The sequence below is a fragment of the Pinus tabuliformis genome, chromosome X, assembly GCF_031772625.1.
Source record: "Pinus tabuliformis cultivar Carrire ecotype Pingquan chromosome X, CPIR1, whole genome shotgun sequence".
Lineage (NCBI taxonomy): Eukaryota > Viridiplantae > Streptophyta > Pinopsida > Pinales > Pinaceae > Pinus > Pinus tabuliformis.
In genome coordinates this window covers 701,343,178-701,415,266 of record NC_142308.1, presented here as the reverse complement: position 1 = coordinate 701,415,266, position 72,089 = coordinate 701,343,178, and positions in this window count along the sequence as shown.

Below are 72,089 nucleotides of genomic sequence, written 5' to 3'. Positions count from 1 at the left end.
CATTATAGTTTTTCATTGCGCAGTTGAGAGAGATTGTCCTCTAGGATTGTGTAGTGCGTAGTTCCAGGAGGTAGAGGCATCATCATTGTGGCTTAGGACTGGGCAATGCATAGTTTCTGGGAGGCTAAGGTTGAATATTGATTGAGCATGTTGCGAGGACAGTGAAAACTCCAATAATGACTAAGTGTGAGATCACTGAGACAGAAAGGTAAGAGAAAAATCAAATAACAAGTCTTCAATAATATCACACACACATAAATGATCAACCACATGAAAAGGAGATACTCAGTACCCAAAATCAACATTCATTAAATGAAAAAACAACAAAGTGACATCTCCAAGTGTGACCCTTAAGACATAGCTTTACGACACAAGTGTCAACTACAAAGAGAAAGTGCACAATACCTTGGGAATAATTCCAATGCATGTCCCTATGATGGATAGGATCCACTAATGCAAGATAATGCACTAGAGTTGCCTCTTGAATATTTGTCAAAGTTTCCTTTCACAAAGGATGACACTTCCCTTAACAAAATAGGACACTTTGGATTTCTTTAGAAATGGATTTGAAAAATTAGAAAACAAGTGTTAAAATACTCTAACAGCTAGAAACGACAATTCACATAATAAACGGGAGGCTCCAAAATTTAAATATAGGCCAAAATTTGGAGGGTGTTGTAGCAGCGACAACAGAGCCTTGCTGTTAGGATTTTTGAGATCACTTTGTAGGAAACATTACAAAGAGACATTGGCCAAAATTTGGCAAAGGATGAAGGTTGACCTCTTTTGGGATTAAGGTCAAAAAAGAAGAGTTGATAAATTTTCCTATGCAATTATATTTGAAAGACTAATCAATCATTTAGAAAAAATTTAAACTTAATAACATCCCAAAAATATTGAAAGAAGTGAGCTAAAAATCCATTAGGTCCTGAGACTTTATCGAGGCTAAAGGAGAATAGTATATTCCTAATTTCTTCCTTCATTATTTCCTTCAGCAACCATTTGTTGTATTCCTCGGAAATTAAGCTTGGGATGTGTTCCACCATTAAATTTATGGAGTCTTTAGCTGAATGGTCTATCTTGTTGTATAACCCTTGAAATTAATGCATTGCTTTAGCTTGAATAAATCCAAAATCATTTATCTTGGATCCCGAGAATGATTTCCTTTATGTTATTCTACAACAACCTATTGTGGGCTTGATTATGGAAAAAATTTGAATTGCTATCTCTCACCTACAACCATAGGCTATGTGAATTTCACTACCAAATATCTTCATCCATTTTAAAGGTGGAATGAAAGGCCACAAATTCCTCTTTTTCTTTCTTGAGAATCTTGAGTTATGAGGTTATGTTCCATTTTGAATGTTGATTTATGGTAGCATCAGATGTGCTCTAAGTCTCAAATTTTGCAAGGAGGCTTAGATAGATGCATTCTCCAATACCCAGAAATCATTTTGAAAAATTCCGCCCGGAGACAATTCTATTAATATAATTAATTATTTTTAATGGGACCATAAGTCTAAACTTAGGAAATTAAAATAATTAAAGGGTATTAATATAAACTGTGGGTGAAACTTCTAGAAGAAGGCAGAGATCAAGTCAATATGATCCTATCCATTGATTAGAATCTAATCTGGCCATTGATTGATCAACGAGAGGATTATAAGAGAAGGCTTGATGAAAACTTGGAGAACACACATCGAGAGTTGATCAGTCACATCGAATTGCTAAAGCTAGAGAAGCACAGTAATTTCATGGTGATCACAAAGAGAGGACCAGAGATAGTGTTTGGATGGAGAATCTTCTCCTGAGCCAAGAATATGCAATATAGAAGTAGAGAAATACATAGAGGAGGCAATACATTTCCCAGTGAAAGGTGATGCAGAGCCACGAAGGGCTCACGCAGAGTAGCGCAGTGTCTTCAGTGCAGAAGTCTGAAATTTAGCTGGGAGATTGATGTTTTGAGTCAGGAGGGTTGAATTTGAGGCTCCTGAGAGAAAATCGATCCAGTAAAGGAAGTGACATACTTCCTCAGAGGCAGTGACACAGGCCCACACAGTGATTTTGTAGGGACAAGGCAGAAGTAATCAGGGATTCATTGTTTTAGTTGTTCGATCAGCCAGGACTTGCAGTGTAGAGTGAGGTAATCTCACTAATTTATTTTGTCGAGTGATTTTCTCTATACTGGATATCCAACAAGGCATCCTGATTTTGTATTAAGATTTACTAATACTTAATAATAAAACCCTTAGAGTTGCTGCATCAATTTTCCCGCGTTGGGTTTTTCCAGGGACTTTTGTCCAAAAGTAACAGTGTCATTGTGTTGTATCTATTTCCTATTTAGTTTCTTGTTTTAGCTTATAAATTTAAATGGTGTAGTCTATTATGTATGTATTTCAATGTTTTCCATAGAAAAATTCAAATAACTTGTACATGTAAACTAACAAGTAGGAGAAATATTATCAGTTGCTGCAGTAGGAATTTGTGCATCTAAATTTTCACATGGTATCGGAGATGCAGGTGAAGCAAGAAGAAAAGAGTTGGAAGACCCAACGTTGAAGGAAAGAATAATTTTGAAATCCCTGTAGAGATAGAATTTCGAATCCCTTGAGGGTTTGCACAGTTCTGGACAGGAGGGATAAATTTTCATGGTAAATCTCTCTCTAAGTGAGTCGATAGAGAGGTAAGGTTTCCAAATCAAAATTTGTCAGCGATAGAGGGAGTAGCATAGTAGAATCTTTAGCAAAGAGGGGTTTTTCTAGTGGGATGCAATTTTTTGTAGGTAGTTGCTAGGTAGAAAAGACGTTAGAGGGAAGAGTTGGACACAGTTGAGAGAATTTCTTCCTTAGACAATTCCTAGCCAAGGAATTCGAATTCTCACGAGTTGAGCAACAACAAGGGGTAGCAGAGCTACTGACTCTAATAGGGAGTGTGTAGGCTAGCCCAAGAGTAGAATAGAGGAGAGAGGAGTTCATTTGAATTTCTATTTTGCAGAGATGGCAGCTAGTGGACTGACAAATCATGACAGGTTGGATGGTGCATCCAACTATGTGATATGGAAGGAAAGGATGTCATGCCTTCTAGATGAAAATTTTCTCAAAGTTTATGTCGATAGCGTGGTGGCTGAGCCCGCAGATCTAGATCCGCTCAAGAAGTATAAGGGAGATATGGCAAAGACGAAGAGGATGATCCTAAATGGGGTGAAGGATCATGTGGTATTTCACATCGCTAGTAGAGGGACTACTAAGGAGATGTGGGATGCATTTTCTACGTTGTATGAGGGATCTTCCAAGTAGCGGAAGATGTACCTTGAGAAGAAGATGAGATCCATACATATGCAGAAGGGGGAAAACATTTATTTGTTCCTCACGAAGCTTCAATATACCCAAGATGCATTAGCAGTTGTGGGGTCTACACCTCAAGGTTCTGAGATGGTAAGACTGGCCCTAAATTATGTTTTTGAAGATTGACAAGTCTTTGTATAGAGTATCCTATGTAGGGTGACTTTGCCAAATTGGGATGAGATGTGGGAAACTCTTAAGTAAGAGGATATGAGGAGAGACTTGGTCACGTGTAAACTTGACGGAAGCAGCAACAGTGGGTTGAAGCCCAAGGTGGAGGATGAGAATGCAACCATTGCATCTAAGGGGAAATAGGAGCAGTGGAAGTGGAAGAAGGATGTTTCAAAGATTAAATGCTTCAGGTGTGGTGAAATAGGTCACTACGCAACACAATGTCCTCTCAGGAAGAAGGACAAAGATGAGGAGCATGATCTGAAGGTTGCACTTGCGAAGATTGAGGAGGATGAGTTTTTTATGACAACCAAGATACCTCCAGGAGGAAGGTGGGCTGATTTGGAGCTATAGTTTGAAAAGAGCTACAGATGGGCATGATCCTTGAGGAGACCACCTCTCGAATCAATTCCTTGCTATGAGAGCCTAGATCAATAGTAGCAGGATGGACCAGTGTCAGTTGGTGCAGAGGAGTTCTGGAGTGACAGTTGCAGAGATTAGTAGCACCAGAGACTAAGCAACACAGAGCAGAGTTGGAAGCAGTGCAGATAGGCACATAGCAGAGGTCAGCAGCAACGCAAAGGCTTTAAAGGGTCAGCGTAGAGACTAGAAGTAGTTAGAATCTAGCAGTGAGATGCATCATACTGAACACCAGTTGAGTAATTTGGGATGTTTTTCGATTGTTGATGCAGTAGCAGCAGCAGTTGGAGAAGGTTGCAGTGCAGATGTATTTAGAAGTGGCAATGCCAACAACAACACAGATGCAGAATTGAGAGGGATTTGTAGTACGGATGCAGCGTTGACAGTGACAGGGTCAACATCAATACAGATGCAAAATTTGTGCAATAGTTAATGGACAAGATGTCATACATCAGTAGTGCAGAAAAAGATGTTACAGAACATAGTGATTCTTCAACAGGTTGCATTGCTAGAGCACATTCCTTGCTAAGAGGGAGTGTTTATTTCTGGTAGCATTGGATGTGCTCTAAGTCTCAAAATTTTTAGGGAGGCTTAGACACATGCATTCTCCAATACCCAGAAATCGTTTTGGGAAATTCCACCCAAAGACAGTTATATTAAAATAATTAATTATTTTTAATGGGGCCCTAAGTCTAAACTTAGGAAATTAAATAAATAAAGGGTATTAATATAAACTGAGGTTGAAAATTCTAGAAGAAGGCAGAGATCAAGTCAATATGATCCTATCCATTGATTATAATCTAATATGGGCCATTGATTGATCAACGAGATGATTATAAGAGAAGGCTTGATGGGCACTTGGAGAACACACACCGAGAGTTGATCAGTCAGATCGAATTACTAAAGCTAGAGCAGCGTAGTAATTTTGTGGTGACCACGCAGGGAGGGGAAGATATAGTTTTTGGTTGGGGAATATTCTCTTGAGCTAAGAATATGCAACAGAGAGGTAGAGAAAGATGCATAGGAGGCAGCAGGTGCCTAGTGAGGGTGACGTAGAAGTCTGAAATTTAGCTGGGAGTTCAATGTTCTGAACTGGGAGGGTTGAAGGTGAGGCTCCTAAGAGAAAATAGATCTAGTAAAGGAAGCAACACAGTTCCTCAGAGGTAGTGACGCAGGCCCACACAGTGATTGCATAGGGACAACGCAAAAGTAGTCAGGGACTCGTTGTTTCAGTTGCTGGATCAGTAGGGACTTGCAATGTAGAGTGAGGTAATCTAACTAATTTCTTCTGCCGAGTGATATTATTTGTACTGGATAGCCAGCAAGGCATCCAGAGTTTGTATTCATATTTTCTACTACTTAATAATAAGACCCTCAGATCTGTTGCACCAGTTTTCCTGCATTGGGTTTTCCGGGGACTTTTGTCCAAAAATAACGGTGTTATTGTGTTGTATCCATTTCCTGTTCAATTTCTTGTTTTCGCTTATAAATTTAAATGGTGTAGGATTCAGTGTATGTATTTCAATGTTTTCCATAGAAAATTGCAAATAACTTGTACATGTAAGTTAACAAAGTTGCTGCAGTAGGAATTTGGGCATCCAAATTTTCACATTGAGTTGGTTGGATTCCAAGTTATTTTGAAGAAGAGATATTGAGTCTTGGCCATGTTCCTTCTATGCTTGGGGCCAACACTTCAAGGCTTCCTTTAATTTTTTTACTTTATGTTCCCATATTCGAACCAAGCTCCCTATGATCCATTGTCTCCATACTTGTTTTACCAAGTAACAAAAGCCATCTAATATGATCCAAGTTGGACAAAATATGAATGGAAGAGGGTCAAAATTTCCTTTGTCCATTGTCTCTAGTGAGATAGGACGATGATTTGAGCTACACCAAGGTAAGATCTTAAAAGAGAGTAGGAAATCTCACTCTAAGAACAAATATGCCACGACAAATCAATCTAGATGAATTGCAATATGTCTAGGGTCCCATCTTTTGTTATTAAATGTGAATTTGTTAGAGGAGGGCTTGACATCAAGAAAATTTAGCAACCAGATCAAGTCCTCCATTTTCTCTTGACAATGATCGCTTACTTTGTTGCCTCCTTTTCTTTCCCATGGGTATATGGTTGTATTAAAATCACCCCAAAAAATACAATTTTAGCCAAAGTTTATGTCTCCCAAAGCCATATAAGGGAGGACTATCATTCTATCTTTTCCCTAAAATGAACCTGAATATAAATATTGATTATAGAACATACCTTGTTGGATGGAAGTTGAAGGAACTTTACTGCCATCCAATGGGGGTAGGTGCGTTGATCTAACAAAGTGAAGGAAGAAGGAGACCCTAGAGTGCAAAGGCCACCTCATGCTCCATGCACTTTCACTGATAAAATGCCACTACCATTCCAAATTTTATGTGTTTGTTGAATGATCTCATGATCCCCCATATTCGTCTCCAAGAGTAAAAGGATGATGGGTTGTTATTTTTTAACTAATGATTTTACTCTTGTGATTATTTTTTTAGACCCCAACCCCCTACATTTCCAAAAGATAATCTTCATTAGTTACTATGGGTTTTGGTTTCTCCTTGATGAGGGTTAGAATTTCCTACTTTACTTGTGAATCGACCTCCTTATGTGAATCCTAGGCGTAGAGTAGTTTGTGTTCCCATTTCTTTTTCACTTTCAACCTTCAACATTCAAACTTCTTGATTTTTTTTCCTACCAACCTTCCAATGGAGCCTCTCTTGTTATTTTTCTTTCTTTGCTTCTGATTTCTCATCTATTGAACTCACAACGAGTACTCCAACTTTGGATTTGGACGAGATGAATTCATCTTCTTTTGAGGAATGGTCCTTGACTTGTTGCTCTGCATCATCCTCTATAGGAGGCATATTCACTATTGGGATATCAGCCTTGGTCACCGAGACTAGACTGGGCTCCTTTGCAGGAGGAGGAGGATTGTTCTCCTAGATTCCCCCCTCATTAACCATATTTAGTTCATAGCTACTATGGTGTCCTTTTTCCCATTCGATTTGTTGGATCTTTCGCATTTAGCAAGGGATTTCTTTTAAGGGGAGTTTGGGCCTTTCCCTCTATTTCCATTTTCGTTTGTGGGTTTTTGCTAATTATTACCCTGCCTTGCATGGCCTCTTCTTCTTTTGGTTTGTTTTCATGGATATCCTTCTTTAGTGAGATATGGTTGTTTTTCTTGTTTCTTTATACAACTGCGAGAAAAATGGAAATACTCATGGCATATTTTGCATTTGATTGGGAGTTGATCATAGTCAACTTCTTGAATGTGTGACCAATTATCAAGATTCAATTTTATTACAGCTAGAAGCCATTTATCCAAATCTACTTACACACATATTTGAGCACAAGCGAACAAACCCTCTTGTGGTTTAGCCCGATGGATATATTTCTTAGAGCTTTACATATGCTCCTGAAGGTCACTTAATTCCAATGAGGGAGAGGAAGGAATCACAACTTCACCCAATATGGAACAATTAAGGACACATCACTCTCTGGGTTGAAACCAAGGCTCCAAAAATTCAAATACAACCCTTGTGTCCCCATAAAATAAGGCTCACTTTTAAAAATGAGATCTTGATCTGTCTTATTTTTTATGAAAAAGTTGAAGAAACCCTTCCCACAAAAGGATGATGAAGCAAAGCCTTTTATTAAGGGTTTCTAGTTTTTCTCCACCTAAAGTTTGACTAAGCAAGGGGATGGATAGATCCCCATAAACTGACCAATTAATCCATTTTAAACTAGCTAGAGATCCCATATACAAGACCAACATTCAAACTTCTTGATTTCTTTTCCTACCAACCTTCCAATGAAGCCTCTCTTGCTCTTTTTATTTCTCCACTTTTGATTTCTCATCCATTAAACTTGCAACGTGCATTCCAACTTTGGATTTGGGTGAGATGAATTCCTCTTCTTTTGAGGAATGGTCCCCAACTTGTTGCTCTGGATCATCCTCTAAAGGAGGCATATTCACTACTAGGATATCGGCCTTGGTCGCCAAGATATAACTCAGCTCCTTTGTAGGAGGATGAGGAGGATTGTTCTCCTAGATTTCCCCCTCATTAACCATATTTAGTGCTTCATAGATACTATGAGTGTCCTTTTTCCCATTTGATTTTTTTGATCCTTAATTTTTATCAAGGAATTTCTTTTGGGGGGAGTTTGGGCCTTTCCCTCTGTTTCGATTTTGGTTTGTGGGTTTTGGCTAACTATTAGCTTGCCTTGCATGACCTCTTCTTCTTTTGGTTTGTTGCAATGGATCTCCTTCTTTAGTAAGATTTTGTTGTTCGTCTTGTTTCCTTACACAACTACGAGAAAAATGTCCATACTCATGACATATTTTGCATTTGAATGAGAGTTGATCATAGTCAACTTCTTGAATGTGTGACCAATTATCAAGATTCAAATTTATTACAGCTAGAAGCTATTTGTCCATATTTACTTCTGCACATATTTGAGCATAGGAAAACAAACCCTCTTGTGGTTCAACCCGATTGATATATTTCTTAGAGCATTCCCTATGCTCCTGAAGGTCACTTCATTCCAATGAGGGAGAGGAAGGAATCACAGATTCATCCAAATAGGAATAGTCAAGGGCACATCACTCTCTAGGTTGAAACCAAGGCTCCAACAGTTCCAATACAACATGTTTCTCCATAAAATAAGGCTCATTTCTAAAAATGAGATCTTGATATGTCTTATTTTTTTATGAAAAACGTGAAGAAAGCCTTCCCACATAAGGATGATGAAACAAAGTCTTTGATTAAGGGTTTCTAGTTTTTCTCCACCCAAAGTTTGACTAAGAAAGGGGATGGATATATCCCCATAAATTGACCAACTAATCAGTGTTCATCTAGCTAGAGATCCCAAATACAAGATTAGGAGGTTTAGATTTTGACCTTGGGTATTTCGCCTAGTTTTTTGACAAAACAAGAGGGCTTTGCCTTATGATATTTTGGCTTGTTTCCCACTAGTTTGTTAAACACTACAATGTCTAGCTTAGGTGAAGGGGGAGGAGGTGCAGGGTTTCCCAAAATGTAGCTATCAAGCATGTGAGGATTGCAGATCGTGATCGATTCCCAAAGATGTAGCTATCATGCATGCGAGGGTTACAGATCACGATCACAGCCAAGGCGTTAGAGCACAGAGTTATAGAGTTTGGAAATCAAATTTCTAGTCTTAGCCACCTTTAAGATGGTATAATAAAAAGGTGAAATTTTAAATTTACAAGAATTTGAATTTTTTTTTTTTAAACAAGAAAAAAATTCATGAAAAGAAACAAAAATAGACTTTTTAATAAGGTCAAAAATGATATTTTTAAGTTTATAATTTGCAAAAGTCGGAAAAATCATTATTTAAAAAAACAAAAATAGAATTTTTTAAAGGGAAGAAAGACTCATAAGGAAAAAGAATTTAAACTACCATATTTAAATTTAAAATATAAAATAAAATTGTTTTGAAAACTTATAACTAAGAAAATTCAATATGTCAAAAAATTTCTTTAGTTGATTACTTTTTAAAATAATATTAAAAACATTAAAAACAAGCACAAAATGTGTCAATTGCTATAGTTGATTATTTTTATAATAATATTAAAAACAATAAAAACAAGCACAAAATGTGTCCTCAAAAAAAGGAGAAACACAAATTTTCATAACTTGGTAATTATTTTTGTTATAGTTGTCTAATTTTCTATTATCTAAATATTTTTTTATTAAAAATATATCTCATTTTTTACTAAATAATTATTAAAAAACAAATTAAAAACAAGCACAAAATGTGTAGGAGAAACTCAAATTTTCATCAATTTGGTAATTAATTTTGTTATAAATGTCTAATTTTCTAATATCTAAATACTTTTTTTTTTATCAAAAATATATTTCATTTTTTATTAAATAATTATTAAAAGTATTTTTCATTCTAAAAGAGGATTGTATCTCGGGAGGCCTTGATGCCTTGTAAACCCATAGTTAAGATGGATGTAAGCCAGTTTAATTATTAATTATTAATTACAATTATAAATATAATTGTTTTTTTTTCAAGGAAAAATCGTAATTTTATTAATGAAAACATAATTACATGTTGTAGATGCTTGCAAGCATTCCATCATCTAGTCAAAGACTGATGATCATAAGTTCATACAAATTAATCAACTAAAAGATGAAGAGAAAAGGTTAACATTTTCTCCATTTCTTCTTTTCAACCTTCCGCCATTCTCCTTGAGATGGTGTGGATGAGAAAATAGCTAGATGATTTCCTTATTATATATTTGTAATTTCCTTGTCTGAATTAGAATTATCATATGCATGGTGACGTTTGTATTCTCTAGAGTCCTTTGCTTAAGGTATCCTCACTAGCTGTGCCGTAGTGACCTGTAATTCTGTTGGTTCTTGAGATGCTTACCCCTTTCCTTCTTTTTCTTGTGTATTTTGATTGTCCACATTAAATGGGATCCTTTTCTGCTTCATCCTCTTCCTCATCTGGCTCATTAGAGGGAAATTTCCATCCTTTGGGTTGCTTTCCTGGTTTCTTCTTCCTTCGTGACTCTTTCTTAGCATCACTGCACATGTTTTGTAGATGTTCTGTTTGTTGGCATATTTGGCATCTAAAGGTTGTATTCTCGAAATCTAGGAACTGCATTCAGCTCTACTTGTTGTGTGAAAAGCGAATGTGATCCGGCAGGCCTTTATTGAGGTCCACCTCCACACATATTCGTGTGAATGTATAGATTCGTTCTTCCATTCTTTGTGTGCCTGTCTTTATGAATCGTCCTAAGAGATTCCCAATTCCTTTTAGCACTTGGGAATGCCATAAATGAAGGGGGAGATTATAAAGCCTAACCCAAATCGAAATTCTTGATACAATCATGGTGTTTGCATAAAAATCTAGGTACCATGGGGTAATAAACAGTCTCTTTGATCCCCAAAACCATGGGCCTTCCTGAAGGATAATTTCTCGATCCTCCGATGATGCAAACTTTACAATGAAGAATCCTTTGGAGAAAAGGTGTATTTCACAGTTAGGTGTCCAATTTGTGAAGATCCAATGGAAGAGATCCATTGGTTTTGGCTAGAAACTATTAAATCTGTAGATGATGGCTTGAGCTTCATAAGTTGTGCAAAGATCGTTTGTTTCTGGAAGATCTATGATCAGTTCTAGGACATGATTCAATTGCTCCACTATGTAGGGATTGGGAGTATTGTGTGTTTGTTCTGGGTTTGTTGTAGCTATTGGTTTTCCTTGGAGGATGTTTCTGTAGGAGAGACCATTGTTTATATGTTCTTGATTTGGTTTTGTACCTTTGGGTAAGCTAGAGCTAGCAACACCTCATGCTCCCTTTGATTTACTTGATCCAGTTGCTCCGCCTCTCAATCTTAGATTTAGGATGATGGTGGTCGTAGGAAGAATGTTGTATTCATGTAGACTCTGATCATCCTACAGATATCTGCCACCACAGATCAGGTTTTGCAGGAGTGATGGATAGCCCATATTGTGCATGATATTCTGCTTCCTTTGAAAAACCTTGTGAAAAGCGTGCACCCAAACTAATGATGATTTACCAACAGGGATTTTTAAATTTTTTGTAAAAAGTTATGTTCTTCCTGTTCTAGGGAATCATACGATATGGGTTTCTGATCAGTGTCACATGACATTATGTTTCCTGTAGCGGAGACTACAATGTGGGCATAATCCACGATTGTGAGTTCCATACTACTATGTGATCTATTACGCTTGAGGGTAGATCCGAAGAAAAGGGTTCCAAAAGCCTCGATTTTGATCTCGATCCGCCTTGCCTGGTACACACTACTTCAATGACAGATATCGTTGTGTTGTATTTGGTCCTTTGTTTAAGTTCTTGTAGTGGATCTTCTAAGACAAGATTCAGAGGCGAAGAAATCTTCAGATCGATTCTAGCTAGCCTTTGTGAAAACAGATCTAGCATGCACCGTCTTATCCTTGTACTGGTTATTCGTTCATCTCATAAGGCCTGGGTGATTCGTACCTCGGCGTCAGCAAGCTAAGTTCCCCTAGTAATTTGATGGGAGCTCCCGAAGTGTGTGGTCATGGATGCGTAGATCCACCCATATGAATCACTGAAGGGAGATCCATGTGAGCGAAGACATGGTTGCTAGTGCAGATCTGGCCCAAAACAGTAAATCGATAAAAAGAAAAAAAAAACTCCTCTCTTTCGCAAACAATAGATGGTTCAGATTTGATGATCAAAAGTAAGTGGAAAGAGATCCCAAGGTTCCCTAACCTATCTGGCATAGAGCAGTGGTTCTAGATCTATCCTTCAACGCACTTGATGAGAGACGCAACCCCAATGTCGACAATCTCCTCAATTGTAGAGTGCAGCGAAGCACTAACGCACTCCATCGTTTCTCCCAATTATCAATATAATTGTTAATTTTATATATTTTTGTTTTATTTTTATTTTTAATTTTATATAATTTAATCAAATTTTATTATTAATTATAATTATTAATTTATTTTAATTTTTTAATTTGTTTTTGTTTCTTTCGGATTATTTATGGGGATTGGAACTGGCCACCTATCAAAAAGAGTGTTTTAACTATACATCCATTCCCCATCAATCCAAAACCCCTAAGAAACAAAGTCAAAATATTAATCATTCAAAATAATATACTAAGATATCTTTATTTATTATAAATTAATGTATTTATTTATTATTAAATTAATGTATCTATTCCTGAATTGATTCCAGCAAGTCAATTTAATTAATTTAATTTATTATAATAACCTTAAAATAATAAAATCTTTAAACAACAAACCAAGTTTTGCAAATATCAAATAGACTAAATTCCATGCCACTAACCACTGAGTACAATATCAAAATTGAATCTTTTCATCCAAATCTAGAGATTCCTGCTACAGAGTTGTACAACATTATTTTAAAAAATGGTGTAAAAGCTATTCATCCTCAAAAACATTATTTAAATAAATTGTGTAAAATCTATTCATCCTCAAAACCATTATCGCAATGAAAGTAACATGGCCAAGGAATTACAAGAGGATGATTATAATAACAGTGCTCAATTTATACCTTGAAAAAGTGGATGCTACTTAATTTTAGATGCCCCTCCATTATATGTTAGCCTAGAAAACAAAATTCAAATATTCAAATATTCTTAAACTTTACCATACATGAAATCTCTGCTTGAAACAATAAATTTAATTATTTTAAAAATTCTTAAACTTTACCATAAATGAAATCTCTGCTTGAAACAATAAAGTTAATTGTTTTAATGTGTAAACCTCTGATGTTACATTTTGTAAAATTAGTTTTGCAAGTTTAAAACAAAGAGTTAAACCTTGCAAACCATCTTGATTGCCACATTGTTAAAACACAAATAAAGTTGAGAAGTTTAAATTTGCCCATAAAATCATAGAAATTTGGGCATGATTTTGATATAATTCGACAGAAATTTCTGTAATCGAGGTTACAACTATTAAATTTCGATATTTTGGCTACCCAGAGGGTTCTTGATGGCGTTGAATCCATTTTTGATTCAATTTTTTTTACTGCTATATTTTTTGAAGAAAAAATTGTCCGATTCTAGCGACCTTTATGGTCTGGGCAAATTTGTTGCCTTAGTAGAGTTTTTTTTTTTTTTTAGTACTGAGGAAACTCGGCTTATGGAAGCCATACATAGAACCCTTTTCAAGATTTGTCAACATATTCATGTCATGAGACTGGAACTCAGGTGGGGAGATTATCATTAAACCCTCAGTAGAGTTGAGTTAATGATTCTTATATTTTAGATATTAGTTTGTGATGGTTGAGAAATTCTCTCAACCTCTCCTCCTAAACTAGGAATTAGTTTGATCTGAGAAACTCCATATATTAGAGTAATTTTTGAATGTAAAATTGTGTGTGTTAATGCACATACAAGGTGTGAAATATGTGTGCTTTCAATACTTATTTCTTGGTATCATAGCTTAGGGTGCTAGAGAAAAGGGCGTGATTATTGGGTGTGGAGAGCATGAAAGAGCCATGTGTTGAACTTGCATGCTATTGAAACATCTGTGCATGTTGCATCACTTTGGTGAAAGGATTAGAGCATGTGGTTCATGAAGACCTATGTAATATTGTGTGGAGGGAGCATGAATTTGATGGATTGATCAAGTTTGCAGAGACACATAGAAGCATAATGTCATTCCCAGGCCTCCTCCAGCTCTATGCATTTAGCACTGGAAATAAATCTACCCTAATTCTATTGTTGAAAAATATTGAAAGTTTCATATTTTTCAGAGTCATGATATTTTTTTTAATGTCATTGCTATTTTTTTTTTTTTGAATTTTAACCTTATAAATAAAGAAAATGTTGATGCAACATCAACACATTTCATTTTCAAGGTGTTTTTTCTTGCTTTTTGCACAGAAATAGGGGGTTTTGGTGCCAGTGTTCTCAATTTTGAAGTTACATTATGTTAGGTTGGTAACTTTCTTCACACACACATATATATTATATAGAGATTGTATTTTATCAACAAATTTTTATTGGAAATAATAGATAATATATATATATATATATATATATATATATATATATATATATATATATATATATATATCTAAACATAAAAATTTCAATGAATTATAATTTACGTATAATAATAAAGATGAATTGAATTTGCATGTTGTGAAGAGTTAACTAGTCATGAGTAATCAATAAAGGGTACGACTCTATAACCTTGGAAAATAGGCTTAATAACTACAAAATTTAGATGATAATGGTATGAGGACCTTGCAGACTATTTGGAGGACCAATTAGAAGGAATCCAAATTTTCTCCAAATGTCCAGGTGCATACTAATTCCTAGTGAACTATAAGGTTAGTGGAGGTCATGGAATCTATACTTTTCCTAACAACACCTTGAATAAGGAAATTGTGAGTAAGGAAACAACAACTATGACGGAGGGAACAACAATTGTGAGTTAGGAAACAACAGTTGTGACCGAAGGAACAACAATTGTGAGTTAGGAAACAACAACTGCGAATTAGGAAACAACAATTGTAAGTTAGGAAACAATATTGTGACTGAGAGAACAACAGTTGTGACTTAGGAAACATCAACTATAGCTAAGGTAGCAACAATTATGATTCGAGAATTATTTATCCAACAATACCATTGTTGCATGTTACAACCTCGAAACTACCCATACCATTTTAAGCTTGTGGACATGAAGTATCAAGCATGATTGTGGAAATCCCTCCCAAAAACTAACTTAATGGGCGATCCTAGCAAGGTGACATGGAAAAGGATTAGTCATCCAACAATCATAGTCACTTTACAAAATAATGAGGAATTAAGAATAAATCATTCCTGTCAAGACCTACCATAAGAATGTTTAATATTGTTGGGGTGTGTTATATTCTTTCCACGACTACCCCACACGCGGGGGGTCACAGGGGGGACGGGAGCCCCCCTTGTACATTGAACCAAGTGCTACTGGGGGGTATGCAAGGGGGCTTGTGCCGAGTGTTGTCGGGGATTATGCAAGGGTGTGGTAGTCCCCCTGCATGAGAAAACAAAATTTGGACCCTATACTATGTGGGTGGACCTACCTATGGTTTTGTGCATGGATTTCGCACATGTTTTTGGGCATGATGGTTTACTGTCCATGGTATTTTGTAGATTTGGTCAAGGGAACTATAGTTATGTTCTAATCCAGGGTTAATGGATTGAGGTTTACGGATGATTTGGCATGTATATATGTGTTGTAACATTGAAAGGAACTTAATGAAAAATCAATCTTGTAGTCCCGGTTTTGGGATTTGGGGGAAAATCTCTGTGTATATATGTTTTATGTTCTCATCATTATTTATTTTCTATTTTTAGAATTAATATGCAGGTAATTTCTGTACATGGTTAAAACCTTCATTTGGTATCAGAGTTGTTTTGGCTTCAAGGGGATGCCTTTACCGCTGAGGGGTTTTTGCTTAGGCTTGTGGTAGACCCTATTCAGTGGGATATCTACGGGATCGATTCTTGTGGAGAAAGAAGATGGAAAGCAGTGGAAAGATAGAGATCGAGAAATTTAATGGTCAGAGTTTTGAGTTGTGGAAACTCAAGATGGAGGATTTGCTGGTGGACAAAGATCAGTGGATTGTGGTAGATCTAGGTACTAAACCAATAGCAATTTCAGTTGAAGACTGGGTGAAGTTGGATTAGAAGGCAAAGAGCACAATACGATTGTGTGTCTTAGATTCAATATTGTTGAATGTATTAGGGGAAGCTTTAGTGAAGGCTTTGTGGGACAAGTTAGGGACTTTGTACCACTCTAAGTCTCTGGTGATTAAACTGTTCCTATGGAAAATGCTGTATAACCTAAGGATGAAAGATGAAGACTCGGTGATAGAGCATCTGAACGCATTTAATACTATGGTAAGCCAGTTATTATCTGTTGATATTAAAATTTCAGATGAAGATAAGTGCATCAGTTTGTTGTGTTCTCTACCAGATTTGTGGGATAATCTGGTTGTTGCAATAGGTAGCAATGCAACTACCTTGCAATTTGATGAAACAGTCTCATCCTTGTTGTCGGAGGAGATGAGACAAAAAAATATGGAGGGCCAAAATGGTGATGCCTTTTCTGTATGAGGACGGTCCCAGAACATAAATAAAAACAAGTCCTTGAGTGGGAGATCTAAATCTAGAGGGAGATCTAAATCTCCAGGAAAACCTATAAAGGTGTGCTGTAAATGCGGAAAGGAAGGGCACTAAAAATGGATTATAAATCTAAAGCTCCTGAGAAAGGAAAAGGATCTGATGATGCTCCTTCTGTAGAGGTAAAAACCACCTTAGATGAAGGTGGGGATGTGTACTTGGCTTCTTCTTCAAGTACACATGTAGATCATGAGGCATGGTTGATTGACTCAGGTGCATCCTTTCACTTCACTCCCCATAGAGTTCTGCGAGTATGAGAATATGATGGTGATGATGTCTTCGTAGGGGGTGACATGAAGGCTAGAATCGTTGGTCGCAGAAAATTCAAGTTGAATTTGCAATGTGGAAGGATTAGAACACTTCCGGGTGTTCTGCATATTCCCGCATTGACCAAAAATCTGATTTCTCTAAGCAAGCTAGATGATGCAGGTGTAAAAACAATGTTCAAGAAAGATACCTACAATATGGTTTGGGGAGCACTAGTATTGATGTGGGGAGTTCAGATTGGAACCCTGTACAAGCTTCAAGTTAGCATTGTTATTGATGGGTGCGATAATTCTGTGGTTCCTGAAAGTGGAGCAGAAAATCTAGTGGTCTTTGGAGAAAAGGCCATTCTATGGCATCAAAGTCTTGGACATATTAGAGATAAGGGCCTTCGAATGCTTCATGGTAAAGGTATGGTAGAAGGTATGTCTAATATCTCTCTGGATCTTGATTTCTGTGAAAATTGTGTATATGGGAAGTAGAATCGGGTGATTTTCCCCTCTGGTGGTAAGAGGGCGAAACATATATTAGAGCTTGTGCATAGTGATGTGTTTGGGCCTATGTTTGGACACTATATCAAATGGGTGGACCTATCTATGGTTTTTTGCATGGATTTCGTACATGGTTTTGGGCATGATGGTTTTTAGTTCATGGTATTTTGTAGATTCGGTCAAGGGAACTACAATTATGTTCTAATCCAGGGTTAATTTATTGGGGTTTACAGATTCTTCGGCATGTATATATATGTATTGTAACATTGAAAGGAACATAATGAAAATTCAATTTGGTAGTCCTAGTTTTGGGATCCAGGGGGGAATCTCTGTGTATAAATGTTTTATGTTTTATGCTCTTGCCATTATTTATTTTCTGTTTTTAGAATTCCTACGCACCCAATTTCTGTACAGGGTTAAAACATTCAAATATTATATATGAGGCAACCATATACATGATAACATTGGGGAACAAATGGGCAACTGTGGAGCAATATCATGAAACTTAAGAAATTTCTTCTTTTATTTTGATGAAGGAACAAAAGTCGCGACTTTGAAGTAAACAACACCTGAAACATAAAAACATAAGAAAAATCAGAAAAGAAACAACACTTCAATGAAAAACAATAAATAAATAAATAACGTAAGTTACAATAGCTATGATTTCAAGCGAAACAATGTTGTTTCCTAAGGGAACATCAATCTGTTTCCAGGAACAACAATTTGTCTATGGTGAATGAAAAAAAAAAGAAAAGAAAAGAAAAGAAAAAAAAAGATCTTTTGGAAAAATGTTTTGGTGGAAATGACTTGGATATTCAAATGGAAATCAATTCTTCATTTTTCCTATTATGAACCCATCATGTAATAATAATAAAAAGTCTTCACATTGTTTTCTTCGTGTTGGTGGGCAATAGCGGGAACAATTTTGCAACAAGCTCTTATGATCCATTTTATTTTTTAAATCATGGCACCTAGAAAGACTCAACATCATATGATATTAAATTTGTTAATATATGCTTAGATGAAATTCCCTTATTTCATTAACATTGCCTTCAAGTATCACTTGTTCATAAATTGATCTTCTTTATTCTCTTGGGACCTGCAAAAAAACAAGCATCTACCTGTAATAAAACATGAAATCATGGAAGAAGAGAGGTGATCGGGCTCCCTTAATACAAGACATATGCAAAAAAACAACAAGTATTTACTTTGTAAAATAAATTTATAGAAAGATAAATAAAAAGCATTTGTTACCTACGGGAGAGCACTGGCCAACCATACTAACCAACAATGTTTTAATCATAACTTCTTCTTTTTTTGTCCGTTTTGAGTGATTCCAAAGCCAAATGAAATTGAATTCAAAGATATATCTTTAATATAAATATTTTGTAAAAAAATCCATGAGATGATGTGTTAATTTTTTTTCAGAACAACCTACATAACAGAGTCATTTCCGATTTCCCAACTTAGACAAATAGTCGATTTTTTAAGCATAATGTTTTCGTTTGATGACAGATTGAACTGATTCAAATTGGAGATTAAATTATATTCATGGAGATATCTCCAGTAGAAACATGTTTTGAAGGCAAGAAGAATTGATGGGTCAAATATGCCAATGAACAACTGAAAAATCAGTGTTTTAAGAATGATGATTTGTGATAGGTAGTTAATGTTTTGGCCATAACTTTCTCATATGATATCAAAATTGTGTGATTCAAATTTCTTTGTAAACTAGATTCATAGGTAAATATACCATAGAAACAGGTTTGTAAAATCTAGTCATTGAGAATTCCAAAAATTGTTTGTCCCAACCTTGTCCCTGAGCTACCTACTAGACACCCTGTCAATGTTTTGGTCATAAATTTTTTGTTTTAGATCCAAAATGAGTGATTGAAATTAGGTTAGAAAGTATGCATCAAGGGATACTTAGTATATAAATAGGTTTTAAAAATATTCCCATTTTTCCCCTCAAATCATGATTGTCCCAACTGTGTTTTTAGTAATTTTCTCAAGCTCACATGCCATAAAATATGATAAACAAACATTTCTTCCAAAATGATGATGAGTGTTTGTGTAAATATGATTTTTAATATAATATGTCTAGATACACAAATAAATTCAAATATATATCATTGATATTAATTTACACAACATATTGTAGCAAACACAACTATTTTTACATATAAAAAAATATATTTATTTATGTACTTATTTATTTTATTTGCTACACTAACCTACTCTATTTGAAAAATATGAAATATCTCTATGTATAAGAGTACTTCCAATGGAACCATTTTCGAAACAAGGTCTCAAGTATGTACATACCCAAATTAGAAAAATGTACGTTAATAAATACCAGGGTAGGAGAGACCAAGTTCCCTTGAAAAGATGGTGCCAAAAATTGTCAAAGTATGGAGTGATACTGCGAACAAATGATATATTGAAACCAAGATTTGATATAGCATTTTCTTTCTTGGTTTTCCATGGTTGTCATATAATGAATTTCCTTCAATGTCTTATTGATATCATTTGCTTGTTGATATTGACTAGAAGAAACCCCATTGTCTTCCATGACTTCTGCAATTTTAGGATTTAAAACCTTCCCAAACCTAATATAAGTTTCCAATAGTGGTGTAGGTAAAATAGAATGGGTGGGAAGGGTGGGTAAATTTCGCAGTTCAACACTATAAGCATGTTGTATTGATTTATTATTATGGAGGTGTGGGATGGATTGAGTAGGAAATTGTATAGGGCATGGGGGATTTTGATGTAGTTGATTGAGTTGTAGGACTAACCTTGATAGGTAAGAAAAATAATTAGTTTGTGTTGCAAGATGAAAGAAATATCCATGTAAGTAAGAAAATGAAAGGATAGAGTTTTGAAAAATACATGTCGGCCATGGTTTCCATGGCTATGAGCTTGTAGTAGCTTCTCGATCTCTTTGATATGTTGCTTTCATCCTCTTGCAAAATGATTCTTTTGGCACCAATGGAAAAACACTTCTTCAAATTCTTCTTGAGTTTTTTTATCCTGCAAAATTATCAATTATGAGTTTAGAGAGCTAATGATATTAGTTTTACAAAATTACTAATTTAAGCTCCTATAACTCTTGTTCTTACAACAAATTTCAAAAATTGAGAGGAAATTTCCTTAGAACTCTTACCAGCCTTGAATATTCCTCCTTCAAATGTTCCTGCCAATTAGTTAGTGGAATGGGTGGTGCTTACATCACCACTTAAGTGAAATGATAATATTTCTTCAAATTTCTACCTCTAAGATTCCTACTTTTATCCATGCATGCTATATGACCTGAAACTACCTACAGAGGGCAGACCTCACCACAAGTTAGCTAGGGTGTGTGCATAGGTTCTTACCTTCCATCTTTAATATCCAACCCTCTCGGAGTCAGGAATGCATCTACAACTAGATATTAGTGTGGTAGTTTTATTTGACTGCCTCCTCGACAACGATGCCAAAATGTTGGGGAAATTAATTGTTTAATAAAAAAACAACTAATCACCTGAACACTAATTATCAATCCGAGGAATGATTTTTTGTTTCAAGACAGTCTGCTAAATATAAGCAAGCAGCTACCAACCGCTAACATCAGTTCTACATGATTGGGTTATACACTATTAAGTTCATTCAACAAGAAATAAAATATAAGACTTGAAAAACAATACCATATTTAAAAAACAGAATGTAAATGATAGGAAAATAATTATGCTAATCACACGACTTGAATCAATACTAAATTAAACCACACCTTACTAAATTGGAAATTTAACCTATTGCACCCAACATAATTCAAATGTTAATCTCAAATAGTAAATTAATAGAAATCTAGAAATTGTTGGAAACAACAAATCTGGAAAATGCAGTAGCCGACAAATTACCTTAAAAAAAGGAAATTTACTTTAAGGAACAACAATTGAAATTCAAATAAATAAGCACACAACTAAACTACTTTAGATGTTCAAGGCAACACCTCGTCCAAGGTAGTGGGCCCAATTGCCCAAGAGTCAGTTCTGCCTTGAAAAAAATTTAGATTAGATTACAAGTAGACAATTATCAAATTCCACTAATTAGAATACAAATTTGAGCCCTTACTTTAATTCAATAATTGTCCATCCTCCTCTTTGATTTTCTTCTTCATTTAAATATACAAAGAGAAATGGAAAAATACAACTAAAATTATTACAAAATGATTTCCATTACAAGTGTAGATTGTCCACAACAAATTAATCAACAAGATCAGATCTGAAATATCTCTCCATCATGATTCAGGTGGAACAAGTCGAATATGGTATTGCAATTAGGAGAATTTGCAAAATAGCCACAACAACAAATCCTAGAAAATCGCCTTCAGAGAACCTTTCATTTCACTCAATCCAGACTGAATTTTGGAAAACTACTCTGTGGAAAACTAATTTGGTTCGTTTGGCACAAAACCTGTGTCTTGGATTTTCAATATTCATCTTCATTTGCCCGAAAAGTCCAACACAAAACTATCGCTTTTTATCCCAGGGAATTTCTGAGTTGGAATATTTGATTATGAATTGAAGATCAAATTTGCAATCTAGAAGTGATATTGGAGGCTTAAATCATGAGTGATGTTATAACAAATTCATTAATAAACCATCATTGGCAAAATCATGCATAATTTTCTTCAATTTATTGAAAATAAAGGAGATTAAACATCACTAATCCACAAGAGCATGAATAATTATAAAATGGAATTAAATGATAAATTATGATAAATAATGTGGTAAGATAACCAAATCATGTAACGTGATCAAAGAACCAAATCAAGGATAGGGTCATGGACATCTGTGTAACAACCCTTGGTTAAAAATCCATGTAATAAAGTTAATAAAGGAAAAATAAGACCAAGGTCATGGCACACGTATTCCAAGTTGAATTTTGGGCAAAAAAATAGTGACAGGGATCACTTATGATTAATTAATGGCTATGGAAATTGGCAAAGGCAATGGAAAAGGATTTGGAAATGCGTGAGGCATTTATTGACATTTTATTTATGAAAATAATGGAAATTAGGAGAAAAGGAAGGCGAAAGGTCACAGGTTGCATATGAGGACGAAAATGAAGGAAAATAATGGAAAATGAAGAAAATAGAGGCCTCGATGATAAAATACTTCTAAGGATCAGTTCATAGATTTTTGTCAGTTTTAGCTTGGAGCTCTCTCTCTCTAATCTCTCTCACACTCTTGCACACTTAGAGTTTCCTGGAGCATTCTTGGAGCATTGTGGCATACTTGGGATTTGGAGCAAGAAGGCAAAGGAAGAGCAGGAAAGTGAAGGGATTACCAGGATCATCTGCTACAATGTGTTTTTCTTGCAGGTACCGAGTTTCATGTATGGTTTCCTTACTAGTTTTGACATGTATGGTATATGCATGTGCTTATTTGGTTATGATCTGACATTTTCATGGAGGATTTCCTGGATTGACAATGGTTTTTCCTAGCCTTGCCATTTCCTAGATAGCCATGGTGTTGTGGGTTTTACCTTTTGTTTCTGGTTGGTGCTCATGTTTTTTATGGTTGTGGGTTGAGTTATTAGTTTGTGAAGCCTTGGTTGGACAAATGCTCTAGAAGCCCTATAATAGCTTGGGTTGAGTTACTAGTTTTGGAAGCCTTGGTTGGAAAAACGCTCTAAAGCACTTGGTGGGTTGAGTTACTAGTCCTGGAAGCCTTGGTGGACAAAAAATCTAGAGCCCGAAAACAGTTGTGGGTTGAGTTACTATTCCTGGAAGTTAGGTTGGAACAAATGCTCTAGAGCCCTGGACAACTTGGATAGAGACCAAACTGGTGATGGTTAGTGATGTCCAACCGTGTGGTGGAATCATTAGTTGAGGGTTGAGATGGTATGACCTCTGGAATCTATGGTTTTTTTTCTTGGTTTATTCTATGAGATCCCACATTCATGCTTGGAATATGGCATGGGGGTGATTGGTTGAAAGAGAGATTTGGTTTAGCCCAATCTATGGTCAGGTGGTACATGGAAGTCCCTGAATTGGCTGGATTTGCATATGTTAATAAGAGTTATTTTCCTATTGTGTTCTATGTATAAATGTACTTGTTATTATGTGGCTATGATGGTTGTTCTATTATTGTTGTTTATCTAATTATATGTTGGTTACAAGCGTAGTTTTATGACAATCTTGAGTTATGGATCTCATCATGTTTTGGTTAGTAGATGAAATTTTAATGAATGAAAGGCCTAATAGATGGTAATGCAACTATTGTGAGATGGAATCAGACCCTATTGATGATTCTCAGATAAGTATCAGACGCATATGTTCAGATATGTAATTATGACATGTAGATTACATGTTCATGATGTGTTTGATGAAATGTTTGTCATGGATATGCCTCATTAGGTCAAGTTCTTGTCTAATTTTTGTGTGAAAGGCTTTGTCCTAATTTCATTCAGTGTTCTAGAAAGTTTTATGAAGTTCTAGGAAGTTGTTTAGAGACTAGGCTAAAAAAGTGGCTTAAATATTGTAGCCGTTGGCACATAATTGGGTGAAAGAGTCTACAGTCACATGGAGGCCTTGTTGTGGGAGCGATTGGAGGGTTACAGTCGCATGGAGGGCTTGTCATTGGAGTGGTTGGTAAAAGCAAGTTAACTCAGGGGTTAGGCACCTGGAATGGTTGTTTAGCCCTTGGGGGTCATGTAGCTTATGTGGAAGGTCAATTTGGTTTTGGCTTGTTGATTCCACTTCCTTAACTGTACTTGGGAAGTTGAATCACATCATAGTAACTCTTTGTCACATGTTTACCTCGGTAGGCCAGTTAGCTTGGGTAAATGTGGGAAGAGCGTGTTATAGATTGGTATCAGAGCATGGTTTAACCCTTGGACTGAATGGGCGAAATGCATTGCCATGAATACATGTCGGTTGCATATGTATTCATTATGCTTGTGGTTTATGTGTTTTTTATGTACGCATGGTATTGTTCATTGTTGCACTTTTCTTTTCATATAGAAATTAATGACGTTGTTTTTGAGGTGTGTTGTCATGAATACATGTCGTTTGTATATGTATTGTTTATGCATGTGTGTTCTATATATGTTTGTCATGCATGCAATGTACCTAATCGGTGTTATAGTTGTGACATCATGAATGGTAACTAGGATAATGATCAAGATGATGTTGGTTTATATATATATATATATATATATATATATATATATATATATATATATATATATATATATATATCTTGCTAACCAGGCTGATCTTGCAGACGTGATATCCTTCCCTGAACTACACTGAGGTATGTTGGTATGTTTATGATTGGTTTATCTGACATGATATCATTACATGTAGAAGATCAAAGATGACTAGAAAAATGGTAGACTACAGTTCATGATACTCTCTCTATAGAGCAAATGAGAAGCATCGTGATACTTTCCAAGGTGGAGGAGAAACAAGTAAAGGTTAATGCAGTTATCCTTCAGAGTTTTTCAGACTTGCAGAGACAGGGACTACTTAGGATCATTCATAGATAAAAGGACAAGACTAATGGAGCATATGGTAGCAGGTATCATGGTGGGCACATGTCAAATAGAGAGACATGGTCAGAGATGGAAAATTATTAGATACACCTGATAGACGAGGCAGTGGACATGGGATTTACTCTAGTTTTGGTTCTGGTAGGTATCATGGTCATCATCGCTATCATCCTTATAGGAAGAGTGAAAGGAGATATTTTTCAGATGAATTCAAGAAATAAAAGGCACTTACATTTGATAGAGAAATGAATAAGTTACAGTATGCAGAAGTGTGGTTACTTGGGATGAATAAGTTCTTTCGGATGCATGATTACTCAAAGAACATGAAGGCCATAATAGTTGCGTTCAGTCTTAAAGGTAAAGAATACATTTGGTGGGAAGATGTAAATAAAATCAGGCACATTTGGGAAGAGGAGTTGACTTGGAGTGAGTTCAAGAGACTTTTCAGGAAGAAGTATTTATCATAGAGATACTATGATGACATGGAAAAAAAATTCTATGAGTTGAATATGGGATCCATGACCGATGAGGAGTACACTAGAAGATTCTTGGAGTTATTGAGGTATGTGCCTTAGCTTAAGGAGGAGAAGGAAGAGATTCAAATATTAATTAGTGGGATTTTGGTAGCGTTCAAGGACAGGTTTGAGTTTGATGAGCCTGGATCATTGGAGAAATCCATCAGAAAGTTGAAGCATTGTTATAAGCAATTGAAGCGCAGATTTGAGACTAGGTGGGATTGAAAGGGTAATGAGAAGAATAAAGGAAAATGGGATAAGAAGCAAACTAGAACTCAGGGCACATGTAACAAAGAGAATGTGGCATCACCTAATAAGTTCAATGCATTTATTACAGGAAAAGTATTTCGTTATGAGGAGAAGAACAAGGGAAATGGTTGGAAGCCTTTACATTGTTGGATTTGTTCCAAGTACCATCGCAGGAGATATTTTTCACAGAATCACGGTGGAATACCACATATCTAAAATGCTAAGGAGGCATAGACAGTGGGGAATGTTGGACAAAGTATTCCTTAGATTTATGCAGTGTTGGATAACATGCAGGCAGATCACCATGCATTTATTATCGACATGGATGGTAAGCTTTGTGATCAAGTTGTTTCTATTTTGATTGAACTTGGATCTAATTATAGTTATGTTAACCTTGACCTAGTGGATAAGTGTGTTTTGAATAAAGAAGTACATGCAGAATCTTGGTTAGTGTAATTAGCTATAGGTACAAAGAAAAGATTTCATCATTGGGTACGAGCTTGTGCACTTGAGTTGAATGGTATGCCTACGTTAGTGCATTTTAATATGGTTCCATTGGGATCATATAATATGTTGTTGGGTATGGATTAATTGTATCTTCATAGGACTCACGTGCATTGTTATGATAAGGCTATTGAATTCTTGGATGAAAATGGAGAATAGAGATTCTTGCAGGGTAAGAAGAAGGCAACATCAGTCAAAATGGTTATAGCTATGCAAGAAAAGCATAGTTGTAGGAAAGGGTGTGTGATATTTGCAATGCATATTTCCAATGATAAAGGTAAGTATGTTGAGAATGTAAAAATCTTCAACATGTACTCAATTCAACAATAGTTTCATGATGTATTTCCCACAGAGATTCAAGGGTTACCACCTCACAGGGAAATGGAATTTTCTATTGAGTTGATGTCGAGGGAAGCAACAACATCAAAGTCACCATACAAGATGAGCACACTAGAGTTAGTGGAATTAAAGTTGCAGTTGAAGGAAATTATTAACAAGGGATACATTAGACCAAGTGTATCGCCTTGGGGTGCACCAATATTGTTTGTAAAGAATAGGGATGGTACTCTCTAGTTATGCATTGATTACATGAAGTTGAACAAGGTAACCATCAGGAACAAGTATTTTTCAAGGATTGATGATTTGTTTGGCCAATTGAAGGGAGAAGCAGTGTTCTTGAATATTGATTTGAGATCAGGTTATCATCAGGTACGCATCAAAGAGGAGGAAATATACAAGACTTCTTTCCAGACCAAGTATGGGCATTATGAGTTTGTTTTAGTTCCTTTCAATTTGACTAATTCTCCAGCTACTTTTATATGCTTGATGAATAGTGTGTTTTGTCCTTATCTAGAAAATTTTGTTATTGTATTCATTGATGATATATTGATATATTCTAAAAATAAACAAGAGCATGCAAAACACTTGGCAGCAATGTTAAGACTACTAAGAGAGTTATAGTTGTATGCCAAGCTTAGTAAATGTAGTTTATTTTAGATAGAGATACATTACTTAGGAGATGTAGTCTCCAAGGAAAGCATAGTAGTGGATCTGGAAAAGGTAAAAACTATCATGGAAGGGGAAAATCCTAGGAATGTGGATGAGGTTAGATCATTCATGGGATTAGCAGGTTATTATAGGAGGTTCATTAGGAAATTCTCACATATTTTTTATCCTATTACATCATTTCATAAGAAAGGTAAGAAATTTGAATGGATAGAGGAATGTGGATCAAGTTTCGAGCAATTGAACCAGTCATTGACAAATGCTTCAGTGCTAAAAATCACAGATCCGATAAAGAGTTCGTGGTGTGTAAAGATGCTTGCAAGAGAGGACTTAGTGGAGTCTTGATGTAAGAAGGATGGGTAGTGTGCTATGAATCAAGGAAACTAAATGAGGATGAGAATAATTATGTGACACATGATATTGATTTAGCAGCGATCATTCATGCATTGAATATGTGGAGGCAATATCTTCTTGGTAGGAGGTTTGTATTGATGAGTGATCACAGTGGATTGAGATACCAATTTGACCAACCAAATCTAAATGCCAGGAAAGATAGATGATTGGAAATGATCAGTGAGTTTGAATTTGAGATCAAGTACATTAAATGGAATGAGAATAGGGTTGCAGATGCTCTTAGCAGAAGAGTACAGGTAAATCACATTGCAGCTATGAGTTCATATTGGATATATTTATAGGATCGAATCTTGTAGGCATGTTACAACAGGATACAGGTGATCAAGATGCGGACTATCATCTCATGGCAAATGGCTTGGTCATATTTAGGGACAAGATCTCTGTGTCGGACAATAGTGAGCTCAAGAAGCTTATCTTGAGGGAATTTCATATTAAGATGTATGCAAGTCACCCGGGATATCAGAACATTGATAGCATTGAAGAAGTTCTAATATTGGTTGAATATGAAGAAATAAGTGGCATAGTTTGTTGCTAGATGTTTGGATTGTCAATAGTTCAAGGAAGAGTGTAAGCATCCAAGTGGATTACTATAGTCGATACTGATTCCAGAGTGGAAATGGGATGTCATTTCCATGGACTTCATTATTGGTTTGTCGAGGACCTCTAGACAAAATGATTTTATTATGGTTGTGGTTGATAGGTTGACTAAGGTATCACACTTAATTCCAGTGAAGCTACTTATTTAGATAATGGTGTAGCATAGTTCTTCATCAGGGAAATAGTAAGTTGCATGGTGTTTCAAAGAAGATTGTGCCAGACATAGATGATAAGTTCACTTCTAGGTTATAGAAAGAGTTATTTGTAGGTTTGAGTACAAAGTTGGCCTTTAGTAAAACTTATCATTTGTAGGCAGATGGGTAGATGAAGAGGGTTAATGGTATTTTAGAGGACATGTTGAGAATGTATGTTATGCATCAGCAACGAAAGTGGGAACACTGTCTTCCACTGGTTGAATTTTCTTTCAACAATGGTTATCAGGAGTCATTAAGGATGAGTCTGTTTGAGGTTCTCTATGGGAGGAGTTGTAATACTCCTATCAGTTGGAGTGATCCAGTGAACAGGGTATTGATAGGACCATACATGTTGGAAGACATCGAATAGAAAATGAAGGTTATCAAGAATAATCTAAAGTCATCACAAGATATACATAAGAGTTATGCAGATCAACACGGTGCATTTTAGGAGTTTCAAGTTGGGGGGCATGTGTATTTGTGCATCAAGCCCAAGAAAATATCCTTGAGGATTGGGTCATGTGCAAAGCTAGCACTTTGGTATTGCGGGTCTTTCAAGATCCTCGAGAGGACTAGTGGCCTACAGACTTGCACTGCCTTTGACATTCAAATTCCATGATGTTTTCCATGTGTCATTACTTAAGAAGTATGTTAAAGATGTTGATCATACGATTGAATGGTCTGTATTGTAGGTGGAACCACAAGGAGAATTCCAGCTAGAACCTCAATGCATTTTGTAGAGAAAATTCTCATGCTCCAGAACCGAGAAATCGAGTAGGTTAAATTGTAGTGGAATCACTTTGGGCCCGATGAAGCTACATGGGAGATGGTTGATCAAATGCAGACTATGTATCCTTCATTGTTTGCCGGTGGAGGAAAATTATTTTTGGTATATGTACATATTTATATATGGTTTTCATTGTAAATACCACAAAGAATTGTGTTATAAAGCTCCAATAAGCAGTATGGTTGTCATGTTGTTATGCTTTTCATGTTGGTTTGATTTTCAATAGTGGTCATTGTAAATACTGCAACGAGTTATGTTATAAATCTCCATAGGCAGTATGTTTTTCCTATTTAGTGTTCTTGCTAGTTGTAGGTGTCAATGAACACCGAGGACGATGTTCCCTTGAGGGGGAGGGGTTTGTAATAGCCTCGGTTTAAGGTATTCCAAGCTGAATGTTGGGAAAAAACATAGTGTTACATAGTATTTTGTCACACCTCCTGCACTTCCCTGTGTCATACCCTAGAGTCCCTGAAACTTGACAATCATGCAATGTATGCATCCTAATATACAGTCTAGATCCTCCCTGAAGAATTAATGAAAACATGCCTTGAGCCTTCCCTGAAGAAGTAAGCTCAAAACCCTAAATTCAGGGCCAACACGACTATGACACTGCCTACCTGTGCTGATGGCGGGTTTCACTATATTAGCCTCGCACCAGTTTTTACTTGGACACTCACATTTATCCCTAAAATGCAAGTTTTCCCAAAGATGACAAGAAGCTTTGTGATCTAGAGGCTTCCAGAATGACGAGTTGGAGGTTGTTCGTTGTGGATGTGGTCGAATTCTCCCAATATTTCCATTTGATCTTTATCCCTGTGAGATTCCTCCTTTAGATGAGGGTCTTCCCCTATCTTTGGTGAGATCATAACTCCCTCTCCCTACCTATATATTCATCCTTTCCCATCCCAAAAGGTTGGTCTCTGATTATTTTCACCCTTATACTAAGATAGTGCCTACATTATATTCATTTTGGCTTAGAGGAGGAGTGCTTGGAGAGCTTGAGCTTGGACTTGGACATTCACTCAAGGAGGGCTTACTAACATTGAGGCCTAGGTTGTATGCTTCCTCTTTCATTCATTAATATATACAATCGTTGGTTCACTTTCCATAAATTCTTGTGTCAATGCATCATTTAACTTAATGCTCCTTGATTTGTTAAGTGGATTACATTCGATTATGCTTGTTGCACTTGTATGCTTTGTTGTGTCTTTGGCCTCTTATGCAGGTATTCAAACACCGTGGATAGTGAATGTCTGAGCCTAAGGAGCAAACGATCAAGATCTTCAACAAAGGAGTGTGTTATATCATCAGAATGAGGTAGGTCTCCTTCCTCTTCTCTCATTTCGATTATAATTTAGGAAAGTGTCTTGTAGATTGTCACGTCGGTTGCTAGTCCCACTCATTGGGCTAGAGGGACTGTCTTTGTTAGAGGAGAGGATTTACCTAGATGAAAAAATGGCGACTCCACTGGGTATTTACGCGTGGTGTTCGTGCTATGACTCGTAACCCTCACTCGCCTGGGGGGGCATAGATATTTATGTTTGGTAGAGTCAATGCTTACACGTCATGCCAATGGTGAAACTTTGGTTTCATTCTCTGTTGATCAACTACCCAACTCCGAAAATGGGTTCCATCTGAAATTTTTATGCGTGGTCATCCATGTAAATACACTTTTGTGCATTAGTGTGTGAATTCATTGGTGTGCATTTTTTATTTTTTTGGTGTGATTGTTTTATTTCTAGGCATGTTTCCTCTGGTTACCTTATGTTCCACTTAGTTAACAGATGTCGTCAAACAATTATGTTGGTTTTGTTGATGGTGCTTGTCGTAGCATACAGAACTTATCCTCTGAAGTTTGGGCACTCTTCGCCCTTGATGGCGAGTTGATCAATTACAAGGTATTTGCCTAAGATGAACAACTAATAATATATCTGAGTACAATGCAATTATTGAACTATTATTAGAAGTAGTTTCTCTCGGAATCAGAAATTTAGTTGTTAAGTTAGATTCACAACTCGTTGTGCTACAATTAAATGGTCATTATTCAGTAAGAAATCCACAAATTTTGCACATGTATCTATGTGTTCGATTACTGGAAATAAATTTTGATTATATCACATATCAACACATTCCATGAAATTTGAATACATTAACAGATGCATTAGCAAATTATGTTTTAGATAGACATTTGCGTCACTTATAAAAAAACCGATCACATCATCATGATATATGAACACATAAGTAGATAATAGAAAACACACACACACACACACACACACACACACACATATATCGAGTCTGTCAACGTTTATTACATCAAAATCTCAAAAGAATAGTATTCTGAGACACATGGCTTTCAAAGCTTGCAATAATGTAAATAAACATGACTAGGAAAAGGCTATTCACCCACATGATTCTCATGATAGAATGAGACCACTATGATCACTTGGCCTAACAACCGATGCAGTCTCGTAGACACTCCTACTATATGCCTCTGTTACTGCAGCGGTACGTCATCTATAGTAGCAAACATTGGAATCCCTCGAGTAATCACTTCCAGGTTACACTCCATCTCTACTATAGCATCTACTCCTTCCTCATATGGAGCATCCTCTAACCGACGTGCTACTCACCGTGCTATTGGTGACATGCTGGGAGGCCTTTCTGGTCCCACATCTACAAAATTATCACAAGTAAACTCTCAGATACACTTCAAACAAAAAAATCATAAAACTTGAAAAATTCCAAAAAACAAGTTTTACCTGCATTGGTCCACTATGCACCTAATGGTAGAAGAAGATCTGGATCTCCTCTGAAGTCTGTGCCAGCATAGGCATAGTCATCCACGATGATTAGTTGTTAGCATAGACAACCAAAGAACGATGGGGGGAAATGCATTCGTTGTCCTGATCCCCCTCGAGGCATCATCTCATTCCATCTGAGCAACCTTAGATCTTGTGGAGTCAGATCGTTCACCTCTACCCACTGGTATCGAAATAGGGGCACACACTCCAAAAATAAAGTGACCAAAATTGATCCATAGCCGAACTCCTTCAAGTTTCCTAACTTGCCTTTGCTAAGTTGTCTCTTCATGTTGGCCAGTAATCCTTTGATGAGCCTCAGTATTGCAACAAGAATGTTGCAACTCCCAAGGCTACCGACTTTAATTATCAACCCGGGGTTCGTACAAATTTAAGAGGTATCGACACTATATGTGCATCATACAATGTGTCCTTCCTTTGCTGTCATGAAGTAATGGAGTGCATGTACTAAAGTAAAATCCTAAACTAATTGCATAAAAAATTAAATGTTCAAAATGAAACCTTAACCTATTGTAAGAAAGAAAGTACAAGGAAAGAAACCTATTCTAATTGCATAAAGATCATGAACTAAATGTAGAAGAAACCTAGCTTAACCCTATTTATCACATGTGATTATTTAAACTAACTGAGTATGAAATCTGATTTGGAGAGTACTAACTGCTATGTGCATGTGTAAATATAAAATAACTCATTTTTAAAAATCTTTTTTCTTTATAAATGCAAGTGCTAATCTTTCCTTGATCTTTGGAAAGGGAGACAGGAGTGGAGCAAGAGGGGTACAATGATTTTTATGGCTTGGAGGTCAAGTAGGGGCCTAATCCCAGCTTCAATGATGAATTTTCTCAATTTGGGCTCAAAACAGGTTGCTACATGATTTGCTACAGGATGTACTAGTTCTCCTACATGATCTCCTAGTTCTTCTACAGGATCCCCTGATTTACTACAGGATGTTACATATTTATTATATGAAATTATAATTCATCAAATGACCAAGCAAATCAAATCCAAATTGGATGGAACAATTTTTTTTATTGACGAGGATGTATTAGGTCCCCATTCCAAGTGGAATCACTCAAAAATACCTCTATTAACCCATGCTACAAAATAGCACAAAATTACTAGTTGAAAGTCTAGAAATTCGAGATCTAGTAAGCTAATAAATCTATAAAATGCCTAACTTAATCAAGTGAAAATGTAGTGGGGTAACTTTTTTTTATGAACTAGAATGTTTTTTTGATCTAATGGAAGTGGAATCAACTCGATTGAAGCTCATTAGCATGCTCTAAAAAATAGCATAAATTTACTGTTCTTTGCCACAAAGGAGTTCCAGAAATCTAGATTTGGGAATAAGAAAGCTAATCCAAGTAGCTCAATGATTACTATGACCTTACAAAGCTTTTCCAAGGATGAAATTATGCTTGTGATCCTGCAAAAGAACTTACATAAACCATTTAACCCAATCCTACAACAAGAAATCATTAATACTAAATGCAGAAATAGAAAGAAATAAAAACAAGAGATGCATGTGAATAAGAAGTGAAAAGAAGGAAAGAAAATGATACAAAAGGGCTCTGAGGCTCCTGGGATGGCCAAGCCCAAGGAAACTCAGAGACCTATGGAAGAGAACATGATTTAGGCACAAATATGCAATTATTCATAAACCTTCCTAATGAATATATTAAAGTTAAAAATACATTATCTAATGCAAAAAGAGAGGTTTAATGTGCTGAAGGATGGCCATAGGCTTTAATTTATGTTTAATTTAGAGGCATGGGCCTTAATTTATGTCTAATTTAGAGGCCCATCATACCCCCCTACTAAAAGTGTTACTCATCCTTTGAGCAACTTAGTGACCTAATTGTGCCTCATTCATGGCCTTAGTGGCCTCTCTCTTATGCATTAAGAACCTTGGCTATAATTTCTGCAAGGACAAGCCCAAAAACATATTTGTGCAAAGAAAAATCCTTCTTTCTTGAGACCATTAGCTTGCCTTCTTCCCCTTATTCAAGATGGGTTCTTGAATATTTTTCAATTTAACAAGGTCTTCCACATCCTTATCAGCCTTCTGCTACCTTGTTCCACCATTTTGACACCTCTGAAACCTTTAAAATTTCGTTAGATGAGAACTAGAACATCCTGTAGTAATTCCTGTCAAAACTACAGGAAACCCTGTTAAAACTACAGGAAACCCTTTTTGAGCATAAATGATATTTTGAGCCTAGGACAGACCCTCAACTTGACTCCCATGCCTTTTTCCCATTTTTAGGCCTTGGACAAAAGCTAGAAAGAGATTGGAGACCTATTGAAAACATATTTTCATCATTGCCATTTGAGTTCTGTTTTGATGGTGAATGCCTCATTTCCTTTTGTTTCCTTCTTCTCTCTTGTGGCCTAGATGACTACCTAATGGCCATGGAGTTCTCTGTTTTGATTAGGTCTCTCTTAAGCTCTGCTATCTTGGTGTTTAGCATAATTTGTTCATTTCTTCCTTCTTGTAGAAACATCCTGTCTTCCTGTAGTAGTCATTCCTCCTCTTTCAGGGTCTTCTAACTATATGGGAGATGAGAAATGATGAAGAGTGATTGGATGATGATGCTAGGGCTCAGGGGAGTAGTGTAGGTTTGTGAAAATGGAGAGGATGCTCTGTTTTTTTTTTTTCAAGAATGAAATGGGATGGATGAATGATGAATAGATAGTGAATATGAAGTGGATGGAGGGCTTGGAGTGTTGTGGTGACTTGTCCTTTGCAAAAAATATTCTTTTAACTGTTGTCCTCATTTTTTGAAATCATCACCCTTCATAATTTGACTTTTAAACATTGCATGAGTGAAGGAGTGAGCTGGAATTAACTAGTTGAAGGCAATTGAGACTACTGACCCATCCTTAGCTTATAAAACCTCATCTCTCATGCATTGACAACAAATTTCTAACTATAATATGCTCAAGAGAAGAGGTCAAGAATATTGCATACATGTACCTAATTAATGGTTGTTGGAGAGACATGCATGTTGCTACTAAGTTGATGTTGATGTGCAGGTGTTGGGGGGGCATATATCAACCTTCCTAAAGAATACCTGACCCATTTCTCCATCATATTTTCTCTTGTAACTTCTTCTTGGCCTTTCTGTAGATTTTCAGAACTTCCCATAGTAATTCATGACAACCTCTTGTAGCCAACTTTTTTTGTCCATATCTCCCAAATGATAGAATTGATTGACCTGAAACTTTTGGAGCATGTTGCCATCATAATTATGCACCTACCAATAAAATAATTTTTCTCAATGGATGCACGGATCTCGAGAAAAACTAAAAATGGCTAAAGGTGATGGAGGCTAGTTTCTTGGAAAATGTGCATTGGAATTTGTTGAAATTGCTTGGGCATGTTACCATCATCCATATGCAACTCCCCATGAAACATATTTTTAAATGGATGTATGGTTTTCAAGTTATGGCAAAAATAAATTTCTGCTCTATGTATTTTGTTTCCTATAGTAAAACAAAGTCTTCCTGTAGTATTTTGGGACAACAAGGGAAATGAGTGGTAGAAGCTTGGGAATGATGAGTGGATGGTGGAAATAGATGAGGGTGATGGATTGGCATGGCCTTGGAGTTGTTGCAGCATTTTATCAAAGGAGGAGAAAGTCAAAATTTGACTTCTTGACTAGGTTTGACCTATTTTTTCTTTCTTTGGTGGAAACTTGTTTTTGTTCTTTATAGATGTTGGAGAGTGTCTACATTCATCAAAGAGATACATGGAGCAAGGATTTTATTTTTTATTTTTTTCCTTTCTTTTTTTTTCTAGGCCTACTAACCACCTCAAGGAGGTTTTCAACTAGTAGGTCTGCCTAGGCACCTCAAGGGAGGTTTTCACCTAGGATCTTTTCTTTTTTCTCTTTTTTTTTTCTTTTTCTTTTTCCAACCCATCAACCGCCTCATGGAGGTTTTCAATCAATGAGCCAATTTGAGGCACCTCCAAGGAGGTTTTTAACTGATATTTTTATTTTTCTCTTATTTTTCACTTTTTTCTACCCTGCCCTACTTGAAAAACAAAATCACTTTCAAGTATAAGAATACTTCCAATGGATCCATGTGCACATCAAGATGATAGAAAAAATGATTTGGAGGCTTGAAATGTATGCTTTTACATGTACCTGGATTTGAGTGATCAAATGCTTTAACTTTGATGATATCAAATGCAATTGAAGAAGAGAGTGTTGCCGCAACTTAGTGACTGTTTGGAACCAAACCTCAATATAACTTTCATGTCCTTGGTTTTCTTGCTTATTTGGATCATTCTTCATGTCTTCTTCTACCATGACATTCAAATCTTCCTCCTTTCGCTAATTTTTCTCTTGAATACATGGAGGATTTGATGGTAACTATGAGGGATCTTTCTCAATCTCTGATTTTGATGTCTGCTCTTCATCAAGTGCAACCCATGATTCTTTGGTCTTCTCATTTGAATCTTTTTCTTCTAGATGTGCTCCTTCAATGATATCAAGATAATATCTTTTTTGCAATACTCTTCCTGGGCTATGGTGAATACCATTGATCTTAAGAGGAGATGTTTGGAAGTGTTGTACCTCAGCATTGTAAGTGAGCTGAGCTACTTCAATGTGTGGATTTGGAAATGGTGGTGCAGGTAGTTGAGTGGGAGTGGATATTTGAGATGAATGTGGTTGGGTTTGTGGTTGTGGTGGAGATGAATGGTAGGGATAACATGGAGTTGGGTATGGAGGATATTGAGGAAAATACTAAGGATATTATGGATGGCTCCCATAAGTTCCTTGCCAACCTTGGTGCCAAGATTGGTTTTGTAGTTGGGATAGCCAATGTTGCCACGAAAAGGGTGTGTTTCAATTACTTTGAGGTGGATATGCATAACATTGAAATTTTGAATTAGGCTCTTGCATCATACTAGGTTGACTAGGCCATGGTCCTCTTGGAGCTATGTAACATAGCTGCATTGGCAATTGAATTGCTCCATTTTCCTCTTGGTGAACTTCCTTTAACCTTGGTAATGAGGAGAAACATTTAACATCATGTGATTCTGCATGGAAAACACGAATATCAGCATCTTCTTTTTTCTCATTTTGTATTCTTAACTTTTCTACTTGTTCACTTCGATTGCTAAGAATTTCTGTTTTAAAGTTATCAAGCAAATTTCCAAGTTTAGCTTGACTTATCGATCTTGATGCCGATTTACCTACTCTTTCCCTTCCTCTTGATATGTGTTTGCATATTTCAAAAATTTCCTCAAATGATAATTGGTACACATCACCTCTACTCATGAGATCAAGGAGATTAATCCATTCATCCCTAATTTTTCTAAGTAAGAGGGTTTTTAGTGTGTGGGATCCTAAATGATGTAGTTTTTCCCTCTTAACATTATACATAAACCTCTCTATTAGATCCTCAAGACTCTCATCTTCTCTTTGATTCATTCTAAAGATTTCTTATTTAAGATCATGGTCTTTATATTTTTCTAAAAATCTATTTTGCATCTCACTCCATGATCTTATTGAATTAGTCCCTAAACTCATGAACCATTTAAGAGCTTTATCCTTCAATGTTGCCGGAAACAATCTCAATTGAGTTTTTAATAAGTAACCATAATATCTACAAAGGATTTCAAATTCAAAGAGAAAGGTTTCTGGATCCTCTAACCTTAGACCATGAAATTTTGGAAGAAAAGATGGAGGGATGTTCTTCATGCGCACACTACCATCAGTATCTTGAATGGGAAATCTAAGAGGATCTTCCTCATTGTCATCATCTCCATCCATTTCTTCTACATTCTTTTTCATCTTCTTCTTCTACCTGCAAAAGTGAATGGTGATGTGGCTCTTACCTCACCACATGATCAATTGGAGGGGGGGTGGGTTGGTGTTGGAGAAAATTTGTTTTTGTTTTTATGATTGAATGAAAACACTAATGCAATGCACTTTTCTATTTTTGAAATGAAATATGCCTAATGAAAATATTTTTTGTTTTTGCAAAGAGTAAAAATAAATTAATCAACTAGGGAGTAAAACAATGCACACTTTGACACCTCCCCAACAATGACGCCAAAAAAGCGATGAGCCTCGGTATTGCAACAAGAATGCTACAACTTCCAAGGCTACCGACTTTAATTATCAACCTAGGGTTCGTAGAAACTTAAGAGGTATCGACACTATATGCGCAGCATATAATGTGTCCTTCCTTTGCTGTCATGATGTAATGGAGTGCATGTACTGAAGTCAAATCCTAACCTAATTGCAGAAAATGAAATGTTTGAAATTGAACCTTAACCTATTGCAAGAAATAAAGTACAAGGAAATAAACCTATTCTAATCACATAAAGATCATGAACTAAACGTAAAAGAAACCTAACTTAACCCTATTTATCACATGTGATAATTTAAACTAACTGAGCATGAAATATGATCTAGAGAGTACTAACTACTGTGTGCATGTGTAAATATAAAATAACTCATTTTTCTAAATCTTTTTGCTTTATAAATGAAAATGCTAATCTTTCCTTTATCTTTGGTAGGGGAGACAGGTGTGGAGAAAGAGGGGTACAATGATTTTGATGGCTTAGAGGTCAAGTAGGGGCCTAATCCCAACTTTAATGATGATTTTTCTTAATTCGGGCTCAAAACAGGCCACTATAGGATTTCCTACAGGATGTACTAGTTCTCCTATAGGATCTCTTAGTTCTCCTATAGGATCCCCTGATTTACTACAGGATGTTACATATTTACTATACAAAATTATAATTCATCGAATGACCAATCAAATCAAATCCAAATTGGATGGGACAAATGTTTTATTGAATAGAATGTTTTAGGTCCCCATTCCAAGTGGAATCATTCAAAAAGACCTCTGTTAACCCATGCTAAAAATTTAGCACAAAATTACTAGTCGAAAGTCCAGAAATTCGAGAATTAGTGAGCTAGTAAATCTATAAAATGCCTAACCTAATCAAGTGAAAATGTAGTGGGGTAATTTTTGTTATGAACTAGATTTGTTTTTTGATCTAATGGAAGTGGAACAAACTCCATTGAAGCTCGTTAGCATGCTCTAAAAAATAGCATAAATTTACTGTTCTTTATCACAAAGGAGTTCCATAAATCTAGATTTGGGAATAAGAAAGCTAATCCAAGTATCTCAATGATTACTATGACCTTCCAAAGCTTTTCCAAGGATGAAATGATGCTTTTGATCATGCAAAAGAACTTACATAAACCATTTAACCTAATCCTACAACAAGAAATCATTAATACTAAATGCAAAAATAGAAAGAAATAAAAACAAGAGATGCATGTGAATAAGAAGTGAAAGGAAGGAAAGAAAATGATACAAAGGGGCTTTGAGGCTGCTGGGATGGTCAAGCCCAAGGAAACTCATAGACCTATGTAGGAGAACAATATTTAAAAGCTGAACATGACACCAATCTTCATCATCTTCATTAATACAATTACATCCTCGCAAGAAAATACAATGGAACTGTAGAAATATGAGTTCTCTCCACAAGAACACTAATAGAAATCCCTCCCTAGAGGAAAATTAGACTTGGTACTTATAAAAAATGATTAGGAATCATTCCCCATGAATGGAGGAAACTTTCCCCACCAAAATCCCTTGATTAGTGGATTTGGTCCCCAATACTAGGAATCTGCATTAAATGGCAGGGAACACATTCCTAGATTTTCTCAATCATTGGAGTTTCATAATCTGTGCCATAATTCCATAATATCTTGTTAATTTATTATTTATTATTGATCCTCTTGTAGTAGGGAGCAAGTCCCTAACTTATCTCCTCCTCCAAATCTTCATAATCTACCAAATATTCTCATAATATTTCACAAAAATAAATAATATTAGGCACAAATATGAAATTATTCATAAACCTTCCTAATGAATATATTAAAGTTAAAAATACATTATCTAATGCAAAAAGAGAAGTTTAATGTGCTGAAGGATGTCCATAGGCCTTAATTTATGCTTAATTTAGAGGCACGAGCATTAATTTATGTCTAAGTTAGAGGCCCACCAGTTGAACACTCTTGGAGCAATACAATCCATTGCATATTGGAATTGTGATTTTTTTGCCTCATTCAACGCCCATGCCCCAACTATATAGGCCATGGTGTGTAGAATCGTCCTCAAGGGAAGGTTTTCAATGGTTTTTATCTTCACCTTCTCGCTCGTAGTTGTCTCTGCACCCGGGAAATGCCTTCTGATCAAGGTGTTGGTGCTCTCGCCTCCAGTACAGGCTCGAAAGAGTTGGGCCCTTTCCCCTCTTCTAGAAAATCTAGTGATGAAGTAGATTTCAACTACTTCTAACTCCAGTTCTTGGTCTCCAATGATGAAGATCTCACGATCAACGTCCCATAGTCCAATGAGATATTCTAGCAGCTCATTTTGAGCTCTAAGTCTCGGGGTTTGGAAGAACTTGAGTAACTCGCAGTCCCTCAAAGCATTGACACATTCAACGCTTTGGGAAGCTTGGTGATCTTCTACCTCATGGCCTCTTTCTTTCCATTCGATGGCCATGTCTATTGAAATATCCTCCAAACAACCCATAAACATCATTTAGATGCCTTTCCATGGATCAAAATATTGAAAAGACAGATCAAGGGAGAGGATTTTTCATTCTATTTTCTTCTCTACATCCAGTGCAACTGTCAAAATTATTTTCGCACTGGCAATGTGAGAGCCTTTTTGGCTCAGGGGCGATCAACGCGAATCTGATGATTAGACTCACATTGGTCACCCCCGATTTTAAAAATGAAATCATCCCCTTAACTAGCTAAAATTCCTATGAAATGGCATGAAACAAGTATGAAAAGAAAGAGAAAGTGAAGAACTCTTACCTGGAGCTGACGGTTCCTGAAATGGTGCTCTCGATCTCCCACATTGCTAGCCTAAAGAATAAAGAAAAATGGGGTAAAATGCAATCTCCATTTTACTCCAAGTGAAATGGTAAAAATGTTTTTACTTTTGGTCTATTTATAAGTTTTTAAACACATTTTTGCCAATATTTTAGTCTTTTTCTCGATATCAGTGATGTGTGGTTGTCTTTGTACAGTTACAAGATATTTTGGTGGTAACAGTAATATTTTTTGACCGATTCAATGAGTTTTTGTTTTATCTCTTTTTCAGACTCATTAAAAATAAATGAAAAAGGAACCCCCCTATGGTCATTTTTAAACTCTTTTTTGACTCTCGAAATATGAAAAGATTGTCAAGTACTTGTCTTTTTGAACTCGTTAAATTAAATGAATCGACATCGTCTCAATATACGTTTACCCCTTTTCCATGCTGGGATTGACTATTTACAAAAAATGTACACCTTGGTTGACATGGTCAAGAGGTTCTCTCAAATATTGTTTTCTACCTTTTTAGGTTCGAGAGACAAATTACGAAAAGGGATATGATGGAGTTTTCTTTTTCATCTCTTTTTCAAACTCTCTAAGTATGAAAAATATATTGAGTTACTCTTCCATCGAACTCATAAAAATTAAACGATGAAAGACTTGTTACCATGACGAGACCGAGTTTCTCCTTCCTAGGACTCATAAAACTTATTAGGATGGATTCATTTAATTAATGAACTTATATTACAAGCATATGCTATCCCCTTCAAGGTTGTGATTAAAAATAATCGGGGTAATCGCTAGAAATAGCGGGGAAAAATGAAAGTGAAACATCTCTTTTGTAGGCAACATGTTGCTCTTGAACATGACACTTATCTGTTTCTCATGTTGGGTTTGGGATATCCTCACTCAGTCACTTATTTTTCCGGGTTTGGGTGATCCATTTTTCCTCTCATCTAAATATTCCACTTCATCATCATGACCCTTAGTCCTATGTTGATTCAAATGCTACCACACTCCAGAATCGTGTCGTCGATATGTTCAAGAGAAGTCATATCTACAGTTTACTACTTATACATTGTCTGACCTTTTGCCACAGTCTTGGATCATACTCATTTATTCCACTTTATTCATTGTTTCTTATCGATGATGAGGGGATCATCATGGCCCTCCTTCGACGGGTCACTTCCTATCGACTTCAGCTCATTATCCAGGAAGATGACTTAGAAAATCCCTTTCAGTACCTTAGAGCTTACATGCATTAATGTAAATTTCTTCGCATCCAATGATAGGTTTACATCATTGGCCTTCGATCAGATGATTCCATGAGTGTTCGACTTCAGCCTCATTTTCACATTCACTGATTGTATTGTCATACCTTGAGAGCCATTGTCATTATTGGTGGTTTCTCTCGTGCCTATTAATAGTTCACATCATTGGTTGGTAATTAGGTGGTTTTCTAGCATGTTCAACTTCGACACATCCATTCGCATGTTATAATTTGTACTTTGATCGAGTTGGGATGGAGCACAAGACCCTAAGTTCTTTCTAATATAACTCAGGCTATGTGGAGTTATGTATTATTCATGATTGTATACATGTTTCCTCTATACGGATGGCTGGGACCATACTGTAGGACCTTATATCTATGATGAGGATGATCCTTCTACATTGGGTGGTTGCATCCATACCGTGGATCCTAGATTTCCATATGATCCTTTTCATTCAGATGGGTTTTCCCATACCGTGGATCTTTTCACATGGTCATTTCTATCTAGATGGATGCAACCATCCCATGTATTAATGTTTTAATGACCAAGATATCATATATGTATATGTATATGCATCCTTGATTTGTAGGTCCCCTGACAATGTTTGTTCTTGTCTTTGCAAAATCTCGTAAAGCATCTCAGCCATCACTCCCTGTTCTGCCTTCATGCTTTAGGGGGCATCTATTACATAGTATTTTGTCACACCTCCTGCACTTCCCCGTTTCATACCCCGAAGTGCCCGAAACTTGACAATCATGCAGTGTACCTATCTTGATATACAGTCCATACCCTCCTTGAATAATTAATGAAAACATGTATTGAGCCTTCCTTGAAGAAGTAAGCTCAAAACCCTAAATTCAAGGCTAGTGCGACTGTGACACTGCCTACCTATGCTGATGGTGGGTTGCACTATACTATCCTAGCGCTGGCAGTGTGGTTTTTACTTGGATACTCGCATTGATCCCTAAAAGACAATTTTTCCCAAAGAGGACAAGATGCTTCGTGATCTAGAGGCTTCCAGGATGACGAGTCAGAGGTTGTTCGTTGTGGATGTGGTCAAATTCTCCCGACATTTCCATTTGATCTTATCCCTATGAGCTTCCTCCTTGAGGTGAGGGCCCTCCCCTATCTTTGGTGAGATCCTAATTCCCTCTCCTTGCCTATATATTCATCCTCTCCCATTCCAAAAAGGTTGGTCTCTGATTATTTCACCATTCTGCTGAGATAGTGCCTCCATGATATTCATTTTGGCTTGGAGAAGGAATGCTTGGAGAGCTTGAGCTGGGACTTGGACATTCACTCAAGGAGGGATTACTAACAACAAGGCCTAGGTTGAATGCTTCCTCTTTCATTCATTAATATATACAACTGTTGGTTCAATTTCCATAAATTCTTGTGTCAGTGCATCATTTATCTTAATGCTCCTTGATCTTTTAAGTGGATTACATTCGATTATGCTTGTTGCACTTGTATGCTCTACTGTACACTATGAATAGTAAATGCCTAAGCCTGAGGAGCAAGTGATCAAGATTTTCAATAAAGGAGCGTGTTATAGAATCAGAACGAGGCAGGTCTCCTTCATCTTCTCTCATTTTGATTGTAATTTAGGAAAGTGTCTCGTAGAATTTCATGTTGGTTGCTAGTCCCACTCATTGGGCTAGAGGGATCGTCTCTATCTGCAGAGAGGATTTACCTAGACAACACATAGTGACATGGATCACTTGTGATTAATTAATGGCTATGGAAATTGGAAAAGGAAATGGCAAAGGCTTTGGAAAGGCATGGGGCATTTATTGGCATTTTTTTAATGAAAATAATGTAAATTATGAGAAAGGGAAGGAGAAAGGTCACAAGTTGCATGCGAGGAGGAAAATGAAGGAAAATAATGGAAAATGAAGAAAATAGAGGCCTCAATGATAAAAAGGCTTCTAAGGATTAGTTCATATCTTTTTTTTCAGTTTTAGCTTGGATCTCTCTCTCTACTCTCTCTCACACAATCTTTCACACTTAGATTTTCTTGGAGCACTCTTGGAGCATTGTGGCATACTTGGGATTTGGAGCAAGAAGGCAAAGGAAGAGCAGGAAAGCACAAGCAAAGATCGAGACCAGCTGCTATAGTGGGTTTTGCTTGGAGGTACTGAGTTGCATGTATGATTTCCTTGCTAGTTTTTACATGCATGGCATATTGTTGGGATGGGGTCCCTAGGTCTAATTTTTGAGTCAATTTTTGTAATATTGTAAAGTCTCCACATTTTGAGGAGCAGAGTGTGAATAGCGCAGAACATTAAGAGTCAAAGGGGTTGTTAGGCAGGTCAAAGCCCCTTATTTTGTAAAGGGATGGGTTGTTTTGAGTAAAAAATGAGCTCCTCCCATGGTTCGCGGACCATGGTAATGTAATGTAAAAGATATAAAAGGGAGTCATCTAGGAATCATTAAAAAGCTTGATGAAGTGTACGAATAAGATTCTGAGTCTGTAATTCTATATTCTAGTGAAGGGGAAGACTCCTATAGCTGAGTGCACAGAGACCTTGGTAAGTTCGCAGCTGATTGCGCGGGCCCCTGGAGCTATGTGCACAGGGTTAGAAGAAGTGTATTTATTGAAGATCTGGAGTAATAAAGCGTATTTGAAGCAATTTTGTGCGTTCTTTGTATAATTATATGTTTATGTGTTTATGCTTACTTATGATTCAATTCTCTGTCATATTTTTTTAATTTCATCATGAAGGTTCATATCTACTTTTGTATGATAATTTTTGCATATTAGAATGATTAGGCGAAGCTCGTAGATCTAATTAAGTAGAAATCGATTGAAGTTTGTGATTTTGAAGATGAGGTTTCGTGAAGGTCAAATCAGGCCCTAGATTAAGGAAACACCTCACTGCTACATCAAATAGCCTTCTAGATACATAAACCTAGTTCTATCATCCCCCAATACTGCCTCGAGTGAGAGTGAAGTCTGCACTAAGCGAATTGTTGTCGAAAGGGCCGGTAATGTAGGGTTTTTTTGGTTAACACAACTAACTCTAAACTTGGGTCCAAGCCCCCTCAAGCTAACAAATGGTTCTGTTTCTGGGACTGGGATCTATCTGAGGGATGTGTGATGTGGCGTCCATGGATACCAACTAAGAAAGAAATCAAGAAGTGGATAGATAGGAAGTTGCACGAGTTTGCAGCTCAGGAAAATCAAAATTCACGTTGGTCAAAAGAGAGGTGGTTATAGAGATATCTCTATACAGAAGAGCATGAGATCTTTTTCACATCATTTCCTAATGAACTGCACGAGTGGCTTTCAAATTTAGCGAACAACGAACCTACTTGGAATCACGACGATTCTATTGTGTGGACTCCTGAACTGATCAAGTGCCTTGAAGAGTCTGATTATAAGGTTGCAAGGGATTTAAACTATTGGATTGATAGTATTTTGGGTGGTTTCATCCCTGAATTTTCAATTGACACGTCTATAACTTATAGCGAAGTTGAACACCGATTCTTTAAGGGTCTGAGAGGTAAGTACCTGAGATCGCTAAAACTTGGATTAGGATGTTGTTGTGCGAAAAATGTGTTATGCTTTTGACTTGAAGTTTAAAAGAGGTCAGAATGGATCTATGTGAAGTTTAAAAGGATTAGAGCTGATTGGGATAAATATACTGAGGGCGTGTACAGTCCATTATTGGGTGAATCAGACATGGAAGAATAAAGGATCAGCCCTAACACACCTGGAGGTGTACCGCAGACAAAAGGTCAGGGAAATTCTAGGATTCCACATCCATCCACTGCATGTTGACCTTCATCACCACCTCATACACCTACGCCTCCATCTCCACCTCCACCTCCACCCTCATTTTTCAGTATGGCGAATATAGTGAAAATGTTTGTATTCAAGGGTCAGAGATCAGAGAATCTTGATCAATTTGGGTTTGTAGCAGAAGCTATGTGGAATGTGTAGTAGATCAATGATAATGACATGAAGAAAGTGAAACTGGTTAAAGCGCTACAGGATAGAGCGCTTACATGGTATATCAAATATAGTACAACCAATTTGAATGCTACATTGGCTGATACAAAGGCTATGCTGAATGCATAATTTAGAAACCTGAAATTAGAAGCTCAGTCTGTTATTGCAATAAAGGAGATCAAGCAAACGACTAATGAGTCTATGTGGGATAGAGATCATAGGTTGAAGTGCTTATTGAGACAAGCTAATCTTCATATTTCAGAAGAACAACATAAGGAATGGTACATCACTTCGCTATTGCCACACTTAAGATTTTTGTTGTCTCAACCAAAGATCAAATCTTAGGCTGAAGAATTAGAGATCATGATGAAGCTTGAGGCTTTGTCGATCTAGGATACGAATATAGGAGTCCAATAGATCCAGTCACAGTTAGTGAGCCTCCATATGGAATTACATGATTTGAATAAGGGAAAGGAGGTTTAGTTGGGACTACGCCCTAAAGGTTGTAGGGGTGTTCATAAATCCAAACGGCATGACCAACCATTTGAAAAGGCCCTCCTTGGTTTGAAAGCAGTGTTCCACACATTGGAAGGTTCGATAGGCACCTCGTTATAACATGACTTCAAGTCAATCTTGCTGAAATATTTTCCCCCCTTGAGTTGGTCCAAAAGGTCATCAATCCATGAGATTGGGTACCTATTCCAAATAGTGATCTTATTCAAAACCCAATAGTCAATACAGAGCCTTCAGGTCCCATTTTTGTTCTGTACCAATACAATAGGGTTCCCACATGGTGATGAGATTGGCTTGATGTGCCCTTTCTATAATAGTTCCTGAATCTTCCTCTTGATCTCATCGTTCTCTAGAACAGAGCATTGATAAATCGGTCCATTGGGCAGCGGCGTGCCCAGGGTCAGATCGATGGAGTTATTGACCTGACAATGCAGAGGTACCCATGTGGGTGAGGCAAAAATATCCATGTACTCCTCCATGACCTTGTCCATCTGTCGTTGTTGTGCAGAGGAGCCTTGCCTGGAAGCCATGGCCATAACCTTCTTCTTTCCCTAGGGCCGAATCATAAAGAAAACAAATTTCCTGGTCTGGGAAATGATCTTACTACATTGCTTTGCAGTGATTAAAGAGATTGTCGTAGTTGGGGCTACCTCCGGTATCCTATACAACTTATTAGCCAAAGTAATAATCACAGAGCGAGGTCTAGACTCATATACAACATGTCGCTTCCACAAGTATGGTTGTCCTAACAATACATCACAAACTTCAAGAGGAGAAATGGCACACAGTACCTCATCTGTGAAGTGCTTGATGCTGTAGGGATTGCGACATTGTTGGTTGACATGAATATCTCGTTCTTGGTGAAGCCACTCGATGGTGTATGGTTGTGAATGTGTTATAGTCTTTAGGACCAACCGCTTCACAACCTCTGCTGAAATGAGGTTCTTTTGGCTTCTGCTGTTGACAATGAACTATAGTGGAGAACCTCTCACCCACATCTGTGAGTGTAAGAGGTGTTCCCCTGCCTCTGGATCTTTAGACTTAATCTTCTAGATCTTGGTGGTGGCCATGGTGGCACTGGACTCTGCATCAATGATCTTCTTCCCTTTGTAAGTTCCTTTATCTGGTTCTAATTCAGAGTCAAAACCTGTGTCTAATTTGGAAGCCTTCAGCTCGACCACCAATGAATACTTGGCACGACACTCAATTGTATTGTGAGTGGAGATCTTATGGAAATCACACCATTTTCCTGTGTCCTTCTTCATCTTCAGGGTGTTGTTCTTTTCTTGTGGCTTCAGCGGGCTGTCCTGGGTAGTGTCGCCTTGGCTTGGTCCTTTATTCTGTGGTTTGGAGGCACCTTTTCCTTGCTTTGGATTCGCAGATCTAAAGTCCCACTTATTTTGTTTAAACCTCTGCTCAATCTTGACAGCGTACTGGTACGCCCTATCAAGCGAGGAAATGTCCAGGGACTCCATCTCATCCTGGATGTACATGTGTAGATAGTCACGGTACTTGAGCATCAAATTACACTCAGTATCCTTGATACTCAGCTTCGTGCGAAGGGTATGGAAAGTATTCATGAACTTGTTACGATATTCCGACACATAGGAAATAGTTAAGTACAACTTGGTCTAGTATAGAGTTAGGTAAAGTGTGTTTCTTTACCTTGTACATTTTGTAACTTACAATCCGATAGTCACGATATCTAGTGATCTGACGGTTCATTCTCTCCTCGATATTACTGACACTTGATCCGTGGCTTGACACCCGATTGGTCCATGATTTCTATTTAAAGCGCATGGAGGGTCATTTGTAGGGTAATCCGTCTATGAGAGAAGCTTATGTAAATTTTCATTCTTTTATTAATAAATTGCATGAAGTGGCCGCGTTGGCTCAGGCCATGGACTGTTTCCCTCTTTGAGGGTTTTAACCACGTCAAAAATAATAATGTATTGATCTGCGATCTGGTTGTGAGTGGTGTCCTTTGGTGTTCTGTCTGAGGAACTTACCCTATAAATTCCTACATGGTATCAGAGCTATTTGAGGGCCGCGTCCGTTGGTGATCCAAATCTGAAGCCGGTAGAACTGCATCCGACTGCCGTTTTCTAGATCTATGGTTTCTGACTGCTTTCGGGCCAAGAGGACTGCTCTGTTGTGTTGGGAGCATCTGTTCCAGTGAGGAACCCCTTTCGTTTCACGCGAAAAGGTTTTCGGTAGCCCTAGCTGCGTCATTTTTAAGATCTGGAGGTATACAGTGTTTATTTGCAGTTTACAGTTATTTTCTCTCTGTTTATTTCGGTTTCGGTTTATTTAGCTTTTTTATTACCGGATCTATACCTTTCATTTTTGCGTATGCTCTTTACCTTGCGACTCTGTGCGATCTGGGCAAATCAGAAACATAAAGGAAGGATTTTTCTCATGCGTATGCTCTTTTCCCTGCGCCTTAGTGTGATCTCGGAAAATCAGAAACATTGAGGAAAATATTTAGTTTCCGGCTAAAGCTAACTTTGAGCCGCAAGGTTCATTTTTGAAAATATTTAGTTTCTCGGCTAAAGCTAACTTCGAGCCACAAGGTTTGTTTTTTTGTATGTCCGTGTTGGGTTTTGTGTTTTTTGTTTTGTAGGGAAAAAGAGCCTTCTCAAAGCAAGCACGCAACCCAAAGCATCAACCCCCCCCCTCTCTCTCTCTCTCTCAAATTTTTTGTATAGCTCAATTGGTTCAAAGCTATTTTAAGAGAGTAGAGGTCTTGGGTTCAAGTCTCCATTTTTTGGGGGCGGATTTTTTTTTCATTTCCACACATTCCCGCACTTCGTCGGCGACTTCATCAACTTTTTTTCAAAAAGCCATAACTTCTTCATCCGGAAGCCATTTTCAGAGCCGTTTTTTTTAAACCAGCCTAATTTTTCAAGATCTATCCATTGGAACACTTAGTTTCAGCATCTTTAGCTTCAGTTTCTGTTGAAATGGAAAGTCAATAACAAGTTACCCTTGACAGCACCAACTACTTCCAATGGTTGTCCTACATTGAGGATTTACTTAGAAGTAAAGGTCTCTATAGAATAGCCTCAGGTCAAGAAAAGAAACCGAAGGATGAAGATAAGGCTGCTAAATGGGAAAATAGGCAAGATCAAGCACGTGGATTGATAGGGATGTCTATTTCTCCAGATCTTAGATTCCATATTGTAGAACTTGATACTCCTGATGAAGCAATGAAACAAATCAATAAAGTCTTTGGGATTAAAAATGAACTTAGAGCCCATCAACTTGAAAATGAGTTGCTTACATTGGACCCTAATAATTTTTCTTGCATTGAAGATTTCTTGTCCAAGTTCAAGACCCTTAGATATCTCTTGGAAGGTGTTAAGGTTAAGAAAGAAGATAGTAACCTTATCTATTCCATTCTTACTAAGTTGGGACCAGCCTACTCTGTGTTTGTTTCCACCTTCCATTCTACAAGAGAAGCCTTCATTTCTCAAGGAACAGACTACAAGTCCCCTTCCTTTGACTCTTTTTGTGATTCTTTAATAAGAGAACAAGAAAAACTCCTACACCTTAGTCTTCTTAATCTTGGAAACTCTTCCAAGAAAGCGTTAGCCGCCTAGCAGCAACCAAATTCAAAGAATCCTAAGAAGTCATATCCTAAAAAGAATGGTCCTAAACCAAACAAGGGTCCTAAGGAATTTCAGCCTCAAAATGAAAAATCATTTCAACAAAATGATAAGACAAATAAAAACAAAGGGAAGAAGACTGATAGACATTGCAACTTTTGTAATCGAGATGGCCACTTAGAATCCAAATGCTTTAAGAAGATGGAAGCCTTGGAAACAACGATGAAGAAACATAACATCCATTTGGAGCATTCTTCAACTTGAACTTCATCTTCAGGAATGGCACTTTCTGCATGTGGTTGTCAATCATCTCGGTCTGGTTATGCATTAAATGTATCTTCTTCTTCTCATTCTCATGAGTGGCTCATTGATTCTGGAGCTTCTTATCACATGGCAAAAAACAAAGCCATGTTTTCTTCTTTAAATGATTGTAACACCAAAAATATATATGTTGGTGATGATAGATCTCTTAGTGTTGTAGGGACTGGAACTGTTCATCTAGACAATGGTCAGTTTAATGATGTATTATGTGTTCCAACCTTATCCTGCAACCTTCTATCTGTATATCAGATAACTGATTCAGGTGAAGGTAAAATCGTTGAATTTTCACCTCATGATGTTGTAATCAAGGACCTAAGAGATCCTAAACAGATTTTAGCTACTGGCATTGTTGATGATTCTAAAAGGTTGTATAAGTTTCACAACTTTGGGTCATCAAATCTTCCCTCAGTATTTGTTGCTCATAATGATGAAGTGAGCAAACTTTGGCATGAGCGATTTGGTCACTTAAACTATCGCTCCCTTCAGCATCTATGTAAAGAAAATATGGTGACAGGTCTTCCTATGGTATCTTGCAGAGATGGTGTTTGTTCCAGATGTGTACTCGGAAAACATCATCGGAATAGTTTTGAAAAACGTGCCTCTTGGCACGCCCCAGCCCCTTTACAGCTTGTGCATAGTGATTTATGTGGTCCACTTCCAGTTGTTTCATTCTCTGGCTGCAAGTATTTCTTAACTTTCATTGATGATTTCTCCAGACGCACTTGGGTATACTTCTTAAAACTCAAGAGTGAAGTATTTAACACATTTTTGGCCTTCAAGGCCTTTGTTGAAAAACAATCTGGATATCAAATTCTTAAGCTAAGATCTGATAATGGTGGAGAATATGTTAAAAACACATTCATCAACTTTTGCACTGAGAATGGAATTCAAATGCAACATACTGTTCCATATACTCCACAACAAAATGGTGTAGCTGAAAGGAAGAATCGCACCTTAAAGGAAATGGCTAATTGTATGCTATAATATAAAGGACTTGGTCTTAGTTTTTGGGCAGAAGCAATTAACTGTGCAAATTACATAATAAATCGCACTCCTACTAAGGCTTTAAAGAATATCACTCCAGAAGAAGCATGGAGCTCAATCAAACCAGATGTAAGTCACTTTCGTGTTTTTGGAAGTGAAGCATGGGCCCATATTCCAGATGAAAAGCATAAAGCTTTAGAACCTAAGAGTGAAAAATGTACTTTTGTTGGATATTCTGAAGATGTCAAAGGCTATAGACTTATTCCATTTAAGTCCAAAATGTTATCATTAGAAGAGATGTAAAATTTGATGAAAATATATCGGCCTGCGAGCCTAGTCCGGCGGATGTGCCACCTCTCCCTATCTCTTCTACTTTTGAAAACATTTCTTCTTCAGATGATGAAAGTGAGGATGAAAATCCTCCCCCACCATCTCAGGATCCTCCTTCAGCTCCTCAGCTTCCAAAATGGGTTCGTGCTACTCGAGATGCAGCAGGTGATCTTGCCGGTGATCCTACAGATCAGCGACGCACACGTTCTCAGTTTGACAGAGCCTCTTCTTTATTGGCTCAAGCTCCAGTAAATTATGATCCTGACACCTTTGCAGAAGCTTTAGGCCATCCAGATTAGGAAGCAGCTATGAATGAAGAATATCATTCATTATTGGCAAATGATACATGGGATCTTGTTCCTCTACCAAAGGGACGAAAACTTGTCAGATGAAAATGGGTTTACAGAACCAAGTATGGACCAGATGGGAAAGTTGATAAAGATAAAGCTCGTCTTGTTGCTAAAGGTTTTTCACAGGTTGAAGGCATTGACTACACTGAAACCTTCTCCCCTATTGCCAAAATGAACTCTATCCGCCTTGTTCTTTCCCTTGCTGCCTCGTTCAAATGGGAAGTCCATCAGATGGATGTTAAATCTGCCTTCTTGCATGGGGACTTGCATGAAGAAATCTACATGGAACAACCCATTGGCTTCATAAAAACAGACTCCAGCCTTGTATGTCGGCTTAAGAAATCCCTTTATGGTCTCAAGCAAGCTCCTCGAGCTTGGTATGCCAAAATGGATAGCTTTCTTTTAGAATCTAGCTTTTCTAGGTGTCATTCTGACAATATTGTCTACACCAAGAAAGTGGGAAAGTCTCTTATCATTCTTGTTCTTTATGTTGATGATCTTATCCTGACTGGTAGTGATCCCAACCTTATAAACCATGTGAAGTCTAGTCTTAAAAGGAAATTTGAAATGACAGACTTAGGACACTTACATTATTTTCTCAGTCTTCAAGTCTTGCAATCCAAGGAGGGTATTTCCCTTTCCCAGTCCAAGTATGCCTGTGATATTCTACACCATTTTCACATGGAAGACTGTAAGCCAGCCCCTTCTCCCTTCCAGTCTGGAGTCAAACTTTCAGTCACTTGTACTTCTCCTGGAGTTGATGCTACCTTATACCGTCAACTTGTAGGAAAACTTCTGTATCTAACCCATACTCGACCTGACCTTTCCTTTGCCGTTGGCCTTGTTGCTCAGTTTATGCAAAACCCACGTGAAAGTCATTGGAAAGCAGCTAAAAGAATACTTCGTTATGTTCGAGGTACAGTTCAGTTTGGGATTCATTACAGTGCCGAAGCATCTCCTCTATTGGTTGGTTTCACTAATTCTGATTGGGCTGGTGACCCTGATGATCGGAAGTCTACTGCCGGTTATGTGTTCACTCTTGGTTCAGGACCTATTACATGGGCTTGCAAGAAACAAGGTGCCATTTCTCTTTCATCAACAGAAGCAGAGTATCATGGTGCCGTAGAAGCTAGTAAGGAAGCCTTGTGGCTTCGTCAGATCCTGTCAGAGTTTGGTTTTCAGCAGCAGCATCCGACTACACTTTGGTGTGATAATCAAAGTGCCATTCAACTATGCAAAGATCCAGTCCAACATCAGCGCAGCAAACACATTGAACTGCACATGCACTTCATCAGAAAGCTCATTCACGACCATGTTCTTGAAGTGCAATGTTGTTCAACAGATGATCAAGTTGCAGACATCTTCACAAAGGCTCTCACAGAGGCGAAGTTCACTAAACTTCGATTTATGGTTGGAGTTCAGGAAGTTGTCACTAAGGGGGGATAGGCTCTAGTGCCTCCTTCCTTCTCCTATTGTGTCATATTTGTAAATCCTTCAATCCTATCCCAAGTTGTTCTTAAGGGGGGATGTTAGGATATTCCAACACATAGGAAATAGTTAAGTACAACTTGGTCTAGTATAGAGTTAGGTAAAGTGTGTTTCTTTACCTTGTACATTTTTTAACTTACAATCCGACGGTCACGATATGTAGTGATCCGACGGTTCATTCTCTCCTCGGTATTACCGACACTTGATCCGTGGATTGACACCCGATTGGTCCATGATTTCTATTTAAAGCGCATGGAGGGTCATTTGTAGGGTAATCCGTCTATGAGAGAAGCTTATGTAAATTTTCATTCTTTTATTAATAAATTGCCTGAAGTGGCCACGTTGGCTCAGGCCGTGAACTATTTCCCTCTTTGAGGGTTTTAACCACGTCAAAAATACTGGTGTATTGATCTGTGATTTGGTTGTGAGCGGTGTCCTTTGGTGTTATGCTTGAGGAACTTACCCTGTAAATTCCTACAGAACTCTGGCACATCTTAGTCCCTTCCCTGTCGTAGCATGGTCCACTTTATGTATTTTTCTTCATAGCTCCCAATAGGGTAATATTGTTCTTTGATGGCATCTCAAAAATAATTACAAGTGGTTGCGGCTGAAAACAATGAGGGTTCACTCTCATCCTTTTGTTCACAATAGGTTTCCCACCAATCCTTGACATGTGGGGTGGCTTTAAGAAGTGAAAAAGTAATATTTTCCCGATTGGAAAAGTCATGAAATGAAAAATATCATTCCAATAGATTTAACCATTTATCTACGATGTCTACATCTATCAGGCCCTCGAATATTTGAATATCGAAGTTAACTTGTACCTTAAAAGGAGTGGCGCCTCCACAGTGGCTGCTGGATGAAGATGCATTGCTTTTGGGTAGCTGTCGAAGGATCTGGGCAAAGCTATCCATCACCGTGTCCCTTTGTCTCTTGAAGACTTCCTCAAGCACCATTTTGAAATGATCTCCTACCCCCTTGTATATCTTTTCTTCTGCCATGGGAGGTTGTTGAGTTTTGCGAGGATGATTTTGCAATGGTTCAACCAGATCAAGCCCTAACTCCTTATACCCTGACCTCTTGGGGACATGCAAAGAAAAAAGAAAGAAAGATTAGACCACTCTGATACCACTGATCTGAACTTAAACAAGAACATGACAAATTACATATATAATTATAAACATAGAGATGCAATAGAAAAACACTTCATTTCATTAATAGCAAAATATTGAACTATGCTTACACAGAATGGAAATAACATAGCTCAGGCGATGGTAGCTTATCTCTGAGAAGAGATGTGGCAGCTACATGCCTCTGAACTATGTTACAATGAGGCTCAAGGGCCTATTTATTATTGGAAAACATGAGAAAACCCTAAACAACCAAAACCCTAACCCCAGGAGATGTAACACCAAGAGTTTGTGGGCCCCGTTGGGGTTCGTTGGGTAGCCAACTTTCGGGGTCACAACTTGGTCATATTATCTCTGTTTGGCACATACGATACCTTGTTGGAAAGGTCTCTTTGAGTAATACAGGTTTCACTGCAAGCCCCTACCTATGGCTATGGGCTTGTAGCAGGCCCCAAAAAACGTTGTTTAGGGGGTAAAAACTGCTCCAAAAGTTCAGGACCCGAAAAAATGCTAACAATAGTAAATGCTGAAATATCAGAGACATAAAAAAATTAGACATGGCGGAAAAGGCCTGAGAGCCTCACAACATTCCTCACATTATCATTATTAAACTAATGTTTACGGTACATATAAATACATGAGGAAAATTTGTCTCAAGATAGTGTGTCTATCTTAGACACTATGGTTGAGCAAATCTCTCAACCAAACACTAATCTAAGAGCCTAACTATTTGGAGAGAATCTCTCAACCAACTAGGCCTAAACTAAATCCTAACCATGAGGAACAAACCCAATCTAGAAAGGTAGGATTAAATCCAACTTTCTTGATTTTAATTAATTTAATTATTTTGGGCTTATAATTGTTTTTAACACATTAGAGTGAGGTTAACATTCCCCCCTCAATGAAAAGTCCAAAATAAGAAGCAGGAACCATCTTCCAAGTTCTCATGTTGAAACTGTTTATCCTCAAAAACATTGCCTGAAAAACCGCCAAAGATGGATACTAAAAAGAACTCCAATCTGAAGAGAACATGAATCAACTGCAAGTCTCATTCATCTCTGAATTTTTATTGATGACTCCATCACATGCCAAGATGTAAAAAGATCCATTTTTCCTTTGCTTTCAATCATCATCCTTTGTCCACTGACAAAATGTTGATGATGCCCACTGGATGATTTGACGATGATGCCCACTGGTTGATTTTGTTCATGTTGTCAAAACTTTCAGTCTCACAACCATCCTTAATTCCATTATCACTTCCCCCCTTTGTCATATGAAAGGAGAGTAAATCATCTGCACTTAATTTCTGAACTCCCCCACCCTTCAGGTGTAGGAGAGTTTCACTGGTCTACTCCTGCTTTCAGGTGCATGAGAGTACCATCTTCAATTGATTGTTGGCTGCATTAGTTGTCTTCATGTGAGATTGAATCCTTCAGTAACACATATAAAATTGTTTTACTATAGATGACTACTTCCAAGGATCAATCCATGCGTAATTGATCTTCACTCTGGGTGGTTGATTTCGCTTGCAGCATCTTTCAGATGAATGATTTTTCTTTCCACAATGGTGACAAGGATGGAGGTAAAAGCATGTACTCTCCATATGGCCATTTCTCTTACAATGGTTACACTTAACCATATTTTGAGCATTTTCGAGAAAACTAGCACTTACAAACTGAACTGGTTTTGAGAAATCTGGAACAAACAAAGTGTTTTCTTTTTTGTATCCTAGGCCATGTTGACCTTTGTTGAAGGAGATTTATTCCCAAGGTCTAATCACTTTCTTGGAAAAACTATCCTATTGTTGTTCTTCATACTTTCTGCTGCTGCTAACATCCTGTCCTTGATTTATTAAACCTTTTGTGTCACACTGGGCATAAATCATTAACAGTTCATTAGTTTGACATGTTGCATCAAACTGATCAATTTGATCTTTGGTACTACTTGTCGCATCATTTAGTAGTACAACTGGTTGGATGAGATCACTTGTGTCACAACTTATATCAACCTGTTTGATTATTTCATCTGTGTCGCAACTTATATCAATTTTCTTGATTAGATCATATGTGTCGCAACCTTCATAAATATGCTGAATAAGATCGCTTGTATCACAACTTTCATTTGTTGTTGTGATGAGGTCTTCTGTGTCACAACTTGCATCTGTCTTCTCTACACATTGTGCATCTAGTAAATCTTGTTTTTCACTTAACTCTCTACACATTGTGCATCTAGTAAATCTTGTTTTTCACTTAACTTAATTTGAAGTGCATGAATGAGCTTTTCTTTCACTTCGAGCTCAATTTGAAAGTCTTTCACTACTTCTAATGTACTGATCATTTGATTGATTAAGGTTTGATTATGCTTCAACTTCCATTCTAGTATTTCAACTTTGTTTTGTAACTCATGATTGCAATCTTGCAAATCTTTAATCTCCAATTCTGCACTTTGAAGACGTTTTCCTCCTTTACCCATTATGACTTTTGACATGCTCGCTTGTACTAGCTTGCTTGATTTTTCTTGATGCTTGCTTGTAACACTTGCGGGATTTGAAGATCTCGCTCGCTTGAATTCTTGAACTTGTGTGCCTAATTTAGTTTACCAATGGAATGGTTGAACTCACACTCGCTTGAATTTTGTACTAGGATGAGGGTGTCAGATACCACCGAAAATGCACCCAATGTTTACAATGACAAGTTCAAATGATATTGACTGAGTTGAAGAGAATTGAATCACTTAATTGACTTAGTTAAGGAGAATTGACTCACTTAATTGACTCAGTTGAGGAGAACTGACTCACTTTACCTCCTATAAATTCACAATTTGGGTGTCGGTTTCTACCGAGAATGCACCATTATGATTCAAATTAATTTTATTTAATTTGTTTACAGGTTAACTTACAAATTATGATTTTTCAAGTTATGCAATGACTAATTGTCGTGGAATGTTGATGTAGTCTTTTGAAATGCATGAGTTTGTAGTTGCATTAACTTGATTTCCTTGCGTGAATTTGTTTTGGTTAATGTGCTTGTTTCATTCACTTGCTTTAGATTCCTTGTGTGTGTTAGTTAAGATAATTAGCCATGTCAACAAATTGGTGCTAGAAGGAGGGCCTGAACCGCCCTCTCCAGCTTTTCAAGATTTCATCTATAAGTGCCATGCATGGATTCAAAAGGATTAATGTATAGATCGTAAAGGTCAGAGAGATCCTGCCACACATTTGAAAGAGCCTCATTTTGAAGAAACAGAGACCCCTTTAAGTCTTGTTTCTGGGTCACCCAAGGAAGAGAGACTGTGGGAATATCCTGTCACTTAGGAACAACCTGTCAGAGCACTTACTCGGGCTTACGCTCGTTCCCTCTCTCAGCTTCCCATATTTCACTCCTTACCTCCGACAACTAAGAGAAAGCCAAGGATCTTTACCCTAAGCAAAGATACATCAGCAACCACTTCTCTCGAAGACATTGTGCTAGAATCCTTGCAAAGTATCGACACCCCTTGGGAAGAAATTCCTGAGGATTCCCCTTCTAAAGGTAACTCCTCGCTTGATTTTGAGAATCCTAATGGAGAAGCCTCCAACCAAAACTTCCCTACCCATAGTATGGCCAACGTTCCCCCTCCAGGTGGGAATCAGCCTCCACCTCCTCCTCCGGGTGGGAATCAATCCCCACCTCCTCTAGGAGCACTCCCTCCTTGGCTTGCACAGGATGCTGTAGCGGTACCCGGGCAGCAACATCCCTTATGCAAAAATACAGAAAGAGTGTTACCCAACTTCAACCCTAAGCGGGGAGATACCACTGATAACCACATTCGCTCTTTCTTCCTAGCCTTGCGTAGGTTGGGGGTTGCTGATGAAGATGTGGTGTGCCACCTATTCTCTTTTACTTTGACTAGTGCAACCTCCATGTGGTATTTCAACTTGAGAGTAGGGTCAATCACCTCTTGGGATGCTTTTCAGCAGGCCTTTTTAGACAAGTTTGATGATGACAAAACACCTGTGGCCTTAGCTTTATAACTATCCCGTCTGAAAATGGAAACCAAGGAGAAAGTTAAGGATTTTAACATCCGGTTCAACACCTTGTTCAACAGAATCCCAGCGACCACTAGACCCACTGAAGAGGTGCTAAAGGAATTCTATATCTCTTCTCTCCCTGTCCCTACAACGATGTGGGTTAAAAGGAGTAATGTACAAACCTTACAAGGTACTATCGATGAAGCGGTAAAAGTTGAAAATGAAATGATCAGCCTCACAACATGCCACCCCACAAGTAGAGAAAAGAAAGCCTCTTAGGCACTCAAGAAGAATAATGGAAATGATAACAAAGGGGTTGAAACTAAAGAAAAGGACACCACGGATGTGGAAGGGCTGCATCGAATCATTAAGAAACTTACGAACATAGTCATTGATATGAAAAGGAATCATGGAGAGAGTACTAGTGGTAATGGAGGAGACTATAACAACAGAAAGCCCTTCAAGCCTTTCTATCGTAAGAAAATAGAAGGTGGTCATGGCCAACTTGCATTGCCTGCTCCACCTAATGAAGGGGCTTTAAACATAGAAGAGTTGGCTCTTATTGGATCGCTCCTTAACAAAGAAGAACCTGTACTAGAGCTTGAACCAGAACAAGAAGACGAGGAAGGATACCAAGTAGAAGAACCCTTGGAGGAGGAAACCCAGATTAATGTGTTGTGGGATTTCCATAGTGATGAGAATGACGACGAAGGAGATAACATTGCAGAAATCAACGCTAATGAAATCCACACATGAAGTAAAGGGCCATTCCCAGATACGACAAAGCCCTCAGACCGAACAAAGCAAGATTTTTGCCCTGTGAAAGCATCTGCTCCCAGAGTTCCTGTCGAGAATAGTAGACCTGGTGGTCAATCCAAGAATGCCCCTATTGCAAGTCACCCAGAGAAAGAAAATGCATCTCCCACTGCAACAAAGGCTACTCAAGATGGTAAACTCCCATCTAAGAATGGAAAAACAGGTATGTTTACTCTGCCATATCCTGTTTATAACATTGATTACAATATTGTGGATGATCTCAAGAAGTCTAGGGCTAATATCACATATTTTGACTTGTTGAAATTAATGCAGCAAAGAGATTTGCTGCTGAAAGCTATGAATGAGCGGAACTGCAAAACCCCCACCACCTCAAGCACCCAAACCAAGAAGCCAATGTCCAAACCTGTTAGTACGACTAGTGCAGCCCAAATACCATCAGCTATGGAGGCCACGTTGTCTAAAATGAATCGAAAGCCCCAAGATGTTAGTGCAGCCATGATAGGGAGGAAATCAAAATCTATGACTCCACCCTTCCTTATCACATTCGAAATCTTCAACATGAATGTGCATAATTTCTTGGTAGACTCTGGTGTCTCATCCACTATTATGCCTCACGCTGCTGCTAAGAGACTTCAGGCAATACTCAATAAAACTGAAACTTGAATTATGCATTTGGATAGAACGAATGTGAGAGTTATTGGGGCGCTGAAAGATGTGTTGATTCAGATGGCTACCAAGCCTCAATACACTCAAGTCATTGATATAGTGGTAGTGGATATACCTGAGGCTTATGGGATGCTACTTAGTAGGGATTGGTCATCAAATCTAAATGGATATTTCTCAACTGACTGGTCCCATCTTTTTTTTGCCTCAGAGGGGAAAAAGTGATATGTTGAGATTGGATCGGGAGAGGTACATGAAGTACGTGGTAATGGAACCAAACAGCCCCAATGAACCTGTAATGTTCTATAACTCTATCCTTGGGAATTATAGCTCCGATGTTTATGCCATAGAAACCTGTTTCAGGGAGTGCCATGCAGAAACAGTCAAGGAGGCTTTGACAAACACACAGTTGGAAGAAAGAATTAAACACCCCCACAATCCAACTGATGAGCTATCCTGTATTATAATAGATGATAGGATTAGTTTCGTAGATAGTAGTCCAATTAACGTAACAGTAGTTTCTACATTTTTGACACTCTATTTTGATGTATCTAACTGCTTTGAAGGTGCAGGCGCTGGAAACATTATCATCAACCCACAAGGGAACCAACATCTGATGACCAGCCGGTTGGAATGCACATGCTCCAATAACACAACAGAACATGAAGGCTTCCTAAAGGGCCTGAGAAGAGCCATTGAAAGGAATGTAAAAAATCTCAGAGTTTTTGATGACCCACAGATAATGGTGAACCGGGTAAAGAAAAAGATACACTACAGTCCGCCACACCTGGTGAGGTACCAGCATGAGGTATGGAGTTTAATTGGAAATTTCGATTCTTTCAATGTCACATATATACCTCGAAAGTATAACCACGATGCCGATTTGATGGCTGCTATGGCTGTGAAAATTTTTCCTAATCTTAGATTAAACAAGAATAAATTTCATGTTGAATTGATTTTCAGATCATCCGTAACTGATAACATCTCAAATTGGTAGGTGTTCGAAGGTGATAATCAAATCTGTGAGTTCCCGCATTGTGAGAGAACACTTAGAAACACATCCATTAACAAAAGGGAGCATGACAAACTTATAAACGGAAGTGAAGATGAGGTGATATCTTTCATTGAGAAATTTATTTACTTTTCATCTCTCATGAGTGATCCAATAGGTAAGCACACAAAATTACAACACTCATGGCTGAGCTCATTCGAAGTTGTGGAAAAAATTGGTCATGGAATTTATAGATTGAAAACCTTACAGGGAGAAACTGAAAAACTCCCTGTTAATGGCCAGCGTCTCAAGAGATACTTCTAGTAGCCACCACATGGTGGTATCCCTTGAGTAGGTTAGAGTTCATTTCATTTTGCTGTTAGTATAGTTGTATTCTTGTCCTTTCTTTTGTTTTCTGCAAAGTCCATTTTCCTGCTGTTTTGAATCACATTCCTTTTCAGCCAACTGATGATGGTCCTCCTATCTCATTCTACCTTTCAGAATTTCCCTCATTCACCACTCTCGACCTTTCCCTTCCTCATTAACTTATTGATGATTTTGTTGTTCCCAAATCCATCATTTCCCTACAAATCAAACAAACTTTCTATCAGCCCATGAGCACTTGAGAATCAGCAGTGGAATGCAAACCGAAACCCCTCATGGGAATCTATTGGGAACTATGTGAGATCTGTTGATATCTTGGATATCTGGAGCATGTAAGGACATCTGTATAAAGCAAAAAAATGTGTAACTACAGCTGGACTGGCATGGAGGAACGCTGCATTTAAATAAATCCCACTCAGACCTAGACTATACTTGCTTGTAAGGTTTACAGTCATTCTCCATTGGTCCCATCCACCACACTAAATGGTCCAATACCTGTTACTCACAAGTAAACCTCCTTTCATGGGCTAAGATCACTGTCTCATACCCTGTGGCAAATCTAATTGTGCTCTAGTCCTTGTGCCTGAAACTGGAAGGGTTTATCTAAAATAAAATGAAATGTCAAGTCCTTGTGCCAATTTGGAAGGACAGGTTGTTTGGGAAGCTGGTTAGAGTAAGGAATGTTGCTGGGCTTAGAGTACCGGTTGACACAGCAATCCCAACCTTGATTAAGAGGTTTAAAAATATGGCATGATCCATGACTGCGCCCCACTCAACCAATGAAAATATAGCACTGAAATTCTCATATAAAGTGCAAGAAAAACATGTCTACATCAAGTTTGATGAGAAATATAGAGCTGAGGTACACACCTAAATAGGTATGGACAAACTAGTGACAACCCCAAAAGGATTTTTGAAAGTGGGAAACAGGTAAAGGAAGGTAAACAAACCCCATAAAATGACCATTGGAGAATGCCTATCAAAACCCTATCAGTCAGTAGAAGCTATTTGTCTTTATCCCATCTGAAGCAAGTAATGTTGAAGTGGAACCCATGCTTGTCCCTCTGTATAGTTTGCATTTCAAGTTTATCTTAATACCCTGATGTGTTATTGATCCAAGGTTTATTTAGAAACAGAGATAACTGGTTCACCCAGTGGTTCACCATTTGTTGTGGCCACAACCACCACCCTATTAAAACTTGCCTGGGTAGCAATTTTTAATGGGTCCCCCTAGAAGTTTAATCTTCCACCTCTCCAAATGATCCATTTTATCCCAGAGATTTTAACTCGTTGCCAAGTCAAATCTTCAATTTCTAAATGGCCAAAATCCCCTTGAATAAGTCTCTGTCACATGGTTCATTCGTGACCCAGTCTTGCCTTTCATTCACATCTTTCATCGGGATTTTTCTCAATCATCATACATGGCATAATTATACTTGCACATATAATCATCCCTACCCTTAATATGGCCATTTGCACACTCAACATCGCAAAACCCCCATCACATCATTATTCCCGTTGTGGCCTTTCATAAGCTGAAACGCTCAAAGCATGCATAAATCCCTTTTTGGGGCATATCGCAATTAACATAATACATTCATGGCTTCTGGACCTGACAGGATTTATTAACCCAAATGCATATACTTCGGGTCCAAAGCCTCGTCGCACATTGCATATCGGCAGAGCTCGGGCCTTATGCACAATACACGCAGTGATATGGAAGACCCGCCGAACCTTTGAAATATGATATATATGTATTTTCGGGTCTGAAGCCCCATCTCTTATCACTATCAACAAGATCCTGGGCTTTTATATAAGGCGCTCCACTGGCTTCCGGACCTGCCGATGATTATGAACTCGGGCATGTATTATTTCAAGTTCGGCCTTATGGCTAGATGTGGGTTTTCTCGTATAATCTTGTGTCTTGCGAAAATGTTAAGGTCGGGGCTTTTCAAAGAAAATCATACATGGCAGACCCGAAAAGCCTATCGAATATGACATATATATATGTTGGGTCTGAGGCCCCATTGCATATCGCAATCGGCCAAGGTCCAAGGTTTATATATATACAGTGCGCCTTGTTAATCGGACTCGCCAGCATTATCAACCACAATCTATATTCATTTTGGGTCAGGCTCCCCAATTGCATATTGCATGCCGGCGGAACTTGGGCCTTATACACAATACGTGCCATGATATGCCAGACCCGACGATGTTTATAGGCCCTGATATATAAAATTTGAGGTCCGGCCTCAATGATCAGGGCGGTATTTTCTTTGTTTTCCCATGTGTTCCAAATTTTCCGAAATATCAAAGGGATCGGGTTTCTAGTGTAAAAGGCGAGCTTGTGGAGTCCCGATAGTGTTATTGCGCATCGGGGAAGTGGAAGGCATGGGTACTGCAACCCACAGAAGGGACGATACTCGATTGCGAATATGTGAGGCCCTTGAAAATGGCGCCAATCCTATGGACTAAGTAGGAAAATTGTGTATTACATGTATTTTTGCGCGTAAATCCCTTTTATTTCACTCTTGTTCTTGTGGTGTCGAATGAAGGCATTATTAGTATTTTGTGAGCATGTTTGACAGATTCATCACAATCGTTGGTAATATCAATCATTTCTGCAGGTAAATTCAAATGGAACCGATAACGGAGAAAGCGATGCGTATCAAGATGACATCTCTGCACCACTGGTGTCGAGGTGCCAAAGATGTTGTCTGCAAAAAGGGAGATGGAATGTCATAATTCATGATGAAGGCTCGCTCCATGTCAAGGGAAGCATAGCGCCAATCCCTCAAGATGTGACTCCTTCCAGAAACGCCTCAAAGCGGGCCAGATGTGGGTATGATGAGAGCAGCTTCTTCAGTTTCCTTCAAAGAAAAGACAGAGAATGATAGCCACCCTGCACAGGTGCTAAGAAATGATATGCAGTCCTCCCCTGTTCCAATGGCATCCATCCATTTCCCCAGGAAGGAGAACGCTCCACCAAGGGTGACCTCGGCGTGTCTGCAGTTTCACCCACTGTTCGCATTTGTATATGCTGGTCTGTGTAACGACAAGAGGGGAACTGAAAGGTCATGGAAGGCCGAGGGTCATTCAAGGCTGCATAAATATTACCTCTGGATAGGAGATAAGGGATTTTTGGCTTGGAGGAGAACAATTTTGATTTATTGTGAATAAAGGGGACTGTTTGGTTCAAGGAGGAGCCATAGTTTTAGACTCATTGTATTGTTTTGGATCATAGTGTTGTTACTAGCATGAATGTAAATGTGATTTGTGTTCATGCATATTGATGACTTAAAGGTCACCATTAGTCTTGTTTAATTGAATGTGATTCAGTTTCATGGTTAACTTGTGAATGGTCTCTGATTTGAAACTAAGTTAAACATCAATTGCAAGTTTTAATTCCATAGAAGAATGTGGATTCCTATATGAGTGTTTGGATTGCAATTTAGCTTTGCTATAGTCTTGTCCAGCTATGAATTCAGTGATTGATTCATTTGGACTTGAATTTATGCATGATGTTTAACCTTCTATATCGCGCTCCTGTAGAACATATATGTGATGTTTAAACCTCTGTATTATGCTCCTGCAGGATAGATTAGGATAGCTAGGACTAGATTAGAGTAGTTAGAAGTAGTATAGATAGGATTTAATACATAGAGGTTAGTTGTTTTATCTTTGTTGATATAATTGAAGTCTTCCTCCCGGAAGCAACCTTTCGACATGTCCAAATAGTTTACGGGGTCCCTTAATACCTGTCGGAGCTAGCCATCCCAAACAAAAGCAGGTCTAGTTGGGGCTTGCGATAGGGTTAGTCCCCTTGTTGGCATCGTGCACATTAGCCATGCCAACAGATAGGTAACTAAGTAGTCCCTTATGCTAGTGAACTGTGCAGTTTCTGAAGATAGAAAATTGCACACTCTCCATGGATAGGAATTGTTCAATCCCTATGGATATCTATTGTGCACCACTTGTCAATGGTGTGGACACACTTTCCAAAGTTGACTTAGTCACAAGTGGCAACTAAATAATTCTAACTCTTAGATTTACGATATGCATGTGCAAGCACTAACCCTAGATCCATGAGTTCTCACCTATATAACAAGCTAGCATGAAGCTCATTCTCACACTCATCTTTGGAGCTATATGCATTTCTTGAGTGCAAGGAGCTTTTGCATGCATGTGCATCGCTATTTCGGGTAAGTTTCATAACTATCACTTTTAGCTGTTTTTATTGTCACTTTCATCTTTTTTTCCTTTGTAAGTGTCGTTTAGCCTCATTTTTTCATAAAAAGTGTCACTTCTTCTATATTTAGTTGTTGCATGTGTATTTTCACTCTTTCATCTTTGTTTAATAGTGTTTCTTCACCTTCCAATTCCTTTTGCATTTTATTAATCATTGCAGTTCAATCTATTTATGCATGTTGATCTTCTTACAATCCTCATCGCTTGTTGTTGTTCCATACTTAGTTGAATTTCGACTTGATATGCCTCTTCATCATTGCAACTATGCATTGCTTAAGCCTTATTCTCTGTTGATTTGACATGCACACCTCCAAATACCTCCCTCTCTGTGACTACATACTGTGAAATTATAGTTAGAAACAGTGTCATCACTAGCCACTATAACTTTGCATTGTGCAATCCTTGGCCTCAACTGTGGGTTGTGCACTTCCAGGAAACAACCATTCACCCTCTAACCAATGTTCATGTGAGTTGCACAGTGAAGGACCCCTCTCTCTCTCTCAGCAACTGTGCATTATGAAATCACAAGCCTCAATCATTAACCTTACCTCTGTTAATTAAGCATGCATGGTCTCTCCTCTCCATCATTGTGCACTATGCACTTCCAATGACTAGTCAGGTCGCACTTCCAGTGACTAGTTAGGTCACTCCATCCTTAATCTTTCCTCTTGTGCTTAGAGCTTGTAGAATCGTTGTTCCTGGTGGCTTTCTTATGTGTTTGATACCTTGATATATTAGGAGATTATATGAGGGACTAAATTTTTATCGCCATGAGTGCATCTTTGTTTGCAATTGTTGCTAATTAGGAGCTTATCAGTCTCACATCCTCTACAGACACAATGCCTCTCGTTGCAAGACAAGCACCAGTTAAGGAGGCCACTAAAAGAACTAGTATAGGTCACGGAGAGAGTTCTAAATTAGAACCATCTATCTTAGAAAACACCAGGTGCTTTGTGGATAAGTTCACTACTTTAACATGGCTGACTATAAATGATATTTTCAACAAGGAGGAGTTCCTAAAGGATCTTGAAGATAGGGAAATTTACATCAATATTAAGGGATCTAGATTCCACATAATTTTCTGTAAATATCCAATGTTACCTTGTGTAGAAGCAATTGGATGGATTTTGTAGGGTCTAGACAGCAAGAACATGGTTCTAAGTAGTGTAAGTGGGTAGGAGCTCACATCATTTATACCTCATGATCTACACTCATACTAAAAAATACCTGATCTAGAAGTTTACCTTAATTCTCAGTATTATGCAGTTTGGGCTCATTTGAATACCAAAGATGTGATTAGATCATGGTGGTAGGAACCAACCAAGTTTCACCAAAAGATAGAGGGGATATATAGGATAAAATCATTAAGGAAGGTATACCGGTACCTTATGGAAATGTGTTTCACACTACATGGACGAGAAAGCATTGAGTCTTATGTTGAAGGATAGATCTACATGCATTACGTGATAGTCACAAAAGAGAAGATCTTCAACTAGTCAAAAATAGTATTTACTAGGACAATAGTTGCTTGCTCACATATTTAGGGTAAGGCAGTAGTTTACTGAATAAGACAACCGTAAGCTTACATAAAAGAGTACCACTAAGCCTGAGTATTACGTAAGCCCAAAAACTATAGATTATTGTATCAAAGGTGAAGAAGGATTCAAAACACAAGAAAACTTTGTTCTTTATCAATACATATCTACTGAAGGAATCTATGCAAGAAACAAATTTATGGGTATAGAGTGGAACTGGTCTCAATAGTCTCTCTCTGTCAATATATATTGCAAGCTACTTTCCAAGTTTAGTTACAGGGGAGTTTATGCCAACCTAGCTGACCACTTCTTTTTTGTGCTCTATCATATGATCTTTGAAGAAGAGGCACCCTGCATGATAGATCAAGTGAAAGAAGCAGTTATTGAATCTGCAGATTGGTTTTCTTCTTCCTAGGGAACCTACATCAGAGTCTTCAGTCGCCAAAATTCACCACACCTTTTACCAAATTATGTGATTGATAAGGTGGTCATGGAAGAGATTGGATATAAGCAATTCTTAGGATTTTCACAACTATTATAGAAGAAGAAGAAGGAACCTTGGCTTCTTCTTCCCTTGCAAATGGGGTCTTATGAGCTAAAAATCTTGAAGGTAGCAGAAGAAAAAATTGAAGAACTCACTTGTCTCAGCTTTGGAGAAATAAGTTTCCATAGATATGAACCTAGGGGAGTGTGAAAATAATATTGTGCTAAGTTTCATTTTGTCTTGCCTTATGTTTCTATCTCCCTGGAATATGAGAAGATGAAGAATTGGCACAATGCTTCCAGAGAAACTAGGTGAGGTGAGGAGCCAGGCCCTTCTAACACAATTCATATGTCAGATATTTTTTAAGAAGGGAACCAACATGAAGTTCCTACTTAAGATAGCACTATCAATCTAAAGAGGAATATTTTTCATGATTCAGAAGAAAAGAGGAGCAGAATATTTAAATCATATCCAAACACTATAGGTGTGATTGAAGCGGAGGGACAAAGAAAGGAATTTGAAGAAGATCGAAGGAGGTGGCAGGAAGAAGAGAAGAAATGGGAAGCAGAGAAAAAACAGGAATAGGAACACAAGCTGGAGGAAGAAAGGAAGTAAAAGGAAGAAAAATTAAAGAAGAAGAAAGAATACATACGAAGAAGAATGGAAAAGTTGAGAAATAGAAAATAAGAAGAGACTAGAAAGAAACATCAAGAAGAAGCCTTGCAAAATCAAAGGGAAGAGGAAGAATGGAAGAAGTTATTAGAAGAATAAGAAAGCAAGAAGAAATAGGAAGAGGACTTGTAAGCTAACAGGTGGATGATGAACATGAGGATGATCAAGAAGAAGATCATATGCCAATTGCAAAGAAAACAAGATATCGACCCTCACCTCCTCTTACTGGTGGCCATCTCCCATTCAATGAGATGTGAATAGCTCCTCTACCAGATGACAGGGTCATGGACATCTCAAACTTTACTTTTGATCAATTGAAGAGAAAAATAGTGCAGGAGAGAAAAAGTTATTTTATGAATGACCCTCATCACCTTGTTTCTATTAACACAGAAAGGTTGATTGTGTCAAACACTATAAATAATCCAAAAGAATTTGCAACAATGAATGCAAAATTTTTCGAAGCCATTAAGGAGAACATTGATTATTTGATGAGAGGATACAAACATTGGTAAAGGAGTTGGCTTTGGCAAGGAAACAGGTTGTGCATCTCATGTTCAGAAACCAAAGATTGTCCTCCACTAGTGCTAGTAGGATATAATTGAAGGCAACAATACTTGAGGAGATCAAGCCTTTGAAAGACACTAATATGATGAGATGTACACTCTTCATGAAGAAGAGGTGCTCCTACATGAAGTGAAAAAATGGTCACAAAAGACGATGAAGGTCCTAAAGACAAATTACATAACCATATATGTGATCCAGAATTGGGGCACCAAATATTTGAATACACCTACGATGTTGGTCAAAAATAGAAGAATGGATGCAGAAGCAGATAGGGAAAATATCAGTGTGTTTATAGATTTATGAGTAGATCCATACCTTTTTTACCAACACCAAAAAAACATACTTTTTATTGTATAATGGATTTGATTCCTTGGGATTCCTTTTGTTGGTACATATATGGAGCTAAAGAGCAGGAGCACTATTAAATAGGAAATAGAAGATTTATTAAATAATATCAAACAGGAAAACACTCAAGATGAGCTTGAGGTGACCAAAGAAATTATTATGAAATATGTGACCATTCCATCAAAGATACACATGAAGATTATTATGTTGTTGAGCACCATTCAAGTTGATTCCAAGGTCATATATCCAAAATCATTAGAGGGAAAGATCAGATGCAATTCAGATCCACCAATGAAGGTTGAGCATGTAGCAGTGGGGTACAAATCTTGGTACCAATATGATACTATAGAGTTACATGTTATCATTGTCAAGTTACCATTTCCATGAGATTATGCATGATGTATTACTTTGTCTTATGGCTAATAGCCACATGTTGTCTTATTGTAATTTTGTATTTCGAAAGTAATAAAGTGTAAATGTGTAAAGTGTGAATCTAAGAGTCACAAGGGGAGGTGAAAGGTGACCCCACTTGCTATAAATAACCCTCATAACTCAAGAAAAGGTTTGGGACTTTTGCAGTTGTTAGTCATGGCTTCTCTAGTTTAGCATAGGAGTGAAGGTCTCTCTTTGAAGAAGCAAGTGGTAGCTTCATGTTCCAATATTGAGGCTAGTGTTTCATGTTTGTAATTTTGTATTTGTAACTTTCACTTAATCATCAAAAGCTCTCAGAGCCAACACACTTTCATGCATGTATTGTGGATATTGTAAGACTATTATTTTAATGTTTGTGGTATATGTTTATGTTCATACATACTAAAGAGAATGAACTATTCATTAGATTTGGTATTATCATGTTAAATGTGTGTTGTTGTTTTCTTTCATGATCGTTTTTATCTTGTGAACTATTTTGTTGGTTAACTAACAACCCTTTCTTTACTCTTGTGTGTCTCTTTTTAGATAGTACTATTACTTTTTTTCTAGAGGCTCACTCTTTATTTCCTTATATGGAAGTTCCTTTTATGAATTACAATTGGTGTTTCACAAAGCTTACTCACTTGTTGACCTCAAATTTATGTGTATAATCTCTTATGTTGTTTATTGCAGCCAAGGCATACCCTTAAGATCAATATAATGGAGGTCAGGCTCATATCGGATGGGATTCCTATCCCAAATGGCATGAGGTCTAATTGGGAATAATTACCAGGGAGATAACAATACTGTCAGCGACTTTCGACACCATTAACAATTTTTCAATTGCTTCTCGACGGTAACTACCATATTGACTCTCATACTCTCTAAGCTCAATCAAAAGGATTCACCCAAGGCCCAACTATGAAATTTCTCAATTACAAGAGTTTGAATCCACTATCTAGGTGGTTTGTTAGTTGTGTTTTCATGGAAAGCATTCCACAAGCCTATAGTCCACTATCTAGGTCATTTAAAAACTCTTCCATCAAGCACCACAGTTGCTCAACTTCCTTGTCAAGTGGTTTATCAACCATATAACAAGCACCTAAATGATTTATCAGCTTAATCAACAAGCATAACGTCTTTTATCATCTTATTTCGCAAGAACTTAGTTCTTTATCAACTTACTCAGTAAGTACTAAGAGGTTCAATTATCCTTCAAGCCTCCCATTGGTCATCAGGCTTAGGCACATAGTCTAGGGCCTCAACATATTCACAAGGAACACTTTTCCAATTCACAATAAACATGGTTCAGTCATGACCAACATTGCTCCTACTATTTTTCATTGCAATTGTTTGTCAAAGAGTTCCTCTCTAATGGTTCTACATAGAGCTCTATTTTGTTTCGTGTTCATTGGTGTCCTCCATTGTTCTATGTGTTCTCCCTAATCTCTTCTACACTAGTCGTTTATTTCTTCACACCACACCAATTGTCTCTTCCTTCACACACCTATTCTCCTACCCCTTACTGACCCTATATTGTTCTTCCCTTGAGAATTTTTTCCTCTCCCCGCCATGTTCCATAAGGAAAGGGGGAAATATCGATAATGTCCTCCACACAAGCCGCCCACTCTAAATTTCATCGCCTATTAGCGCAGGCTAGTCCATGATTCAGGTGGTAGTCATGGTAATTAAGTTAGGTTGGTATGGTCTTAGTCACAACATGCCATGGGGAACCAAACAAGCATGCAACATGATTTCAACATGCCTTCCCCTTAGAGTTTTGGATCTACATTTCTCTTCCATCATCCAACCATTAATTTATTTCCACATAAATTTACATATTTTCATAATTCACACAATCATGTTTACATACAAAGGGTGAAGTAAAAAGGGTTGTTATATAAGAAAGATGGATAATGGAGAATTTGTATCAAATATGAACTATTAAACAAATTGGTTATAAAGAATCAATACCTACTGCCTATAATTGATGATTTCTCTGATCAGATGCATGGAGAAAAGGTATTTTTCAAAATGGATTTAAGATTAGGACATCATCAACTAAGAATTAAGAAGATATTCATAAGATTACATTTAATATGAGTGTAATACATTATAGATTTGTGGTAGTACTCTTCATATTAATGGATGCA